A 72089-nucleotide genomic window follows, 5' to 3' on the forward strand; every position below is an offset into this window, starting at 1 on the left:
GTTATCCTGTCAACAAGGATACATTTAACTTATCAAACCTACAACAACTCCTCATCCTGCTGATACCACAACACTGGGCCACTGCTGCTGTCTAACTCCCTATTACTGCACCTACTGTGTGACATAAGTGCTCCTGTTAGTGCCCCACATAATAATGCCCACCACTGTGCCCCTTACAAAGGAAAAAACTTCCTTTGTGCCATCTAGAATGTAAAATTGCCCCCTAGAAATATTAATGCCCTGTTCAAGTGTCCTAGAAAACAGTGCCTATATTTTGCTCCCTAAAAAGTAATAATGCTCCATGTACCCCTTTAACAGTCACAATGCCCTGAATATCCCACACCCACAACAATAATGTTTCTTAAGTGCATAATTAAGGTTTAATAATGTCCTGAGTCCCCTCATCATTGTGCAATAATGATGGACTGTTCTGCTGCATTCCCGTCCCTGAAGACAACAATCGTACTGTGTGTACAGTGTCATGTGGTTTTACATGTAATGTGAATAGTGATGTGTGTCTTACGGTAATGTAAAGCATGTAAGTAATGTAAAGTGTTAATGTATAATGTGAGTAGTGTATTGCGCAGGGTAAGCATAGGTACGGTTCATATAGTTAAGTGGTTTAACAATAGCATAGGACATAAGATATGGACAATAGGTTTAATCTATAGGATAGGACATAGTTAATAACACTAGTTCCCACCCACTGGGCTAATTCTAACAAAGATGGGTGTTCCTGATAGTGAAGGCGATAGAGGAATGTAATAACAAGTCCAATGGGCTGCTAGGGTCAGCATGTGTCCACCAATCGAGGCAGTGGGATGCCATACTAAAATCCCGAGAGTACTTTCCTCCCGCGCCTAGAACCCATGGTCTGGCATAGGGGGCGCCGGTCACATCGTGTCCTTTTGCGTACAGGGGAAGATGGATGGGGACATGTCAAGAAGGAAGGTAAAGGATCCCTAGTGCACTGCCAAATGGGAAGGGAGATCCCAGGGGCTAACAGAGCCAGTGGATGAAGGAATGCTCAAGGAGGAACGAATGGTAGGGCAGAAGATGTGTTGCGCTAAGTAAGGAATATGAAGTGTTGTGCCCTATCCCACATGTTACACTCTGATGAACTTGAACTGACCAGTAAACGTTTGCTTGTTACAATGAACTTGGTGTCCCCTGGATTGTGTGCGGTGGCTTCTGAAGATGAAGGCCTGGAGACAGCGGAGGCCCAAGGCCTACAAGTGAGTGTCATGTACCCCACACCTGACAGCACACGGGGACTGGGACTCTGTCTATAAAGTGCCAGAGCATAACGGGACAGCAGCTCAGGCACGTCTACTAATCTGATTCACTTTACATTTGGATGACGGCGATTCTTCATCATCCTGGGGGCAACACTGAGCAGTCAGACATTAATTACTGTGAAACTAAAAATTCCAGGAATAAATCTCATGATGAAATCCCTCATTCTGCTTATACTGGTGACTACGCTGGTATGGGTGAGATCGATGACAGTGGCGCTAGCGATGTCATCATCCCTGAGCTCAGCAGCAGGCTGAAGTCACACCGTGGGGAGCCACATGGCTGCCGGTAGATACAGAAAGAGCACGCTGTAGGCCCAGAGTGCAGGAGCCTTACTCTTCTATGGAGCAGGACGCTTTAAATCCCCGGAGGACACGCCCCCCGAGCAGACATGTCCTGACGATGCAGTCCCCGCCTTCCGCTTACGCTCCGTACTTTCTCCGCTGCCTCTGCACGGACACCCCCCCCCCCGGTGTGCGTCGCACCCACAGGCGCCTCATGTACTAATATAGACCCGCTGCGCCCCTAACACGCGCACCCCGTTTTCTGACGTAACATTGCAGGCCAGAGGCGAGCCCTTTAAGTACGAGGACCAATCAGAGTCGTGCTGCTCAGCCGAGCCCCTCTGAAGCTGTCCAATGGGCGCTCACGGCTGCTGATCGAGCCTTCCCTAGTCATGTGAGTGCTGAATGCCAGCATGGAAGACAGGAGCTGCGGCAGCGCCATGCGGGCCCTTGGGTAGCACTGGGGGGACCGCGCTGCAGGACAGGTGAGGCTCTATCTCAGTGCTCGTTCACATAAGCCGCATCGGCAGACGCGTACACGGGACTTGGCTTTAGTGTTTGGCGTTCTGCAAAGTTTCCCTGTGCGAGGAAAGTTGACGTGTTGACATGTTGTGCGAGGCATGTGTGTACGCGCCCACGGCCTCCATGCGTGAGAATACACGAGCGGATCTGGACTCGCGTCCTGCCTAATACTGTGCGCTGGGGGAGAGCGCGCACTGCAACTATCGCACGTGGGGACGGTCGTAGCTGGAGAGCAGTGGTAGAAGTTACCGAAGTGATCGGCTGCAGGCCTGGAGTGTTGTGATGGCTGCTGTCACACAGGAGGTGGGTGTGTCCCCATAGCTGCTGGGGCAATCCCCCTTCTACTCTGGGGCTCAGTCCTGCACAGTGTGCTGGTGGCAACATGGAGGGTAATAACAGATCTGGGGAAAGATTGGAACCAATCTGATTGCTGCATTATCTGCACGATCCAGCGCAGGGATTTTGCAAACCACTCACTTTCTGGGAAGAGCTTTTTGGGAGGGTAAAGCACTATTAGAGTTCTCTACCACATAATGGGGAGACTTATAATTATTGTCTCTGGGGGCGGCAGTTTTTGCAAAAGTGCAAACTGAACCAAATTATGATCATAATACACATTGCGCTCACTGGAAATGTTGAGCACATCCTTCTGTCACCCCTTTGGCTGCCATACACATACTGTTTGTATCTGATAACCGTTTTCAGTACAAACTGCTATTAGACCTGGTAAGGCTAGTGTACCAACTTTGAAAATCTGTCAGAATGGATGAAAAAGGCTTTTTTTGAAAGCTTGACTCAATCTCTGCCATCCTAGCGTGACTGACAGCTCCTGCTGCTCAGATCTCACTGCACTTTACAAGCTGGAGCTGTCAGTCAGAGTGGGTGGATGGAGAGTGCATTATACTGTATGGAGGACTATGGGGAGTGCATTATACTGTATGGAGGCCTATGGGGAGTGCATTATATTGTATGGAGGCCCATGTACTGGTACTTTACAGGAAAATTCTTGGACTCGTGAGCTCTCTAGTTCTTTAACTGAACTTGTGAAATGTTCATCTAAAGCCTCATTCAGACGTCTGTGATTTGTCTGGACCGCAATTACAGTTATTCATCAGTGTTTTGGATCAGATTTTCATTAGTGTCAGTTTTCTCCATCTTTGTGTCATCAGTGACTTCTCACTGTCCCTTAATGACCAGGCCAAATTTTTCAATTCTGACCAGCGTCACTTTGTGGTAATAACTCTGGAATGATTCAACGTATCCCATTGATTGTAAGATTTATTCTTGTTGGTGACACGTTGTACTTTGTGTTAATGGTAAATTTGGGTTGATATGTCTTGTGTTTATTTATAAAAAATATCAGACATTTGACAAAAATGCAAAAAAAATAGCAATTTTCAAACTTTGGATCATACCTATAATTCAGACAGTCATACACATAAAAAAAAAATAAAAAATAAAAAAAAAGTTACCTCTGGCTTTACATCGCCACCATTTCTAAAATGTCTTTTCAATTTGTTAGGATGTTAGAAGCTTTAAAAATTTCACAGCAATTTTTATTTTTTCAAGGAAATTTACAAAACCTATTTTTTGGCGGAGCTATTTAGTTTTGAAGTGACATTTGAGGTTCTATATATTGGGGGGGAAACAAAGTGATATTTAAAAAACTGCATCCCTCAAGATATTCAAAACTGCTGTCCGGTATATTTTTAACCCTTAAGGTCAGTAAAGAGGTTTTGGTAGTCAGTAAGGGGTTAAATGGAACTTGTCACCAAATTTGTCACACATCAGCTTAAAATATCAACTTATTCAGCGTCTCCGCTGCTTTCCCCAAATCCTTATGTAACCCCCTGTATAGCCTTGAATAACCTTTTTAATTTCTCTCGTGTTGTATTCTAATGGGGTCTGTCCGGTCTGATGGGCGTGGCTTCGGACTCTTCACCCCTCCCCCCCGACAGCTACTCGCCGTCCTTGATGTTGATACGCCTCCTGCGTCATCCTCGTCGCCGTGAGAAATCTTGTGCCTGCGCAGTATTGTTTGCCCAACTACGTGCAAAGCCGAAAAACAGAAGTGTACATGCGCACAGCAATGGCCGCAAAAGCCTTCCAGTACATGAGCCGGAAAGACGTGTGCCAGCGCATGCTCCTGTTTTTCGGCTTTGCTTGCAGTTGGGCAAAGCATACTGCGCAGGCACGAGACTTCCCATGGCGATTGAAGCTGATGCAGGAGGCGTCTCCACAGACTCACAGAATGGAGAAGATGAAATTGTTTTGCTCTGCCCACTCTCCCCGATTCTCTCTGATATAAAAAACCATACGGTCGTCTGCACCTAGCCTAATTCCAATATTGTTGAGTCACATCCAGTCTGTTATGTGGTTGTCCCCAAAATAGATCGAGCTGTGTCATGTAAGTATATGCCATACAGTAAGCAGCTGGTATGAATGAGGGTAAGTCTGGACTCTAATCACGTGGCAGAGTTACAAGAAACCAGCTACCAAAATTAGCAGCTAGATCTCAGTCTCTGCACGTACCCACATGCAGATATTACTCTACACCATAGGCCGCACTGGAGAAATTCAAGCTCTTTGCTTGTCCGTTACTTGTTTGCTCTATTCTAATCTCTGAGTAAGGTGAAGCTTCTGATAAGTCAATTAATTTATTTACTTTTTGCAAATTTAATACGTGGATGTTTAAAACCACATAGCTGATTTTATTTGATCTCATGGTTGTCAAGATGACTCTACCTCAATGAATGAATGAATCTTACATTCCGTGCTGATAATTTGATGGCACCTTCACTTAGAGATACAAAGTTGGTTTCTATAGCTATGAACAGACTTTATATGGATTATAAAGGTATATATTAATACAACCATGTACTTCTAACTTTTACTGTATATATTGTCTTACGTAAGTTACCACTGTTCTTGTACCACTTTGCTGGATGCTCACAGGTGTTTTGGGGGGCACATTGAAGATGGCCAAACTCGCTGATTTCATCACGGCATCTGATATGTATGTGACGCACCCCTGGGCCTGTGTCGCACAGCGTTGCGCATGCAGGAGCTTACCCGGAGCCGGATCTGTTGAGGGTTGTAGTCTCGTGGCGGTGACCCGGTCCGTGCCCAGGGAGTCAGACTAAGTGGCGTTGTATTAGCGGTAGATGTTGGACGACTACGCCACCCGTTGAATGCAGCGAAGGAGCTGCCGCTGCAGGGCAGACCGCTGAGGCCGGTGGTAGGATTGTGCAGCGTGATAGTATCACCCCCAACGGGAGGGGTATGGCCTCAGGGCAGCCGACGTGGATGATGGGGGTAGCAGGAATCACTCAGACGATGCGGTGTAGTTCAGGGTCTTTACTGGTGATAAAGATAGACCCTCCCGGAGTACTGGCTAGCGATCGGGGCCTGGTCAGTCCTTGAGCAGATGGGATCTCCCCTGGCCAGGCGGAGTTGTAGGCCTCCCAAACTGACTGTACTCTTCTGGCTACCTTGCTAGAGGCGGGTATAAGTAGCCCACGTCCCTGAGTGTACCGTGTGGTGCTCACCCGTATGGCCGGTGACTCGGGGCCTTCTAGTGGCGTCCGCTCCACGACGGCGGTGCTGGTCCCACGCGTGTGACCGTGCCTTCGGGTTTCTTGGCCAGAGGACCTGAAATCCCCTGCCGGGCGGTTTCTGCTGCTGGGTAAAGATTAGTCCCCACAGCCTCGGACTCCGGGTCCGGTGATAGCTTCTCAGTCAGGGCGAGCTCTGCAGCTGCCAGCCCCTGACTCCTTATAGCACTGCTCCCACAGAGCTCCTGATGTTCTTTTCCTATATCTGCTTCTCTTCTCTGTCTCTTCTTCTTCTCTACTCACTAACCCTGCCTCAGCCCTAGGTTTATATAGGGGAAGTTCTTCCCCTCCCAGGACTGGGCAGGAGGTGTGGCATGCACAGGATCCCTGACCAAGAGACCTCCCACCTGCTCTCAGACATAACATTGCCGTTACTGTGGAAACCAGACCCCTGGGGTGCCACATTCCCCCCTAGTGAAATTTAGTACTCCGGGACTAAACATATTTTTAGAAAAACATAGCAAGGTATAAACAATAATAATACAATAAGAAAAACACATAAAGATGGTTACGGCGTGTCCGCAACCGGGTGCAGTCTTTGAAGAAAAGCAAGGTGTCCATTTCACCAAAACAGGGAGACGTAACCAGGTAGGGGTCTGTCCTGCCCCGAGTCCTTAACAGTCTTTAGTCCGTCCTGGGTTACGCTCCAACTATATACAAAGGATTCCCGGTAAATCCACCAAGGACTCCTATAAATAACTAGAAACACATAATTATACACAAGCAACAAGAAAAACAGGTAACCACAAATAAAACAATTTATACACTTCAAATCCTCCAACGTGCGGGTAACTGGCCTCTAGTGGCCCTAGTGGACCTACGGAGCTGACTGTCTAGCCCTGAACTACAGGGTGTAGGAGCTGTCAAGGGTAAACTGGGCAGCGGTCTACCGGCTCTTTGACTCACTAGGGGTACGGCAGGCTCACTATAAGCAGAGGGTTGATCCTCCTGTTCTGCTTGTGTGGAGTCTTCTGCCTCCTGGACCGGCTGCTCTTCCAGCTCTTCCTGTTGCTCCGTAGGCACTTGGGATGCTGGTTGGAGGAACGTGAGGATGGGTACCACAACTGCACCATTGACTTGAGTCCAGGACCGAGGGAAATCTCCGAGCACAGTACTAACCATATCTTCCCTTTCCTCTACGGGTCGATGGTCTTCTTGTTCCTCTTCAGGGTTCCGTAGCTGTTCAGGACACTTCTTCAGGTGATCCCGGGATACAATGGCTATGGTCTCCCCTCCGTCTTTACTGATGGTACAGACTTTCGGGTTCTCGTGGCTTGAGGGCAGTACGGTGTACGGGTCCTTCTCCCACTGGTCGTCCAACTTGTGGAGCCGTCTTTTCCTCTTCAAGACCTGCTCTCCGGGTACCAGGGGAACAGCGGGAGCATACTGGTTGTAAGTTTTCTCTTGTCTTTCCCTAGCCTGACAGAGACTTCGCTCCACGCTCTCCTGTACTTTCCGGTACTGCCGCTGCCTCTCTGTGTCCCAGTCTGCTTCTGGTGAAGTGTCCTCGGGTGTCAGGACTCCCATTTCCAGGTCAACAGGTAACTTACCAGGTCTCGCCCTCATTAGGTAAGCCGGGGTACAGTTGGTGGAACCTACCGGGATGTGGTTGTATAGGTCCACTAGATCGGGCAGCTTCTCAGGCCACAGACTGCGTTCTTCCAGGGGCAACGTTTTCAGGAGATCCATTACCACCTGGTTCATTTTCTCACAAAGTCCATTAGTTTGCGGATGATAGGGTGTCGTCCTTATCTTCCGGCAGCCATACAGATTGCAGAATTCCCGGAAGACCTCCGCTTCAAAGGCAGGTCCCTGGTCCGTCAGCACTTGGTCCGGGTACCCGTGTGGACGGCAGAAGTGCTGCTGGAAGGCTCTAGCTGCTGTTTGAGCTGTTAAGTCCTTAACGGGGACGACAACCAAGAACCGGGAGTAATGATCCACAATGGTTAACGCGTAGACGTAGCCACTTCTGCTTGGGGTCAGTTTTACATGATCCAAGGCTACCAGTTCCAACGGCTGCCGGGTGACGATGGACTGCAGGGGAGTCTTCTGGCTGGCACGGTCCTTCCTTCTTAGGTTGCACGGGCCACAGTCTCTGCACCACCTCTCGATGGTTCCCCTCATGCCTACCCAGTGGAACCGCCCACGCAGCAGGAACTCCAGCTTCTTCCATCCGAAGTGTCCAGCCCCGTCGTGGTATGCTTCCATCACCATGGCTGCGTCTCTCCGTGGCACCACTACTTGCCAGATTAGTTCATGCGTCCGGGAGTTAACCATTCTGCGGCACAACTTCCCCTTGTAAAGGAACAGTCGACTCTTCTCAGCCCACAGTTGCTTGGCTTCCTCCGGAGCGTCTGGGTCAAGGCGAGCCTCTGGCCGAGTCAGCATCTCCTTCACCAGCCGGACGGCAGGGTCACTGTCTTGCGTTTCCTCCCAGTTGTAGTGAGGCAAGGGGTTAAACGTAGCGGCTTGCTTACTCCTTACCCGATGGGAATACTGGATAGTCCCATGACGGTGGAACGCGGGGAGTTCGACTTCTTCCAGTCCCTCTGGATCTTCTCCTACGTCCGGTAGGTTTGGCATCCTGGACAGGGCGTCCGCGTTGGTATTGGAGCGTCCTGCCCGGTATTTGATTGTGAACTCGTAGTTGGACAGACGGGCCATCCATCTCTGCTCTAGGGCACCGAGTCTTGCAGTGTCCAGGTGTGTCAACGGGTTGTTATCCATGTACACGGTGAACTGGGAAGAAGCGAGGTAGTGCTTAAAGCGTTCGGTGACTGCCCACACCACTGCCAGGAACTCTAGCTTAAATGAGCTATAATTCTCAGGGTTTCTTTCGGTGGGTCGCAGTTTTCGGCTGGCGTAAGCGATTACTCGTTCTTTCCCCTGCTGGATCTGGGACAGCACGGCTCCTAGCCCGATGTTACTTGCGTCGGTGTAGAGGATAAAGGGCTGGCTGTAATCAGGGTACGCCAGGATTTCATCCCCCGTGAGGGCCATCTTCAGCTGGCGGAAGGACTCTTCTTCTAACTTCTCCCATCTGAAGGGTGGCTTCTGGTTCTTGGCCTTCCGGGACTGGCCTATCAGGAGGTCCTGCATAGGAGCTGCCTTTTTGGTGAAACCGGGGATGAATCTGCGGTAATAGCCTACCAACCCGAGGAACTGCCGCACTTCCTTTACACTGGAGGGACTTGGCCATTCCTTAATTGCGGTGATCTTATCAGGGTCGGGAGCCACTCCATCAGCGCTCACCACGTGTCCCAGGTACTGCACCTTTGGTTTCAGGAGGTGACACTTGGAGGGTTTCACCTTTAGGCCGTAGTTTGCCAGAGCTTCGAACACTTCCGCCAGGTGTTTCAGGTGGTCCTCATAAGTCTTGGAATATACGATGACATCGTCCAGGTACAACAGGACCGTCTCGAAGTTTTTGTGGCCCAGACAGCACTCCATTAATCGTTGAAAGGTTCCTGATGCGTTACAGAGTCCGCACGGCATGCAGGTAAACTCGCTAAGTCCCATCGGGGTGGTGAATGCGGTCTTCTCCCGGTCCGCCTCTGCTACAGGAACCTGCCAGTACCCACTAGTGAGATCCAAGGTAGAGAAGAAGTTAGCAGATCTTAAAGCAGCCAAAGACTCCTCTATCCTTGGTAAGGGGTACGCATCCTTGTGTGTGATACGGTTGATTTTCCGGTAATCTACACACATCCTCATGGTGTTGTCTTTCTTTTTGACTAAGACTAGTGGAGCTGCCCAGGGGCTACAGCTATCCCTGATCACCCCAGCCTCCTTCATGTCTCTAAGCATCCCCTTGGCGTGTTGGTAGTGTGCAGGGGGTACGGGTCGATACCTCTCTTTTATGGGAGGATGGTCTCCCGTGGGGATGTGGTGTTCTACCCCCTTGACTCGCCCGAAGTCTAACGGGTGTTTACTAAACACTCTCTCGTACTCTTGCACCACCCGATAGACTCCCTGTTTCTGGTGTGAGGGAGTGGAGTCAGTACCCAAATGTAGTTGCTGACACCAGTCCTCCATTGTTTTCTGGGAGCCGTTACCTTCCTCCGGGGAAGATGGAGGCAAGGGTTCTACGGACTGTATGGAATCTTGATTGATGGTATACAATTTGGCTAGCGTGGCATAACGGGGCAGGTACACTTCCCTCTTCCCGATATTTATTATGCGAACGGGCACCCTCCCATGGCGTACATTGACCACCCCCCGTGCTGTCAAAATGGTGGGCCTACTGTCTGAGTAAACTGGTTCTACCATTGCCTGATAATCTCTACCTCTCAGACCAATAGCTGCCCGGCACCAAATCATCATTTCACTTTTCGGGGGCATGGCAATAGGGAAAGGGTCACACATTCTCACGCTACCAATCTCACCACCGGAGAGTTCTAGCTGTTGCCGTCGCATCAGTGCCCGGATCTCTTTTTGGAGCACTCGCTGCTGGCCGGAGCTGGCGTTCTTGGCAACCTGCTGTAAAAGGAAAATCACCTCTGCAAGACAATTTTCAATTACATTAGTTCCTAGAGTTATCTTTGGGTGACTCTCGTGTTTGTCAATGTCTACAATGATCAGTCCCTGTGCTGCCAGTTCGACTCTACCGATTTTAATGGTCATCTCTTTAAATCCAATCTGTGGCACGGGCTGACCATTGCTGGCGATGATACTCAAGTCGTCGTCAGGGTAGCGGGTGATATCCGAGTCATTCCAGTACTGCTTGAAGAGCACGTACGGGATGGTGGTGACCTGTGACCCGGTGTCCAGTAGGGCACTCATAGGAATGCCATCCAGTACCACGGGTAAGACTGGACGTCCTCCCACATATTTGTCGCGCCAGTTCGATGGGCCTGGTGATCTTTTTCCTGGGGGTTGGCCCTCTACCCCAGGTTGTGCCAGTTTAAAGGACAGTACCTTGCCATATGTCCGGGTTGATTGCAGCGGCGGCAGATAGGTTGTCCGTCCTCGTTGTACCGGTCGCTGGGTCTTCCTCTGGCCGGTGGGGTCCTCCTTGGTCGACGCCACGGGATGTCCTTCGGTCCGGATGCCAGCTGGATCTTCCCTGGAGTGGAAACCTGTAAAGACTGCACAGTTCGGGTTAGCGCAGCAACGCTTTTAGCTAGCTCTTGGACCTGATGGTGCAGGTCTGGAGCCGGGTCATTGTTCAAAGCCTGCGCATCAGCTCCCACAGGCCCTGCCGACAAGGGCGCCGCCTCCTGGTGGTAAGTGGTAGTGGGGCGTCTGGGGGTCACAACGCCACCTGGTGCCGGTTCTCGAAGCACCCGGATGGCTCTGTCCTTGAACTGTGCAAATCCCAGATGAGGGTCCTGTAAGGCCATTGCCCGCAACTGGGTTCGGTGGGCATTGCAATATAAACCCTCTATAAACTGTTCAGTCAACAGCCTGTCCTCGTCTCCCACGCCGTCAGGGTCGGTCTGCTTAATGGCTCTCAGGGCCTCTTGTAGGTTCAGGGCATAGTCCCTTATACTCTCATGTGCCCGCTGTTTGCACCCGTAGAATCTAAGCTTGATCTCGGCTGAGGTGCGGGTATCAAAGGTGTCCCTCAGCCGGGTTAGTATCCCTGCGACAGTCCTCCCCCCAGGTGGCCAGGACTTTACCTCCCTTTGGGCTGCTCCGGTTAATTGGGCCACCAGGATGCTCACTTTTTGCTCCTCTGTGAGGGGGTACACCTGGAAGAGGCTATCCAGCTTTTCTCTAAAGTCATTCAGGGTATGTGACTCCCCTGAGTACTGGGGTAGCCAGGCTGCCCCCGGGATATAGGGCATGGTGAAAGGCATGACTGCAACAGCGGTGGCGCTGGCGGGGGTTGAAGCGGTGAAGCTCTCCTCCGTATCCGACATCCTTCTCCCCCCTAGTGGACCGTGGCCTACCTTGCGATGATCCTGTTCCGTAGGCCGCGGCTCCGCAGTGGATCGTCAGGGTTGAGGACCTTCCGTCGCGCTCCTGTGACGTCGGCGTCTGCTGGGCTCCTTCCAGGACCTTACGCAACGTCCGGACGTGAGGCGGGGCTTCAGTTCTCGCGCGCTTTCCGAGTCCACGCCCCTCTTCTTCCCGCGCGGCGTCCTCAAGATGGCGTCCAATGGCGGGAAAACTCCACGTATGGCGGGAAGAAGGCCGAAGATGGCGCCGGATGGCGGGAAAACTCCACCGATGGCGGGAAGGAAGCGGAAGATGGCGCCGGATGGCGGGAATCTTCACCACAGGTAAGTTTGAACAGTCTTTTTCAGGCACGCAGTACCCGGTGGTTGCGGGCACGAAATCCTGCCGACTACGCCAAAAATTGACGCGCCCCTGGGCCTGTGTCGCGCTGCGTTGCGCATGCGGGAGCTTACCCGGAGCCGGATCTCTTGAGGGTTGTAGTCTCGTGGCGGTGACCCGGTCCGTGCCCAGGGAGTCAGACTAAGTGGCGTTGTATTAGCGGTAGATGTTGCACGACTACGCCACCCGTTGAATGCAGCGAAGGAGCTGCCGCTGCAGGGCAGACCGCTGAGGCCGGTGGTAGGATTGTACAGCGTGATAGTATCACCCCCAACGGGAGGGGTATGGCCTCAGGGCAGCCGACGTGGATGATGGGGGTAGCAGGAATCACTCAGACGATGCGGTGTAGTTCAGGGTCTTTACTGGTGATAAAGATAGACCCTCCCGGAGTACTGGCTAGCGATCGGGGCCTGGTCAGTCCTTGAGCAGATGGGATCTCCCCTGGCCAGGCGGAGTTGTAGGCCTCCCAAACTGTACTCTTCTGGCTACCTTGCTAGAGGCGGGTATAAGTAGCCCACGTCCCTGAGTGTACCGTGTGGTGCTCACCCGTATGGCCGGTGACTCGGGGCCTTCTAGTGGCGTCCGCTCCACGACGGCGGTGCTGGTCCCACGCGTGTGACTGTGCCTTCGGGTTTCTTGGCCAGAGGACCTGAAATCCCCTGCCGGGCGGTTTCTGCTGCTGGGTAAAGATTAGTCCCCACAGCCTCGGACTCCGGGTCTGGTGATAGCTTCTCAGTCAGGGCGAGCTCTGCAGCTGCCAGCCCCTGACTCCTTATAGCACTGCTCCCACAGAGCTCCTGATGTTCTTTTCCTATATCTGCTTCTCTTCTCTGTCTCTTCTTCTTCTCTACTCACTAACCCTGCCTCAGCCCTAGGTTTATATAGGGGAAGTTCTTCCCCTCCCAGGACTGGGCAGGAGGTGTGGCATGCACAGGATCCCTGACCAAGAGACCTCCCACCTGCTCTCAGACATAACATTGCCGTTACTGTGGAAATCAGACCCCTGGGGTGCCACATATGGAGCTTTCTGACACTTCCCGGAGAGGCCGAGAATGAACAGGACTGATCCCTTTGTTTTCAAGGGATATAAGCCACTGACAGTTGTTTGGAAGTGGCTTTTTCCGCTCTTCCATTGAAATCACAATTGCTTGGCCATGAGTTTGTACAGGGGATGGTCAAGAGAAGGGGGTATGGACACCTTTTTAGAATAAGTGAGTTTTTACCATCCTTTAATTGTCAGGATTTTTAGGCTCCGACCAAGTGGTGTGTTGGCCAAGACTCCGGATTTTTTGCTATGCAGCCATCTGGACTGAGCGGTGTCGCCTTTTTTAACGGCTGACAAGTGCTTAAAAGTAATTAGGACAAACTTAAACACACAAGCTGCGTTCACGTTTTTTTTTCCCCACAATATCGGCGCACACACACTTTTTTGTGCTATTCAAAAATTGCAGCAAAAACGTTACGGTTTTAACGTGATTGCAGCAAAATAACGCAACAAGACTTCAACACATGAAGGCAGCCGAGCAAGATGCTTTGTTAAGGTAGGTGGGAATTAGATATAAGGAAATCAAATGGCACAAGGTTTTCTACCCAGCATCATTATGATGCCTGCATTCTATAAATCAAGAGAAGTTCAATGCCGCGGAGTGTCAAGGACTATCCTAAAAGCCTGAAACTCCTATAGATTGCGAAGAATTTATTTTGCTATGGCTCACAAATTAAGTGTATATAGTGTTAAACTCAAACTCCAGCAATCAATATCTTTATTTGTTGCATATTTGCTTTCAGAAAATGTGCAGGGTCATATAGTCCCATCTAAGTAAATGTGTTTCAGCACCAGAAATCTAACCCGATTTTACTCTGCAGCATATGAACAGGGTTGTGGAAACCCCATTCAGTCTTTTGATTGTCTTTGGATTCGATGTGTATTTCCGCTAATTCTACTCATGTAAGACTGCTGAAAATAATTGAATTAACATCTACATCATTCCCTGACACATTAATTGACAGCCTGTTCCGCAGCATATGTGTGTAGAGCAAATTGTCAGTGTTGGGGAGTGATTACAGCCGCTCTCCCAGTATAGTGAGCGGTGACCGTAACAGCCCCCTGCACTGCCTCAATGACTGAAAGCGAGTGACTGCAGGAAGAATAAAACAATATTTTATCTTTGTAGCCTCTGCTCCTTTAAGACGACTCCAAAAGATTTAAAGGGGTTTTCCGGCCTTGGAATATAAGTCTGCAGTCATTCTATGCGACTGCAGACTTGTGAACCCTCACAGTGCACACCCTGCACACTGTGAGGATTCTCCGGTGCCGGGAGCGGGCGGTCGTGTGGCCGCAAGAATGCGATTTGCATATTTCTGGCCACATTCCAACTAGACGTGTTCGGTCTCTCTCAATACACTCTCGTCTGGCTCATGACCACATGTATGCAAATCGCATACTTGCGGTCATGCACTGGAGAATCCTCACAGGGCACAGTGCATGCTGTGAGGATTCATACGTCTGCAGTTACAGACTCCTTTAAATGCTATTTACCTTTTTAAGGGTACACTTCAGGTCTAATTCATCACTACTTGAAATGTTTAAAAAAAATTTGTGCAGTAACAAATTGCACAAAACTTTGTGACTTTTGGAATTTTTACACCAGCACAACCAACGTTTTGAAAAGGGGGCATGGCAAAACATGACCTGAGTCATCAAAATGTCCATGACTAGGGTGCATTTCTTAGGCTGGTGTTTGACAGCTGAAAGATGCGCTAAATTCACTAAAGAGGTCGTATTCTTTTAGAAAAGGTGGCCCCCCAAATGTTTCCTGTGATGTAATATAACAGATTATGACAATGCTAGATAGCGCTCACTCATTCCATTGTTGGCTCCCCACCGCTGCTCTGGTCTCTGTTTTGGCAGCTGCGGTCATGACTATAGTGCTCATCACCGCTGTAGCCAGTCACTGAACTCAGCAGCTCCACCAATGTTGACAACACAGGCTGCTGAGCTCAGTGACTGGCGACAGCGGTGATGAGCGCTATAGTCATGACATGACCACAGCAGTGGGGGGGAGCCAGTGTGGGGTAGGGTGAGTACTTTATTTTACATTACCGGAAACATTTGAGGTTTACTTTTGCAAATATAAAAAAAACATTTAGAGGCGAACTCCTCTTAATGAATGAGGGGTATAACTCCAGCGCACCCTTCATCAAGGCCGGCATATAAAACTCCAGTCTTGATAAATCGAGCCTTCTATGCTCTTACTTGGAGTCATTCATATTGCTTTATCACACTGTTTTTTTTGTTTCTTCAGTGAATATTATCGCACATTCTCCTTCATTTCAGCCCCATTTGTTAGAAACCTTAGTGACCCAAAAAAAAAACTGAAACAAAAATGATCAGTGTGAAAAGTGGTATTACCGCCATGCCTCTTGCACTTGACTACAGATCAAGGTCACTTAGTGCAAGGGGATCAGACTTTGATTAGTGTTGGCTATAAAGAAGCTGATGGTAGATGTGATTTTCAGGAACTGTTCTTCCTATATCACAAGGATTAAGCAGCTGTGGTTGTTTAAGCACATGTCCGCAGAGCCACTTCCTGAGGTTCCAGGATGTCAGATAATATAACTCTTGATGTGCTGGACCTATGCAGGCGGACGCACGCAAAGCAGCAGAACCGATGTTTCGTACATGTGATCTAATCTTAATTATGTTATTTCAGTAAGCTGAATCCTGAATCAAATGTACAGGACGCAACAAGTTTTATCCTGCAGTTATGTAACATGTTCCTAAAGCTTACTATATACTTTACAAGCAGACTGCGCCCTGCCTATATACACGAACATAATAAAGGGTTCCTAAAATCACAAGTTATTCCCTATCCATAAGATTGGGGATAACTTGCTGATTGCACAGGGTCCAACTTCTGGGATTCTCCAGCGATTTCAAGATCAGGGCTTTACATTCCCATCATGAATAGAGCGAAGTGAGGTGCACGTGCTTGACTTGCGCTTCATTCATTGTCAATGGGATTGCCAGAGAAAGCGGAGGGCAGCGCTCGCTTTTCTCTGGCAGTCCCACAGACAATATATGGGATGGCATGCTGATTACTGGGGATCTGATTGCTGGGAGTCCTCTCCCCAACCCCAGCCATCCTGAAATCAGGGCTCTGCAACCCCATCTTGAATGGAACGGAGGTATACTGCACCCGCCTTTCTCCAACTGTCCTATAGACAATAAATGAAATGAAGATCAATCATGTCCATCCATGGTACAGACTACAAGCAAACCCTGTGAAATCTTATCTATAGCATGGGGAATAACTTGCTGACCACTGGGACCCCCAGCGATCAGCAAGTTACCCGCTATCCTATGGATATGACTGCACAGGGTTTGCTTGTAGTCTGTACCATGGAAATGCAACAGTAAAGATGTTTGAACCAGCTGCTGGCCCACGGCTTGGGGATGTGGTCCTCCAGGAATTGTTGTAGAAGTGGAAAAAACACTCTTAAAAGGACTGCGCTGCTGGTATGAAGAATCTTCAAATGGGATAACTGGAAAGCTTTTATTGTCCATGCGTTTCAGTGCAGAACCGGCACCTTTTTCAAGACAGTCTGGTTTTTATTCTGTTTTTGTCCAGATTCTGGAACAGTGTTTTTTTTTTTTTATTTATTTTGTCCCTCCTGTCTAAAGTTGCCCCTGGTAATAATGATGCAAAGATTACCTTCATCCAACCGGCCGTACACCACAGACCTATGGACTTTTGATTTTTCTTCTCTTCTCTAAGGCACTGGCTTATCATAACATGGCTGCATCGTAAAGGGGAAAAGGCAAACACCCGCAGAGTAGGTCACAGCTGCATCCTTGCTCAGCATTTTCTCCAGAAACTTAAATTTGTCTGCCGTGAACATTCTAAGAACTCCGCACTCACCTTGTCCTGTCCTGCTATTGAAGTGCCGGAGCCCAGGAGAACCAGCACACTACAGGACAGCAGCGCATCGTCTGTAACACAGATGAGTTTGTCAATCCAGCACTGCAGTACAGGAAACGACGCAGCAACTGCGTAGAGAGAAAACGTTGAGCCAGGCTGGAGCTGTGACCCCTGTGAGCATTTTCTTTCTCCCCTCTGACGTGGCTGTGTTTTGATTGGCCATAGAGGAGAAAAAAGCAAACGCCCACAGAGAAGTTCTGTGGTATACACTCAGTTGATTGAAGGAAGAAATGTAATATTGTGTGCTCTTTATCACCAGGGGTCATGAGTATGGAATGGAGGCGCACTGAAAAAAAAGGAAAAACTGTTACAGAATCTGTGGAGGATGAACTCAGTTTAAATTAAAAAATCCAGTGAAAGGTCCTGTTTAAATGTGCTGTTTCCTATTATTGCAAGTTGTGGTGTGGTGTTGACACAGGGCACAGTGTAAAGGCTCTACTAGCATTTTCCAGTGGTAAACATAAGACCTTTTTATATAATACATACTCTTCCAATCTAATTAGTTATTTTCTTTTTTCTTACAGATCATTTAAAGTCAGCACATTAAGATTCTGTACAGATTACTTTCTGGAAGTCTCGCACCCCAACTTGGCAAGGGCTGAGGGTATAATCGGCCTGGAAAATGGTTTCTTTAATCTGTAGTGAACCACTTTCCGCTTCTGATCTTCTCTCTAATGCCACTTCTCCGTGTCAACAAAACATGGCTGTGCCACAGTCTGGAGATGGATCAATGCTCACCCTTCTGCAGGATGATGCCAGAACTTCCTCTCCATCTCTGGCTGAACAGCTTGATAACTGTACTGTCTCCATACAAAAGAAAGGTGTAGATGATGGTGGCCTTAAAGACGTTGAAGGAATTATTCTATCCCAATTGGTAAAAGCAGTGGAAGAGCCAAAAGAAGCTACTGCAATGGCACAGTTAAAACTCCCTGATTTTTGTGCCCAGATCTCTGGTGACTTCAGTCCTACGCTAGAGGAAATTGAAGAGTTTTTGATGGAAAATATGGATCTTATCCGAGAAGAACTGGTTGAGAAGCAGCCAATGCCTGGAACGTGGGTTGAGAACTGCATGACAAACGAGCAGGCTTCAGACACAGATACAACTCAACCAACTGAGGATTTATCACCTTCACTAACTTCAGATACTTCATCCAGTCCACCTTCCACAATAGGCAATATTCCTGTCATTCTTCAAATCCAACCTATGCCTGATGCTTCTTCTCTGGCACAAAGCTCTACGGGTGGTGTACGGCTCACACAGCTTGTAATCAGTGTACAGGGCCAAAGCCTGGCGCTGGCTCCCGTCCCAGGGCCTACTTCACCAGGGGACCAAAAGTATGTTAGAATTGCTCCTCTACCTGTGGCTGTCCGACCATTGACATTAGGAGGGGTATTTGTCAGTGAAGGGCAGCAAAAAATCCAGAAGGGTGCTCCAGCTGTGATCAGAGTACACAAGTGCAGTTACCCTGGCTGTAACAAGATGTACACCAAAAGCTCACATCTTAAAGCCCACTTTCGGCGACACACCGGGGAGAAGCCTTATGTTTGCACATGGCCAGAGTGTGGATGGAGGTAAAAAAAATAAAACACTTTACTTGGTCTTACTTGCAAACAAATGTCTACAATTCATATGCTAACTTGTTTTTGAAGTTATTGCCAGATTTTTTTGGAAAAATCCTGAATCAGAGATCACTGCCATTTTCAGGTGACTACTTGCTCTGTCATCGGTACCCATGTGTGCCACCAGCCATTCCCATGCAATACAAAACATTGCAGTGGTCAGTCTAGTACTAGAGATGAGGAAATTGATTTGTAATGATTAAAATTCATACAAATTTCCCCCAAATTTGGGGTTTGCCAGAAATTGAAATTTTCAGCATTTGATTCACAGGATCCAGTAAGTTGGTGGCTTAGGGCTGGGAAGGGGTTAAAAAATAATAAAATACGGTGAGTGACTGGCTTAGGACAGTTGAGTATTATCTTTTTTTTATGTTTTACTCTTTTGTCTGCTTGAGACAAATCAGAGAAATTTGTTGATCCCTGGAAGGTGCCATGGGCTTTCCCCTCCACTGTCCATGCTGTACATAGGACACCCATATATTCAACAGATAGTATGGTTCACACTGAGGCCTTCTCTCAAACCATTCAATAAACAGGTGTGGCCTATATTGCTTATTGAGAGGGGGACACATATGAAGCCTAGTGCCCCCTTGCAGAAGTGTTCAGTTTAGTGGGTGCGAAAGGGAAGAATTTAAAGGAAAAAACAAAGTACAATTAAAACCTATCCTATTTGTCATTAATTGGACGGTTAAATAAAGGAAAACATAGAATCCTTAATATTATTATGATGGGATGAGTATATCCTTTTTTACAAAAAATTCACTGTACAACATCAAAAAGTTTTTAAAGAATGTGTCATCAGTAAATAGCAGTTCTTTGTTCTGGTAAAATGATGACATCATAACAGAAATCAGGTGGACCCATTCTAGTCAGTAGGGTCCTGTTTGTATCCATTACGCAACACATCTGTCCTCTGTATGAGTCCTTTTTCTCTGTTCCCACACCAGAAATTGAATTAAAAAATGTATTTTGTAATAGAATACTGACGTGGACAAAATTGTTACACTTCTGTTAAAGTAAGAAAAAAACACAATGGTCACTGAAATAACTAAAAACTGACAAAAGTAATTCAGTTTACAGTGACTGAAAATCCAAAATGACAAATGGACAAAAATGCAGGTTACCATTCATATTATCCATTTCTTCAATTTGTCATCAATTTTCCTCTTGCGACCACATCCAAGGAGGTGGCTACCCATAGACCTTAAACTTCTGAATAATATGTGCAAATGTAACTATCAAGCTGTTTAGAGATAGTCTTATAGCCTTTACTTTTAAGATGGTTTTCTCTAAATTTTCTTTCTAATCTACTGAGACCACTCTCTCCTTAGCTTTCTGTGGTCCATATTGAGTGTGGCACACGCCATGATACCAAACAGCACAGTGACTACTTTTCACCCTTCAAATAAGCAGATTGACTGTTTACAATTTGTAGACACCTATAATGCTAATTACAGGACTCGCCTTAGTTTCACATGTATAATTATTTTCAATCTTTTCTAACGATACCATCATTTTTGTCCAGGCCATTTTCATTAGTTTTTTTTTTTTCATTATTTTTCTGTTGAACCACACTTCAACCATCCGATTTTCATTAGTTGATATTCAGTAAATTTAAATTGAAAATTTACTTTTGTCAGTTTCAAGTAATTTCAGTGACGATGGTGGGTTTTTCTTATCTTAACAGAAAGGTACCGACAATTTTGTCCATGTCTGTATATTTGTTACGTACTTTATTGGTACTATCTCTAAAAAATCTTAAATATTCCAGTTCCCACACTGCCAAAAGAAAAATCACAATAGACTGATGCATCCCTTTGTTTCTAGCTGACTAGTCAACGTTGCTGTTTAGAATAGGACAGAATAAGCAGAGCCCTCTCATTGTCATTACAGAATGGGCAAGTTAACTGCTCTAATGTTCCCCTAGAGGACTAGAATAGGAAAGATAGTAATGGCCTGTTAACATGGGCAGATCGTACTTTCATGCACACAAAAGATATCTTTAAAGGGGTTTAAATACACAGCAAGCATGTTAGTTTCATCGATCATATCGGGAGTTTAGCAGTCAAACACGGGAACAATTTTTCCATTTCTGTACCTGTTTGGTCACTTCGTGGAAATGAATGTGAACTATGCAAAACTGAATGACGTGTCATGTGTTTAGTTGGAAAACGTGCACTAGAAATGAATTGTTGTCATGGATCACTAAGCAAATTCCATTGCACAAGGACTTTGTCAATGGGGATCTAGCAGTATCATTCTCTGGTACTCGGCAGCAATTTTCAGTTGTAATGTTTCAGTGGTTTTTAGTGATCTGTAATAGCGGCACATCCAGTAGTTGCCTCCCTGTGTGTTATGTGCCTGCTGGAGGTCAATGCAATTTGTTAAAGATTAATTACTCTGATCATACTATTTGCAGTTAGGGGCACATTGGGGATAAAAAGCAAATGTCAGATTAATAAAAACGTCCACGTAAAATTAAATCCATCCAGTAGATAGTCAGCATCATGATATGAAACAAATGTCAAGGTATACCTGCAATAAGCAGGCCTAAAGGGGTTGTCCAGGCATTGGTATTAATGACCTATCTACAGGATATGTAATCAATAGCAGTTTGGTGGGGGTTCAACATCAGACACCTTCACCAACCAGCTATTATTTGTTCCTAGATTGGGTTTCAGTATTGCACAAAGCAATACCGGTGCACACATTCCCTCAGTTTGAATCCATATAGCCCTAAAAGCAGGAGAATATATCAATAAAGGCCCTTTCAAATTTGGGTTCTTTTCCGTGCTCAATGGTACCTTCAGGGCTTCAATACGAACCCCCCTTGCAAAACTGGATTCGGGCTTATCGGCCAATGGGGCCATTGACTATAATGGTGACGGAGTCAACGTGTTCTCAGCTGTACATCATTTTCAAGCGTATACGTCTACTGGAGGTGGATACTCAGACGTAGTAGTTTGCGTCTGTTTCCTCCTCCAGTAGGCGTACATGCCTGAAAATGATGCATGACAGAGCACACGTTGACTCCATCACCATTGCAGTCAATGGCCCCTTGGCGCATACGCCCGAATCCCGTTTTGCAGTGGGGTTCGGATGTTCATTTAATAATATATATAAAAAAAATGTTGCAAAGCTCTTTCAGGAAAAAGACTGCTGGGTTTTTCTAGAAGAAACTTTGCTATGAAAACTTCAGTCGCCTCGTCGACGTCTCAAAACAGTTGTGTGCACATACCCAAAAGATGGCATTCCTAATGATTATGTGAACACAGCTTTGGCAGTTTCAAGGTTTTTACTGAATGTTTCTGTAGGGAATAGTGCAGCAGACTATTTATTCAATACGGTTGTGGAAAAAGATATACTAATGTATATTAACCTCATATATGTGGCAAACGTACATGCTTTTTGCATCCGTTTGGGAATGAGATTTGCCCATGCCAAACCAACATTGAAAATACCATGGGCCCTATTCATTATAACTGATGCCTTTTAATCCAGTCTAATTGAACGGGACCACTGGAGTGAGGTGCACCTAATTCATTAAGAATTAGGAGCGTCTTAAAATTAGCGCGCCCTTCCAGCAGCATGAGACTAGAGTACATTTCTGGAGAAATTTATGCCTCTAAAGTGATGTAAATTTTGATGAATTAGACAGTTGGGCCTCACCTCGCCCTGTCCCATTTTGATAAAACTGGCTGGGACTGGCGTCAAAAGATGCAACATTTTTGCATATCTTCGAGTTGTGGAAAAATGTGAAGGTGTTTTGAGCCAGAATCTTGGTGAAAACGCCATCATGAATTGGGACCCAAGTTTTAGATAGTGCCAATTCGCCCTGTCTGAAGGAGAGAAGTGGTTCTGGAGACCTGGGCATGTAAAGAATATTGTGAACATAGAACTGTTTCAAAGAAAATAACTAAGGCTAAATAACATTTTAGCTTTTATAAAATGGGGGTAGATGTTTAAGAGTTTCCATATGTGTGGGATGTTAATGGTGGACTGTTGATCAACCTGTTGTTTTTTTTTGCGATCTGTAGGTTTTCCCGTTCTGATGAACTTTCAAGGCACAAGAGATCCCATTCTGGAGTAAAACCCTATCAGTGTACAGTATGTGACAAGAAGTTTGCCCGCAGTGACCATCTATCCAAACATATGAAGATTCATCGAGGCCAGAGAGTTGGTGGATGTCGGACACCACGTGCCAGCACTTAGCCTCCTTCTTTTTTTTGACTTTCACCAGCTGACCAGCGTGAATTAAGTTGCTGCTTTAAAAATTTACCGTTATTCTATGATGTGAACTTCGAAAAGGAACAATATAGCAAACCAATGGGTCATACTGGATTAACCCATACTGAATCAGTAGGGCTTACAAGGGATTTTTGACACTACTGTTAGTCCCGTAGATATTAACTTCCAGCCGAGTTACTTTACTATGATTTACTTGGCTGTTTTCGATAATGAGTCTCTTCTCTTGTCTATATGGGTAGATGTTCTCCAACGAATACCTGTGAATATAGCCCTACCTCTTTTGTTTGACTGTTACTTGTTTTGTTGGGTTCAATTACAGACCTTGCCAAGTAGTCTGTTCATATACAATGCCATAAGCATCTGTAATTTTCTACAGATTTTACACATTTTTAAGGCTGTTACTTTTATGACCCTGTTGTGTGAAGACAGCTATTGCATTGATTTTTCTTTTTTCTTAATTGCCGATATTAAGATCATCAGCAAGTAAATACACATAGGATAAAATCTGAGTACATACAATGTAGGTAGGTGCACTTACATTACAGGATACTGTATACCATAACATACAATTGCCTGTATACCCAATATGTCTGCAGCAGACACACTGGAAACTGTTACTTCAGTTCTAAAATGAAAATTTTTGTAACACTAAATTTTTTTTTCCTGTTTTACCTTTTGAGGGCATGGTCTTACTGTAATAAATAATGTTGCTTATGCGCAGCGTTTAAGAAGATTTCACATGGTGGGCTAGCTTCTTATATCTATTAAATAGCTCAAGTTCTGTAGCAGTCATAGTTAAGGGCTATAGATATACCCTTGGAGGGGGGGACACGTGTCAAAATAGATTTTCAGAAAACCAAGACAAAGTTGTTATAAAGTCGCAACACACTGACTAATTTTTAAAGGGGTTGTCCACTACTCGGAAATTCCCTTGTCAATCACCATATTTCTCCACCTAAAATAATGGCCTTTACTCACCTGGCGCCATTCCAGCGACATTGGTGCTGGTACTGCCACGTGAGCCCTGCAGCCAATCAGTGGCCGCTTCAATCTCACTTCTTCCTTTTGGATGTAATTGACATTGATATCAGTTTTGAGAGTGAAACTCCCAATTAGTGGCTGCGGATTGGCTGCAGGGCTCACATGTCATAACAATATCCGACAAGACCCAGCGCAGTAACGTCAACGGAGGGGGGGAGTATAAACTATTTTTATTTTACGTGATGGAATGTGGTGATTGAGAAGGGGTTGGCCAAATAGTGGACAATCCTATAAAGGGGTTGTTCGGTGTTGGGAGAAAAGTCTGCAGTTACTGTGACTGCAGAATTGTGACATTGTGCAACGTACACACTGTCTCGACTCCCCTGTATGCCCCATGCCGGTGGGCATCCACATGACTGTATGTAATGATTTTCATACTTGCCAACTAGACACCTGCTCTTCTCTCAGTTCTCTTCTATTGAGAGAAGCCAAGTGAGACTAGTTATCATGTCACTACAAGTATTCAATCAGACCACCCGCCAGGAGCATACAGAAGAATCGTGGTGGTGTGCTTATTGCAGACAGTCAAGAATCCTCACTCTCTGGCTGCAGACTTTTTTTTTCTTGAGACCGGGTCTAAACGGTTGTGTAGAACCTGTGAGGAATATCCTTTTGTGTTCAGATACAGTGAACAAATGACTATAAAGATCTGCAGGCCCAAGTATCTAGACCATGGAAAGTCTAGCATTGATGATTAAGGAAAGATGCCCTCCCACCATTACTAGTCTTCTTTGGGTACTTTATGTTCCAAGTTTATTCCTTATTCAAGTATTATTAAAAGGATAACTGTGACTAAAAGCTATATTCTATCCACCTGCAATCCAAACATAATCTAAAACCTTCTGTGGTTTCTCTACCGTGACAGGGTTGAATGTTAAACTCTATGTAAATGTATCCTATCTTTATGGATAATTCTAGAAGACATTTTCACTCGCCTACATCCAACAGCGGTTCAAACTATCTTCTCTAGATCTGTGAATGTTGCCTGGACTTTCAGATTTGGTCTTCCTGATACTATGATGTCTCTACTTAGAGGTTTCTGTACAGTTCTTATTAAAGACAGATAAATCCTGTACACACAGCTGCATAGAGCAAAGTGGACAACAGACTGAATTCTGCAGGGGTGCTGTGTACTCGTTGGGTCCTACTGCTGCTCTTCTACATTTTGATTGGGATTTAGATCTCAAATAATCAGTCTTCCAAAGGACACCTTATAATATTCCACCGGGAAGCCAAGTCCTGCCTCAACTGAGCATTCTGAAAGGAGTCGTTCTCTATATATTCAGTTTGTATGATGTTTTATTCCTGAATTCCATGAGAGAAAGTTCTATGAATATGTATGTAGATGTTTAATGCATGGAGCAATTTGGAAGGATCTACTTTCATTGGCACTTATGTTACGGGTATATGAACCTTGTCATCAAGCAATCTGGAACATAAGTCTCAATAAAGAAGTTGATTAATATAACTTTGCTTATTCAATTAACATATGTAAATGTTTTTTTTCCCCCAACATATCTTGGGGAGATGGGTGGAACAAATGGGTATTATCATTGATGAAAAAAAAAGTAGTACTACTTAGATTAGTTTGCTACGAAAATGCCAAATTGATGATATTGTTATATACTGTATTATGTCCTATGCACCAAACCGTTCTTGAAAATTGTTGGCCCTTCCTTGTCAGGGATACTGGGTAAACTGCACTTAAAGGGGTTGTTTCAGATTGTGGGTTTGCAATGCAGCTGTACAATTTATCTTCAGAAAATGGTCTGTTACGTACATGGAGGGTCCTCTGCAGCCCCATCCGAAACAGCCCCTGGATTTACTGTAGTTCATAGAGTGTCTCCAATTTGGGAAGGGAGCTAATGTTTAATATGGAATTTGAAGACCTGGTGATATATATATTTTGGAAAATGCCACACAGTACCTTTTTTATTTTAGTAGATTTAATGGAGCTTCATATTAGCTGCTTCACAATATTCTGTGCTATATCATCTCATATCTGCCATGGGCTTTTTCTTCAGAACATCTTCAGCCTCTACCACAGGAGATAGTTTATGGTACTGGTCCAGTCCTATTTTAAGATATTGAGGAAGATTAATGAACCAGTTTTTAATAGAAAAACAATTTGTTGCCAATGTCAACCAATCAAAGCACAGCTTTTATTTCTTCTAGTGCTTGGAAAATGAAAGCTGCACTGTGATTGGTTGCAAATGGCAAAAAGGTCAGTGTTTCCTTTAGAAAATGTCATAAATCCGCCCAATAATATCTGTTTTTAGCAATGCAGTGACTTGTCTCTTGGTGGTAGCTGGGGCTTCAGGCTTAGATTTCTGGATAGAACAAATCCCCATATGGCATCCTGAAAATTAGTACAATCCGTGGTAAGATGTGATACCCTTAGGGCTCATGCAGACGACCAAATTTTCTGTTCGGATCGCACTCGGACCAATGTTATTCTATGGGGCCAGGTACGTGTCTGTTTTTTTTTTTTCCTCTGATTTCGTTTGTCCAGGGGAAAAAATTGCACCATGCATGATTTGCATCCGTAAATCGGATCGCATTCAGCCATGGAAGTCATTGAGTCCGTGGGAAAAGTTGGACTGCACTTGGATGACATCTGAAAGCAATTCAATTTTCATGGACTGACAGAATGGAGAAGATGGAGAATTTTATTTTTCCCATCTTCTCAGCCGAGAAAATCGGATCACACTTTGATCAGGGTATGATTAGCATAATGGGACCGATTTTCTCGGGCGAGATAATGTACGGCTGTGACCCTTGCCTTAACCTGTTGTATACAGAGTCACTCTGGACAATTGAACATCTATAGTTCTCATTAGCTTCCTGAGTTGCCATCATTACAGCGGATTTCATTTCAAATGCTAGAAAACCATACTGACTAATGTTAGAGGGGCTACATGAGAGTGGAGAATGGGATTTGCTTTTTCTCAGCAACAGACTAAGCTGCAACACAAAATACAGCTCATGGACAAGAGTGGCGCTGTGTCTAGAAAGAAAAGTGACCCTTTTTGTAATGTCAATTAGTTCTGACCTCCAATACTTTCTGAGATATTTTTTTAGAATACATTGGGTATACTAAATTGTACAGTAATTCATGAAGTGTCTATCTTCTGTGACATCGGCCATGTCGGGCTCTGACGTTTGAGTAGTAGGAGGGACGATATAATCAGTAATTCTTTACAATGGTTTTCTTGGCTTCCATTGGTTTGTAATTGGAGCTTAAATGTAAATGTATGCTGCTGTTGAAATGTTGACTGCAAATTCAAGTACAATTGCTTTGTTACAAGTCCATTTCTATGCTCAGTTTCTTTGGTTTTCTACCATGGGTTGTAAATCCAAGCTGAGAACTGCTGTAACCTGTGGATGGGACTCTCCATTGTCTATTTTTCCAAAAGTATGGTTAATACAGCACCGAGCTGGAGAATGCAATGGTTGCACATCTACCAAGCCTTTTTTTTTTTTGGTTCTTTTTGGTGTAAATTTTGCCTAAGCAGAAGACATGCTACAGGACAACCTGCTTAAAGGAAAGCGGTCACTAGATTCATACTGTTTGAACTACAGGCTGCATAAATCAGAGCATGACTGCGCGATTGCCTTCAGGTATGGCTTTCCTGTCCGAGGACCAGACTGGTCCTGTGCCGCCCCATGCCAGCTTCTCCCTACCCTGCTCCAGTTGATTGACATTATATTCTTGGGCGGGGAGAAGCCGGTTGGCATCTACACCTGACAAGTTGTCGCTTTCCCTGTAGACCCCGTCCGGCTTTTCTAACTGTTTTCTTTGCGGCCGGGTATATTTTACTCTGAAACCTGTGGTGTTTCAGTCACTAAGTCAGATACTGATTCCTCCTGCCCCTGCTTTGGTTCCCTTTAGAAAGATTAGGGTATTTAGGCAGTTTACTCCTACGACCAGAATGCATGCCACTCCAATGGTTGGATTCCAAATCGTGGAGCATTTAAAGGAATGAATGAATGAGGGTGTTTGCTCCACAAATGATCACATCCAACTTTCACTGGGAACAGCTGGTCGGCGGGCTGCCAGGTGTCTCACCCCCACCGATCTGATATTGATGACCTATCCGAAGGATAGGCCATCAATATAAAAGTACTGGACAGCCCCTTTTAAGCACTTCGCTTTTTCCCCATGAAACACCCCCAACACTGCAACTGCATATAAAAATTACTGTCCCATGGAAAATAGGATTGTTGGGAGGTATTCATACTGAGACTTATCCGTAATGCTCAAAGCTGGATTAGGAACATGATGATGGCAGCAAAGCCAAAAGCAACTGGCAGCTTTCATTCCATGCCGTTACCTGGCTAATGCTGCAGCATTAATCAGATTTTCATAATAACTTTAATTGGTGACTCTTTAAAAAAGAAATAAAAGGTGTTATTCTTGTGTTTTTATCTGTAAACATTGTATAGTTATTATTTTTATATCCTGATCTTATAAGACTGTCTGTTCTACAAGTTTAATAAACCTCACGTTTCTTCCAGGTGTTGCCTTGGCATAATAAATGATGTCTCTACTTATACTGGTTTCTGCTGACTTTTTGTTTTGGTGCTCACTAAGCAATAAAATAGAAGGGTGGTCTTATGACAATTGCGACTTTTAGGGCGTGTGGAGGGAGATGCCAACCAAGAAGATCCTCACTCTGCGTATCCAGTTTACGAAGACTGGCATTTCATTTGCCAGTCTTAATTCAGGACTAGTTTGGAGTACAATGCGCTAAATTAATTAAGAGACACACGCCACTTAATGAATTCAACGCATTTTCTCAGTGATGTCCATATTTCCAGAAATGGTACTCCAGTTGGGGACTGGAGTAGCATTTCTGGTCTGTAATAAATGCAAATACTTTTGCAGAATTTAGCAGGCGGGTATAGTCATGCCCTGTCACCCTCCCAGACTCCTCCTCAGCTCTGCCAATTTTGGCATAGCTGCCTCAAAGTGGCGTGAAAACACAGAGTTGAAAAAATTTTGAGCAACTCTACATGGCACAACAATGTTGCGACTTATTAAAGCATTTTACGCCAGTTTTCTGGTTTAAAAAACTTTTATGAATTGCCCCTTATGTGCCAGATGAAGATCAGCTCTAAGACTGGGTTAAAACTGTTTTTTTTTTTTTTTTTTCCTAAATTTAGGATTTATGCCAAGAAAGCACCCACCATGCACATTAAATGTTGTAATAGGGTTACATTAGCTTTGCCAAGGCCAAGTGCATCGTCCTTATACTGAAAAAAATGAAGTATGAAATGGAGTAGTAGACTGCCCCCATTTCATATGCAGGAGCCTATAGAAAAAAAAAAAAAAAAAAAAAAATTCTGGTATCAAAAGTCTATGGATGAAGGTTTCCACTGTATAACATCCATGATTGGCATCCTTTTAATGTCATGAGCTTTAAAGAACATATCAATTATCTAACTCCTAAACCAATGCCATATAACCTAAAAGTGTCCAATGTGGTTAATGAATGCATAAGTGTATCTGCTACATGATGGCTGGAATGGCATCGGATTAATAGACTAGTCATGAATTGCTATTAAAAAGTTTGACATCCATTAAAGAGATACAATAGATACTGTTAGCCCATGGCCCCACTATCAGTATTCGGTCAGTTTTTATTTCTCAGGAGTGGGAGCCAAAACCAGGAGTGGGTGATAAATGCAGAATTGGTGACTTGTTTCTATTATACCTTTTCTCTGATTGTTCCTCACCTTGTTTTGGCTCCTACTCCTGAGAAAAACTACTGACCGAATACTGACCAAATACTGATAGTGGGGCCGTGGGCTTATAGTTTTTAGGTGATGGATGCTACTGTCACATATGTTAGAAGCTCTTACTGGTGTGTGTAATATATATATATATATATATATATATATATATATATATATATATATATATATATATATATATATATATATATATATATATATATATATATATATATATATATATATATATATATATATATATATATATGTTAAACATGGCAAAACACACAGTCTAATCCATTTGGGCAGATTTAGCTCAACTATGCAATATACCATTTCCTGCTATATTTTCTCTGCATTGTTCGCTTCTCCAACCAATAATCTCCAATGTAAAAGGCTAGCGATGGTCATGTAGGGGAGTGTAGGTTTTTTTTTTGTTTTGTTTTGTTTTTTTTAAATTTCTTATACCATCCTGTGTCCATTAAAGTTAACATTTAAAGTATGGCACAGCTAATGCAAATATGCAAGCTGGTATAATAAAATAGAAAAATTCAATCACTTAATATAAAGCCTTCACAATATTAGATAGAATGGTAAGAAACAACATGGTAAAATAATCTGAGACAGACTTCGGTGGGGGGTTGGGTGGTGGGGGGATTTGGAAATACATTTAAACATCATTTGCACAATCACAACTTACCTTGAAGGTATGCAAAATTAAAAGCATAAAATATCAGGTTTTTGGAGTGGAGGCTCCCTGGTTCCCCGCATCAGCACTATTTTATTTGCTGCTTTTTCATACTTGGTAATATACAGTTTTATTGTAGTAATGTTTATGGTGCAGACTGTGTACTTGTGCGAGTAGGGGGTGACGTATTTGATCGCTTCTCTTAGTATGGATCTCCCCCAGGCCATACCTCCCACTACTTTAGTGGTTTACCTTGGCTTTGCTTGTAGTCTACCTTCATTTATACCTGCGGTATTTATATATTATGCCTATAATTTGGCATGCCTGTGGTGTATGTGTTGTTTGTAAAGGGTATGTTAAAGTATTTTACCTAGTGGTCCTAATGTCTCTCTTCCCGTTTCCTCGCCATACTAGTCTTTCCATTTTAGCTAATATCATGAAGTCTTTTCATATTCTTTTATGACTTTAGTATAATAGAAAATATAATTCTGCGTGCAGGGAATAATAAATTATGACAAATATTATTTTGCATTCTAGATTTGGTAAGCTTCAATGAAACAAAGCCCATGTCTTACGTAGCTTTAAAATTTTAAAATAAGTAGTCCCCCTTGTAAAATTAAAAAAAAAAACATAGTCACCTTTTAGCTCTGGGCTGGTTCAGCGAGGTCAAGGCCACATAGCATTACTGTGGCTCAGTGGTTAGCACTGCAGCCTTGCTGCGCTGGGGTCCTGGGTTCAAATCCCACCAAGGACAACATCTGCAAGGAGTTTGTATGTTCTCCCCGTGTTTGGTGGGTTTCCTCCGGGTTCTCCGGTTTCCTCCCACACTCCAAAGACATACTGATAGGCAATGTAGATTGTGAGCCCCAACGGGGACAGTGCCGATAATGTTTGTAAATTGTCTTAATTGTAAAGTGCTGAGGAATATGTTGGCGCTATATAAATTAAAAGATTATTATTATTCGCTATTGGGCTGCTGTGCTCTCCCTTCTTTCAATTGTCTGACATTTATCCTAAGAAAATGAGAGCTCAGCAGCCCTATATTGGCTTTCTTAGCTGAAGGGCTCACTTGGTATAACCCTGGCAGACCTGGCACCGACATCCCCGTAAGGGGGAGGTGAGTATATATATTTTTTCTTGTAACAAGGGAACTACTTAATTTAAAAAAAGGGCTGAGAAGGTAGTGGAAACCCATGTAAGGCCCCCATATATATATTAGACAAATGTTGATCTCGGTTGGTTTGGCCATCAGTCTGTGTATGGGGGCCTCCTTCGATAATCAGATTAGCCACCGCAAGAAAAGTCTGGCAGCGGCTCTGTCTTACAGAGTACAGGAGCGTGTGGCACAGCTGGTGCTTCTCTGCCTGGGGAGCCATGCCAGACAATCAAACTACTGTGTATAGGGCCCCTTAATGTGCAATATCTGCACTAAAATGTCTGCATCATGGTGCTGGCACAAAATGACGGGCAATTATTATTCAGTTTCTAGAAGTCACATTTTCTGACTAGGTGATAACTGCAGCTTACACAGCAAATCAGACTGATAAGAAACTCAAGAAAACTGCCAGTTACTTGGTAAAACTTGTCATTGCTTTCTCTGTGAGCTTAGATTTTGAGTAAAGATAAAGGTCTTCCTTTGAATTGTAGCCCGTTAGCCTGTTTTATTATGCAATCCTGCTCACATTTACCTGTACTCACCAGTTCTCTTAGGTTCAGAGAATGTGTCTCAGAGCTTATGCACTTAGGCTATGTGCACACGTTCAGTATTTGATTGCAGAAATTTCTGCAAGGTTTCTGCATCTCTTGGCAGCAAAAAGTCTAGTCTCCGCAGGAGAAATTTGACCACTAGAATGTATTGAATGCGGTAAATCCGCATGGTTCAGTGAACACATGCAGATTTACCTGCCTTCAATAGAATGCAGCATTTTGGACGCAGCAAAAATATGCTGCGTCTAAAGCGCTGCTACATCCGGATCATGGACACATACCCTTAAATTTAAAAAAATGGCGTGGTCTCCCGCATCATTTTCATAACCAACAGGGGGGAAAGCCAACCACTGGGAGCTGATATTACTAGCTGGGGAAGGGGCCATTAGCCAAAAATGTTCCCTGGCTATTAATAGCTGTTTGCTTAGCCTTTACTGGCCAGATTACAGGGGGACCCCAGAAAAAAATTGGTGTAGGGTTCCCCAATAAAATCTAACAAGCAAAGGCTAAACAAACAGCTGCGGGCTGATATTAATAGCCAGGGAAGGGGCCACGTATCCTGGCCCCCTCGAAGGCTAATATCAGCTCTCAGCCACCTCAGAGATGGTGGATGCATAAGATGTGCCAAATCTGGCACTTAGCCTCCGCTCTTCCCTCTTGCAGTAAGTGGGGTAATAGGGTCGGGGTTCATGTCAGCCTTGTATTGGCAGTGACATGAAGCCCAGGTTAGTAATGGAGAGTGTCTATAAGATGCCCCCATTACTAACCCCGTAGTAAAGTTTTTGAAATAAAGACATGGCCAGAATAAAGTCTTTTATTTTTAATATAATTCCACACTGTTTTAATAATTTAAAAATAAAAAACACTGTATACGCACTTAACGCCTAATCTGCTGAAGCCATTGCCACCTGTATAAAAACAAAAATAAAAAAACGCCATATCCCTCACCTGTCCGCCGTTATGACATAATTCAGTGTCCCATGACGATCTGGGTCTCTTCTAGTGCAGTCACATCAGCAATCACTGGTCTGAAGACAGCACTTTATACACTTACAGGAGTGGAATCACTCCTGTGAGTGTAAAGCGCTGAGCTGCCGGGAGTGAGGTCACTGGAGTTCCATCAGCTGATGATCATTTCATAAGTTCCGGTGACCTCACTTACTGCACCAGTGTTACGTGAGAAAATTCTCGCACAGCACTAGTGCCGCAAGTGAGGACTCCGGAGCTCTCCGCTGATAATCAGGTAATTGAACTCCAGTAACCTCACTCCCGGCAGCTCAGCGCTATACACTGTCGGGAATGATTGCATTCCTGTCAGTGTATAGAGTGCTGCCGGGTGATCGGATCGCTGTGGGACACTCATGATGACAGCGGTAGGCGAGTATAAAATGTTTATTTTAATAGCAATTTAAACCATCTAAGATATATAGGCTCATACCAATTCAAACATGGTATTATGTGAAGTGTTTTGACTGATTTATGTGACTAATTTTTGCACAATGCACTAGTCACTTTATCTCTCTACGATGTTCCATAATAAATAGGCAAATAATGGAGATTATTTGCATAATGATGTTCTGAAATTGATTGGACATTTGATTGAATTTTTGTGGAATGTCTTTCACTTTTTGTGCGGTACTTGGTTATCTTAAATTTTGTCACATGTGTTTAAGAAAATAATTTTGGTTGATGCAATACTCTGGTCTCTTGGGCATTTTCTTGTACAGGCCCATATGTAGGTTAATGTACATCTAGTATTTTGTCTGACCTCCATGATTTTTAAGGACAGCACCCAGTCTTCTAGGCATAGAATGAACAAGTTTGTGACATATTAAAACATCTATTGTTTTCAATTCTTAAAGAACAACTTCTTTTAGAGCCTGGAAGCTGGGTTGAGAGTGATGCTCAACTTGGCTCTTCTTGGCTCTTCAGAACCCCCCATTGATGTTCAGATCAGGAGACATAATTGGCCACTGAATCACTTTCACCCTGTTCTTCAGAAATACAACAGTGGCCTTAGATGTGTGCTTTGGATTATGTTGGAAAAGTGCACGTCTACCAAGGGCACAGAGTGATGGTAGCATCTTCTCTTTCAGTATTTAGCAGTACATCTATGAATTCATATCATCAATGAACTGTAGCTTCCCAACACCAGCAGCACTCATGCAGGCCCATATAAGGACATTGCCACCACGCCATTATGTTTCACTGTAGTCACCATGCATTTTTTTGTACTTCTCACATTTGCGAAGCCATGTAATTTTAAAGCCATCAGTTTCAACAACATTTATATTGGTCTCTTCACTACAGAGTATACTGTCCAAGTAGTTTTCAAATTTTTAGCATGGGCACTGGCAAATTTTAGGCTGGCTTTTTTGTGCATGGGCATTAGTACAGGTTTCCTTCGTGGACGACACCCAAACATGCCATTCCTCTGTAGTGTATGCCGTATTGTGTCATGGGAAACACTCGTCCTAGTTTGGCTTTCTACTTTAGCTAACCGCAGTGAACTTGCATGTCAATTTTCTACAACCCATGTCATCAGAAGATGCTCCTGTTTAGGTGTTAACTTCCATGGTTGGCCTTGAAGTTTCTGTGAGATGGTTGCAGTTCCATCTTTGTTACATTTTTATTCGCTTTTGCTACAGTATTCTAACAGACAAGTAAAGCTTCGCTTATCTTCTTGTAGCCTTCACTTTTCTTCCATAAAAAATTGTTTCTTTCTCAGGTCTTGTGACATTTCTCTTCCATGTGGTGCCATTGTTGACAGCATACAATGGAAAGGGGGTTTCTTTGTTAATTAATGCCCTTTTATAGTCAACTATCTGTTGGACACCTGTATAATGAACAATTAGATTTACCTGTGGTTGAATTCTTGTTAATTAGAACTTTGTGGTTTAAACTTTAATTTTGCCCTTAAGACTTTTATTTGGGGTGTACTTATTTATGCAACATGGTCTTGAACGAATTTGCTACGACAATTACTTTTTGGCTTTACAAAATAACAAAACTTGTTTGCAATCAATGGCACACATTTATGGAAGTATTTTGTAGTATAGTATCCCATAGAATATCTTGATTCTGAAATTAAACTAAAGGTTTTCTGACAAATCTGTTTAGGTGTACTCATTTATGCTGAGCACTGTATATTCAGTGATGCTGACTCCAGTCTTATTGATGTTAAACATTTTGATTGCATAGGCAACTCTTTGGAGACCATGTTGTAGTGTATGAATGTATGGTGCTTGGATATTACGTTCTGTCTGACTAGCTTTCTTCTTTTTAATTCTCTTATCTATATAGTATCATCAGGGAATATTATTACTGTTTAAGGACACTCGGGACTATATAAGTGGGCACCTAAGAAACATTATTACATTTTAGGTGCTCTCAAGAGATTATAACTGTCAAAGGGGCACATATGGGGCATTATTATTTTCTAAGGGGAGACAAAATGTGAACACTATTGCTTTCTATGGCACTTACATAGGGAATTAATATTTTTAAGGGGCAATATTACCATCTAGAGGGCACAAAGGGGGCATTTTACTATGTAAGGGGCACAGTGGTAGGCATTATTAGGTGGCACACTAAACGGAGTTTCCATGCCACACATCAGGTATGGTAATAGGGACAAATACGCCATTGAGGTATTAGCAGGATTAGGAGCTTGTACAGGTCAGGAATTTATGAGGATTGTGCTGGAATTGTAAAAATTCAGATGTCTTTGTTATAAATTGTATAGAGGAGTTGTGGTTGAAGAAGTTGTCATGGCAGTCTGGGCCAAATGGAAAAGATGGGTAAGGCAAACTACCCCCATCAGAAAGAATGCAAGTCATCTAATATACAGAAACTGTACTGTAATTTTTTAACATGGTCTGCAGAACTGGTATCTACGACTATACGGTCATTGTATGGCGTTAATATCGGTCTTGGTTTTTGTATTGACTTTTTTTTTTAGTAACAGCATGGTCATCTGCTAAGGTTCCCTTTTACCCACTATGATTAGGGCGCAACACCATAGTTCTAAACTATGTAATCTTTAAGCAAAAAGTTAGTTTTTCAAATCAATAACATCCATTTAAGGATAATAAATAGTGATGAACGAATGTGCTCACCACTACTTGGTACTCGCCCGAGCATCACAGCGCTCGACAAGCTTGGCGCTCAGCGAGTATTTCCGGGGAGCTCGGGTCCCGCCCTGCATGTTTGGCGCTATTTAGAGAGCCAATGAACATGCAGGGATTGCTTGCCACGCACTGTAATGCCGTAGCCATGTTGGTTGTGGCATTACAGTGATTGACTGGCCGCACAGCATCATCAGGTCTATATAAGACCTGGCGCTGCCATGCTCGTCACAGTCTACCCCAGAAACAGGCAGAGTAGGGAGAGCTGCTGCTGTGTCAGCGAGAGATTTGCTTGTTTATAGTTAGTATAGGTATTCCACAACACACATATATATATATCCATCTGAACTAACAGTCCTTCTGAGGACTAATCCAGCTGCATATATTCAGTGGTGAATGATGATAGCAGGAGGCAGGCAGGCAGGGTATGTGGCAGACTGCAGTGCATATAGCACAAGAGGGTCCATAGCACGTTCTGTCTGCTGCTGTTGTTACATATATTTGTAGACATAGCCCTTGATATCAGGGGCCAGTGCTAAATCTCAATCCTGGTTATTTGCTTAAAAACCAAGACAGGCAGGGTATGTGACAGACTGCAGTGCATACAGCACAAGAGGGTCCATTGCACATTCTGACTGATCTTGCTATTACAGATATTTATAGACAGCCCTAGGTATTTTTTTTTTCTTTATATCTTAATCCTGATTATTTGCTTAAAAAGCGATCCAGAGTACACCATTTTTCAGCTCCATTTGCTTGTTAGCACTGCAGAATACAGCCAGATCTTTTCCATATTACAGCGATAAAAATCCAGAAATTTAAACTGAACATGGAAAATATTGGCCTCCATTTCCAATTTGTTGCAGTGTGTCGGTGAAGCTATTCACACGAGGTCACTGTGAACAATAGTATTAGTAAACTACAGGGCCGCTATTTAAAATCGTGGTTCTTCGTCAGACGTATCACATATAACTGCGTTCCAAAATCAGCCATTTCTGGCTTCCATTTCCATTTTGTTGCAGTGTGTCAGTGAAGCTATTCACACAAGGTCATTGTGAAGAATAGTAACCTACAGGCCCGCTATTTAACTCCTTTACAACCCATGACGTCTTAGTATGCACATTTGCGTACCCCCAGTTCAGTGAGGGCTGCTGCGCTGAGCCCTCACTGAACCGAGCACATGTCAGCTGATTCTTACAACTGACATGTGCCCGCAACAGCCGCGGGTGGGATCGCAATCCACCCGCGGCTGTTAACATGTTAAATGCCGCTGTCAATCTCCGACAGCGGCATTTAACGCGCGGTTCCGGGTTGCGCGTCATAAGCCCCGCCCATCGGCGACCTCGTCACGTGATCGCGGGTCACCGATGGGTGGGCATGACAACCCAGGGTCTGCAGCAGACGCCTGTGGTTTTCATGATCTGGTCGCTATGAGCGCCACCTAGTGGTCGGCGCTCATAGCACAGGACCATTTCTGCTGCATGCAGGGGATCTGCTGGTCCCCTGTATGTAGCAGAGCCGATCAGACAACTGCTGCTTCTAGTCTCCTATGGAGACTATTGAAGCATGCAGTAAGTGAAAAAAAAAAGTTTTTAAAAATATTAAAAAAATATAAAAGTTTAAATCACCCCCCTTTCACCCCATTCAAAATAAAATATAAAAAAAAACCCCTACATAGACATATTTGGTATCGCCGCGTTCAGAATCGCCCCATCTATCAATATAAAAAAAGAATTAATCCGATCGGTAAACGGTGTAACGAGAAAAAAATTCTAAACGCCAGAATTACGTTTTTTGGTCGCCGCAAAATTGCAATAAAATGCAATAACGGGCGATCAAAACATCGGATCTACCCCAAAATGTTATCAATAAAAATTTCAGCCCGGCGAGCAAAACATAAGCCCTCACCCAGCCCCAGATCACGAAAAATGGAGACGCTACAGGTCTCGGAAAATGGCGCTATTTTTTTTTTTGTTGTTGTTTTTTTTACCAAATTTTGGAATTTTTTTTCACCACTTAAAAATAAAAGAACCTATACCTGTTTGGTGTCTATGAACTCGTAATGACCTGGAGAATAAGAATGGCAGGTCAGTTTTAGCATTCAGTGAACGTGGTAAAAAAATAAAATAAAAAACAACTGTGGTATTTCACTTTTTTTTGCAATTTTACCGCACTTGGAATTTTTTTCCCGTTTTCCCGTACATGATATGGTAAAACTAGTAATGGCGTTGAAAAGTACAACTCGTCCCGCAAAAAATAAACCCTCACACGGCCATAATGACCAAAAAATAAAAAGGCTATGGCTCTGGGAACAAGGGGAGCAAGAAACGAAAAAGCAAAAACGACAAAACCCAAGGTTGCGAAAGGGTTAAAACTGTGGTTGTCCATCAGACGTATCACATATAACTGCGGTTCAAATCCAGCCATTTGGAGTGAACGTGGAAAATATTGTCCTCCATTTAAAATGGACAAGGTGTGGGGCAAGTGCCAGGGAAGTGGACGTGATGGTGATGGTGCATGCAAAGGCCGAGACCGTGGGCAAGCTGAAATTGTGCCACAACAAACACCCACATCTTGTTGCTCGACCTTCCTGTCCCAATTGCTAGGGGACCACAGAACACCATTATTGAACACAGAGCAGTGTAAAAAGCTTGTTGGTTGGAAAGCAGATAATGCTTCCAGTCACTTTGCCACCACCACTCCCACCCTGTCTTCCACACGGTCAAGTCTCAGTAGCCGTGAGTCTGGACCGCATATTCCTCACCCTGATCCTCCTTCCTCCCACCATGCCGAGTGCTCAGAGACAACTGATCCCACACTTGGACACAGCTGTTCACTTTTCCATTGATAGATTCGGGCCTCTCGCCCCGCCAGCTTCAAGTGGGTGAAGAGGAGAACGCGTGTAGCGATGCCCAAATATTTGAGCAGCCACAGTCACATGAAGGCAACGGTGGAAAAGTCCAATTACTGTCGCAAGAGGTGGATGAAAATTAGACACAATTGCCAGAAAGTCGGGAGGAGGACCAGGGTATGGAAGTGGAAGACGAGGTGGTGGATGATATAGTAACTGACCCAACCAGGGGGACATACAGAGCGAGGACAGCAGCACACAGGGGGTAGGAGGCGGAGCATCACAACAGGCAGGAAGAAGCAGTGTGGTGGCCACAGACGGAAGGCGGGAAAGCGCTCCCCGTAACACCAACACGACTGAAGTTGAAAGTACAACCGTTAGATCTTTCCGAGTCTGGTTGTTTTCTAAAGACTCTGCAGATAACCCCAAAAAGGCCATTTGCACCACCTGCCAGGCCAGCATCAGCAGGGGCAGCAAAACTAGCAGCCTGACCACCACTAGCATGATCAGGCACATGGCTGCAAAGCACCAGACTAAGTGGGCCAAGCCCCAGGGTCCATAAACAGTGTCTGCGGGTGACACCACTGCTTCTTCCACTGTTGTGCATGCACGCCAATCCCCTATCCATGGCGCATGCGAAGATGCCTCCTGCCCTGCACCTGTCTTTACACACTCTCAAATAGCACCATCAGCAAGCACGTCCTTGTCCCAGCACAGCGTTCAGTTGCTCCTACCCCGGTCCTTGGAATGCAAGTGCAAATACGCAGCCAACGTCCCACAGGCCACACTACTAAATTCACACATTTCGCGAACACTTGTGCTCGAAATGTTGCCTTTTAGGCTCGTGGAGACGGAATATTTCCACAACCTGATGGCTGTGGCTGTCCCTCGGTACTCGGTTCCCAGCCACCACTATTTCTCCCGGTGTGCCATCCCCGCATTACACGAGCACGTGTCCCACAACATTAGCCGTGCCCTCAACAACGCAGTTACTGGGAAAGTCCATCTGACCATGGATACATGGACAAGTGCTTGTGGGCAGGGACGGTACATCTCACTGATGGTACACTGGGTTAATATAGTGGAAGCTGGGGCCCAGTCGGACCTTGGGACGGAACACATCCTCCTGACACTGAGGATTGCGGGCCTTGGGTCAATCAGGGTTGCCCCCACATTCTACAGCTCCTGCACCTCCTCCTCTTCTTCAGCCTCTATCTCTGAAATGACCACATCAGTCACAAGCTGGAAGCACCCGCCTCGGCCAAGTGGCAACAGGCTGTACTGAAGCTAATGTGCTTAGGTGACAAACCGCACAATGCAGAAGAGTTGTGGACAGCTCTGTAAGAGCAGGCAGATCTGTGGCTGACACTGCTGTCCCTAGAGCCAGGCATGGCCGTGTGTGACAATGGCCGAAACCTCTTGGCGGCTCTGAAGCGAGGCAAGCTCACACACGTACCATGCCTGGCCCATGTGCTTAACCTCGTGGTTCAGCGGTTTCTCAAAACCTACCCAGATCTGCCGGATCTGCTTGTCAAAGTATGCCGCATGTGTGCCCATTTTAGAAAGTCAGCTACAGCTTCCGCCGCCCTTGCTGTGCTTCAGCAGCGTTTGCAGCTTCCAGCTCATCGACTGGTGTGCGATGTCTCCACACGTTGGAACTCTACATTGCAGATGTTGGGAAGGATTTGTGAGCAGAAGAGGGCAGTTGTTGACTACCAGCATCAACTAGGCCGTCGGTATTCAGGTCAGTTTACACACTTAAGACCTCAGGAGTCGACATGGATGTCAGACATCTGTACCATCCTCCAAAAACTTTGAGGACTCCACCAAGTTGGTGAGTGGCGATAACGCCACAATTAGCATCACCATCCCGCTTCTCTGTCTTCTGAAATGCTCTCTGCTCACAATCAAAGAGGACGCATTGCAGGCAGAGCATGATAAGATGGAGCAAGGAACCATACAGGGTGATTACACACAGCCCAGCCTCATCTCACCCCAACGTGAATTGGATGACAATGAGGAAGAGGAGGAGAAGGAGGAAGAACAGGAGCTAGTTTTCTGTGCTATAGACGGTACTACCTGCACAACTGTCATACTGTCTGTTCAGCGTGGATGGCCTGAGGAGGAGGAGGAGAGCATGGTCAGTCATCTTCTCGGTGAGGACACGGGAGTCTTGCCTGTTAGCAGTCTGGCACACATGGCTGAGTTTATGTTACACGGCCTCACCCGTGACCCTCGCGTTGTCCAAATTTCGGGTGACCCACTCTACAAGGAGAACTTTCTGTCTCTTATTCCCCTCGAAGGACAGGCCTAATAAAATGGGGCAGTACCAGAAGGCCCTTATTGCGGAACTATTAAAAAAATTCCCATCTGAAAACGCTGGCGGCAGAGGTCACAGTTCGTTGGACAACCAAGGAGTACAGGCGAGAGAGACACAAATCCAATCCAGCAGAGGCAGGGGAACACTGTCAAAGTTCTGGGACAGTTTTCTCAGACCCTCTCATCGCACAGGCCCTGAGGTGCGGGGTACTCTCACAAGGAGGGAAAAGTTTCGGAAGATGCTGAAGGAGTACCTTGCCAACCGTACCAACGTCCTGTGTGATTCCTCTGTGCCTTATAATTATTGGGTATCCAAGCTGGACACGTGACATGAACTGGCTCTCTACGCCTTGGAGGTCCTGGCCTGCCCTGCCGCTAGCGTTTTTCAGAGAGGGTATTTAGTGCCGCTGGTGGAATTATAACCGATAGGCGCATCCGCCTGTCAACTGAAAATGCTGACAGGCTGACTCTGATAAAAATGAACAAGGGCTGGATTGGGCCAGACTTCTCAACACCGCCAAATGATAGCAGCATAACATAAACTCAAATACAGTGCCATTTTTTTGGGAGGTCTAACTCTATTCCCATGCACCTCTGTCTTCACACCAAGACATGGGTATACGCTTACTGATTTTGTATATTTGCTCTTGTCCTCCTCCTTCTCCTCACCCTCATCCTTCACCACCATATCTACCATATCACCATATCTACATGTCTTGCAAGGGGCATTGGAGTGCCTCCAAATTTTGGGCAGCCGTTGCATTCACTGCATAGGCAAACAGTATATGAGACCCACTTACTAATAATGGGAACATATTTTTCAGGAGGCCCTCCTCTACGTCTCTTGCAAGGGGCATTGGACTGCCTCCAAATTTTTGGCAGCCGTTGCATTCACTGCATAAGCAAACAGTATGAGAGACTCACTTCCTAATAATGGGAACATTTTTTTCAGGAGGCCCTCCTCTACGTCTCTGCATGCGCAAGAACAGTATGGGAGACCCACTCCTTTCTAATGGGAACATGTTGTACTTATTACTGAGGCTCACCTCTATGTGTCTTTAAATTATTATTGGTGTTTTTCCCAAATTTTGGCAGCAATTGTACTCACTGCATACCCTATAACTGGATAGCAGACGTGCTCCTTTCTAATGGGAACATGTGGTTACTGTGGCCCACCTCTATGTGTCTTTAAATTGTTATTGGGGTTTTTCCCAAATTTTGGCAGCCATTGTACTCACGGAATACCCTATAACTGGATAGCAAACCTGCTCCTTTCTAATGGGAACATGTCGTTACTGTGGCCCACCTCTATGTGTCTTTAAATTGGTATTGGGGTTTTTCCCAAATTTTGGCAGCCATTGTACTCACTGCATACCCTATAACTGTATAGCAGACCTGCTCCTTTCTAATGGTAACATGTCATAACTGTGGCCCACCTCTATGTGTCTTTAAATTGTTTTGGGGGTTTTTCCCAAATTTTGTCAGCCCTTGCAGTCACTGCATACGCAATAACAGTATAGGAGACCCACTCCTTTATAATGGGAACATTTTTTTTACTGAGGCCCTCCTCTATGTCTCTTCAAAGGGGTATTGGAGTGCGTCCAAATGTTTGGCAGCCTTTGCAGTCACTGCATAGCAATAACAATATAGGAGACCCACTCTTTAATCATGGGAACAACAAAGCATAGCCGGCTGATGGTCCTCTAACAATAGTGAGGGCCGACTGCTGGCCCTTTAAGAATAGTAGGGGCCGCCTGTTGGAAAAATGCTCCAGTTTCCCATAGACTTACATTGTGCTTGTTACTCAGACCGAGCACTCGAGCATTCCAATTTCTCGACACAAGCAACGAGTACCCAAGCATTTTAGTGCTAGCTCATCACTAATAATAAATCATTTATTAAAATCATTTTTTCTCCATGACTTTGCTTAACAAAGGCTCTTTTTAATTTTGTTGTAACATATATTTACTGTATAACTGGTACGAACTATGAAGTCTGTCTTGTCTGAGTGAAGAGAGCTGATCTCTGGGTTGAGAAGTCTATTTTTGTACTTTACGACAGGAGAAGTTATATCTCGTCCCAGCTGGATTAGACATTGACTGTAGCATCATATAGATCAGAAAAGACCGATTCTAAAAATAAGCTTTGCTTATACTATTTCAGTCCAAGAGGGTGGTTGCATCTCAAGGAATGGGATTAGATACTCTGATCATGTATATCAGTCAGTGTCTGTACAGTATACTACTTCTTCTACATATAATATAAATTAGGTTACTTGCGTTTTTTCAATAAGTATCAAAAACAAAGCAGTAAAAACAAAACAATGTAAAAAATACACTCAAAAATGCAGTGAAAAAACGCAAGTAACCTAATTTACTTAATAGGTGTAGAAATTGTGCAGAAAATCTGCAACATCAAAAATTCACCAAAAGCTCATAGTGGGAACGTAGCCTTAAACAGTAATCTGTGCAACAAAATAACAATATCTAAAAGGCAAAAAAAACCACAAATATTGTTAAAGTGTAAATAAATCAATTGAAAAATGAACAGAAATCTTATCATGTGGAAAAAGAAAAATAAAGAACAAAATAATTTGGTTGCATAAATATGCACAACGTTAAACTAATACATTGTTTAAGTACCCTTTGAATTTATGACAGCATTCACTATTTTTGGGTAAAAGTCTATCAGCATGGCACATCTAGAATTGCCAATCTTTGCCCACTCCTACTTTCAGTAGAGCTCCAAATCTGTCTGATTGAGAGGGCATCTTCTGTATACAGCGCCCTCTTAAGGTCAACCCACAGATCTTCAATTGGATTCATGTCTGGGCTTTGGCTATACCATTCCAAAACTCTGATTTTCTTCTGACAAAGCCATTAGTGTGTTGATTTAGAGATATGTTTACGGTCTTTGTCATGTTGAGATATGCTTACGTTTTTTGTCATCTTCAACTTTTTAGTAGAAGCCGAAAGGTTTTATTGTAAAATTGAATGATATTTGGAACTGTTCATAATTCCCTTCACCTTGACTAAAGCTCCAGTTTCAACTGCCACCATGTTACATTGTGGGTTTGATGTTCTTTTGGTAATGCACAGTATTGGCTTTGTTCCAAACTTACCTTTTGGAATTATGACCAAAAAGTAAATTCTTGGTTTCATCAGACTATAACACATTTTCCCATGTATTTTTGGCAGACTAGATGTAGATTTAATATAAGAGGGCGTTCACACTTATGCAACTACATTATTTTATTTTCATTTTTCCCATCAAAATAATTTCAGTTTGTTTAATGGATTTGTACAGATGAATGACAGTAAAATTGGAAAAAGTTCTGAAATAATTCTTTGTTTGATTTTTTTACATAACAAAAACCTGGTATTTTAAAAGGGTTGTGTAGACTTTTTTTAACCACTATATACCCCCCTAGTATATGTTTTTGGGGAGATTTCCCAATATATGCATTTAACAAAAAAAACAACATAAAAAAAACACTTCATGTCATTCCATGTCAAAATCCACATAAACAATGGTTCAGAAATGCTGACAACAAGCATCCCATTCATATGAATGAGAAAATGAACCTACAGGTGCTTCTCACAAAATTAGAATATCATAAAAAGTTAATTTATTTAAGTTCTTCAATACAAAAAGTGAAATTCATATATTATATCAAGTCATTACAAACAGAGTGATCTAATTCAAGTGTTTATTTCTGTTAATGTTGATGATTATGGCTTACAGCTACCGAAAATACAAAAGTCATTATCAGTAAATTAGAATAATTAACAAAAAACACCTGCAAAGGCTTCCTACGCGTTTAAAAAGGTCCCTTAGTCTGTTTAAGTAGGCTCCACAATCATGGGGAAGACTGCTGACTTGACAGATGTCCAGGAGGCAGTCATTGACACACTCCACAAGGAGGGTAAGCCACAAAAGGTCATTGCTAAAGAGGCTGGCTGTTTACAGAGTGCTGCATCCAAGCATATTAATGGAAAGTTGAGTGGAAGGAAAAAAGTGTGGTAGAAAAGGTGCATAAGCAAAAGGGATAACCGCAGCCTTGAAAGAATTGTTAAGAAAAGGCCATTCAAAAATTTGGGGGAGAATCACAAGTAGTGGACTGCTGCTGGAGTTATTGCTTCAAGATCCACTACACACATACATATCCAGGACATGGGCTACAAGTGTCGCATTACTTGTGTCAAGCCACTCATGACCAATAGACAACGCCAGATGCATCTTCCCTGGGCTAAGGAGAAAAAGACCGGGACTGTTGCTCAGTGATCAAGGTGTTGTTTTCAGATGAAAGTAAATTTTGCATTTCATTTGGAAATCAAGGTCCCAGAGTCTGGAGGAAGAGTGGAGAGGCACACAATCCAAGCTGCTTGAGGTCTAGTGTGAAGTTTCCACAATCAGCGATGGTTTGGGGAGCCATGTCATCTGCTGGTGTATGTCCACTGTGTTTTATCAAGACCAAAGTCAGCGCAGCCGTCTACCAGGAAACTTTAGAGCATTTCATACTTCCCTCTGCCGACAAGCTTTTTGGAGATGGAAATGTCATTCTCCAGCAGGACTTGGCATCTGTCCACACTGCCAAAAGTACCAATACCTGGTTTAAAAACAACAGTATCACTGTGCTTGATTGGCCAGCAAACTCGCCTGACCTTAACCTCATGGAGAATCTATGGGTATTGTCAAGAGGAACATGAGAGACACCAGACCCAACAAAGCAGATGAGCTGAAGGCTGCTATTGAGTGCATTTACTGAACATACATTTCAGTAGGATAACATTTCGGATTTTAAAATCATTTTTCAAGCTGTTGTTATAAAGTATTCTAATTTACTGAGATAATGACTTTTGTGTTTTCATTGGCTGTAAGCCATAATCATCAACATTAACAGAAATAAACACTAGAAATAGATCACTTTGTAATGACTCTCTATAATATATGAGTTTCACTTTTTGTATTGAAGAACTGAAATAAATTAACTTTTTGATGATATTCTAATTTTGTGAGAAGCACCTGTATAGTGCACATGCCAAGTTTTCTCCACCCGTCTTTAAAATGTGTTAGAAAAAGCATCATGAGCAAGAGAAACTGGAAAGACAACAGGTGCAATAGGAACTTAACTGAGTGGAAACAGGGAGACAAAAAGACAGTTTTGCTCACCTGAGGGGTTTGTGAAGTCACAACCTCTGTACAAACTTGGAAAAAGGCTGCTACAGGTCCACGATGTGGAGAAACTTGTAAGTCTGGAGACAGGTGGGTTAAAATCTCAATTCTTTGGTGCCTTTCCCACCTGCAAATCACTGCAAATAGTTCACTTTTATCTGGCTTTTGATGCATTTTTTTGAGGTATTTGCAGCAGAATCGTGGCAAAAACGCACCTTATCCTTGAGCACAATTATTAGGCATGTGATTATTTTGACCATATCATCATCATTTTTATGCAGATTTTACAACTCCAAGCTGTATAAACTTGAATGCTTATTGGATGAAGCAGATCAGGTGATGTGTATTTGTGTAATGAGGGAGGGTGAGGCCTAAGGATATCATCACCCTTTATCAAGGTGTGCAGAATCATTGTTTTCCTCAGTCAAAATGTGCTGTGCACATGCTGCTGAAATTTCCGCTGCGGATTATCATTGCGGAAAAATCCGCAGCACAACCATTAATTTTGCGGAATTGCGGCGAAATCGCTGCCAGTGACTAGCATTGGACCACATAACATCTGCATGACTTTATGTTTACGACACATGCGGATATTATGCGATTCAATGCGCGGATGGTACCCGGGTCTGGAGAAGAGGATACTCTCCTCCAGACCCGGGTACCATAGTAAGAATTAAAATAAAAAAAAAAACATATACTTACCTTCTGATGGCCCCCTGTCTGCTCCCGGCAGCAGTGCTGGCTCTTCGGCTGCTCACGGTGGTGTAAAAGGACCTTCCATGACGTCATTTAGTCATGTGACAGGTCACGCGACCGGTGACGTCGGCGGTCGCGTGACCTGTCACAACACTAAATATCGTCATGGAAGGTCTTTTTTAGAGCACTACGAGCAACCGAAGACACCGGAAACACCGAAGAGGAGACCGAGGGCCATCGGAAGGTGAGTGTATAATGTTTTTTTTTATTTTTCAATATTTTTATTCTTTTTTTTTACTATTGATTCTGTATTTGCAGCATCATAACTTGGTCACACAACATAAATCCATGCCCGTTGCATGGATTTATATAGTGTGACCAAGCTGTCATGCACTTTTCCAAATGATGCTAAAACTGCTTGGAAAAGCGCTTAACAACCCGCATGCGAAATTGCATGTTAAAAACTATTCACAAACGCTCTACCTGGCAGAAAAAAACGCATGTAAAATCCGCATGCGTTTTTCTGCCAGGGAGATGCAGAAACGCTCAGAAAAAATCTACATCATTTCTGCATCGTGAGCACTTAGCCTTATGCGATGTTCACACTAAGCGTTTTTTTAGCGTTTTTTTCTGCTGCAAAACCAGATCTCTTGGCAGAAAAGAAGCTGCATCAAAGACGCAGGTTTTGGTGTGTTTTTTGGTGCATTTTTGGTGCATTTTTCAGGATCCCAAAGTTCAGCTTTGCTTACACCACAGAAGCATGAACACGAGTCACCAATGCAAGACATATGTGAAACCATATTAACCAGAATTACAAATGTAACAGTGGGGGAGGTGAATTGTTCCAGAATCAGGAATAGTTTTTCTAAGATACTGGCAGTGCATTGAGTTTATATGACACTATTTTCACACCATGGGGTCTGCCATTGAGTTGCTCAGAGATTGTTCAATTTCACACCTCGTGGGCCACAGGCATTGTTTAATCTCACACCTAGCTCAGCCCATGTTTACATTGTACACATCACTAATTTAATTAAACTCTCCTAATACAAACTACCATCTCAGCGACCAAGACAAGATGGTAAAATCACAAAAATAAATAAGTTTCACAAATTGCTCTACTTGCTCTTTTTCACTAAAAATGCAGCAAAACCTGATAGCTATGTTCACACTAGGCGTTTTTTCACCACCCATTACTTTCAATGGGTGAAAACCGCTGAAAAAACGCATAGAAAATGCTGAAAGAAGTGACATGCTCTATTGTGCAAAAAACATGCAAAGCACAAAATACTGATGACACACAAACCAATGAGAGTGCATGAGATTTGTCTGAAATCTCATAGACTTTGCTGGTACTGTAAAACGCAGCTGAAAATTTGCATGAAAAACATATAAAAAAAACACTGAAAGAAGCCTAGTGTGAACATAGCCTTACAGTGAAGAAAAACACCCCACCTCTCTGATTAGTGTATGGGAGGCTGTGGTTGGTGCTGCCCAAAGAAAGTAGATCATAAACAGATTAAGAAACTGACAGACTCCATGGATGCAAGGTTTATGAATATTATTGAAAAGAAAGGTGGTAATATATTTGTTTTTTAAATGCCAGAAATGTATTTTGATATTTTCAGTTGTTTTATTATTCTTCTCACTTTAATAGATGAAAATAAACAATAATTATTACAGATTTATTATGCAACTAAATGAAAAACGTAAATTTTCTCATCTCAGTTGATGGGAAAACTTACGTTTTTCATTTAGTTGCATAATAATTCTGCACACTAATAGTTTCCCAATAATTTTGCACACATAGATATTCTCCTAAGAAAGACAAAACCTTACTTTTATTTTCTTATATATACAGGTTTCAGGTTTATTAACCTTTTGGATTGACCGACAGCACTGTAGTTGTTCAATAGCATAAATAATCAAAAATACAAATTGCCTAATAATTGTGCACACAGTGTATTGCTACACATCATATTATAATTAAAAACACTTCAAAACAATGTAAAAAAAACATGTGTGGTTTTTAGATGTGGATTTTTCAGCCAGAAAATCTGTGTGAAATAACCTCTGTTTGGACATACCTTAAGTGTTATAATTTTTTTTATGCTCAGTCTCCAAGTAGAGGGTTCAGAAGACTTGACAAGCAGATCTGACAAGCTAAGCAGGATCTGCCTCCTAGAAGGATTCTACAGGGAAAGGTTATGAAGGTAATCAGAGAGAGGTGGGGGCAGGATCCCGCTCTAAAACTTTTCACTCCTTAAAATGGAACTTCAAGAAAACTATTACTGTACATTAACTGAACTCATAAATGAAAGCACATTTGTTATCAGATTCCACAATGCAAACTGCATATTTGATTTTTGATTTTTTAATCCTGAAAATGCTGTCGAACTTACTTTGAAAAGCCACGTCAGATTGGCTATAAAATCCATTTTTAAATTTGAAACGTAACCTTGCCCATTTAGCATGATTGACAGTTCCTCAGTGTCCCTCCTCCTTGATGTGGCTGAAATCTCACACTGCTCAGTACAAATTGCAGGTGTCAATGTGAGCAGAGACTGAATACACTTGAACTCATGAGCTCTATCGTTCTATAGCTAGACTCACAAAATGCTTGTTTTAATATGAGGATAATAAAGCTATTTTGACATGGTTATTTAAAGTACCTACACCAACCTCATGAGGTCAAACAGATCTGTTTATAAATGTACACAGTTTATAATATGAAATCTGATGACCGATCCTCTTTAAAACATTCATAGAATTAATCAAACAAAATAGTGTGACGCAAGTATTGAGATTTATGAGATATAAAAAGTTTCTTCCTGTCTGGATTCCCCAACTGTACTAGACCCTCACTCTCCATAGTTCATAGTATTCAACCTCTGTCTATATTGGAAAACAAAGTGGGGAGGAAATGACCTGGGAGGGATATATTGACATTAATAAACAAAAGGGGAGAATCCTACAGATAAATCCCTTTCTAGCAAGGCATAAAACTTTGCCTTCAATGTTTAAAATGTATACGGGGTAAAAGTAAAAATGATGTCACTGATTTGCTTCTAATAAGATATATATGGGCCATTGCCTGAACTGACGGGTGATGGCATCCCTGGGTGTCATCCCTATTTGGCAGAATAGGAGATATAATATTAGAGCATACGTCCCCTGAACATGTTTCACCACAGGTGCGGTGTCATCAAGGGATGGGAAAATAGCATGAATGGCGGCTGGCCAAACATGCCTCCTTTATATAGCCGTTGTGCATGTTACCTCAGCCAGTGTGCGTGCTTGACCGCAGTCGTAAGGGAGACAATCACGTGCATGTTACCTCAGCCAGTGTGCGTGCTTGACCGCAGTCGTAAGGGAGACAATCACGCCAGATAGCACAACTCACCAATCAAAGAATCCATTGTCATGATTCCACCTTTTAGTGTATCTGGACTGTGACCTGACTATTCTTTTGTCTCATCCCTCTGTCTATGACATACCCTCCTGGCTTCTGACCTCGGACCTTTTGATTATCCAGCCTCACGGCTTGCCCATCAGTAGTTACTAGTGTCACATTACAATTCGCCAAATACAGTTTTTTTTCTCTCTCCTCCCGCCTGTATGGAACCAATTAGCACACTTTGTGATCAAGTGACAAATCTGACTGAGGTGGTTCAGGATCTGACCAGGGAAGGCCAGAGTAAGAAGCATCACAGTCTCAGCTGCAGGGTCAGTTTACTAGTGCGATGGATGCTACCCAGAACCCTACGCTGCCTACAGTAACTATGACGGCTGTACCTTCTGATGTACCTGAACCAGTAGTTGCTCTCCCTAATACATTTTCAGGGGAGAAAGATCAGTTCAGGGTGTTTAGGGAGAGCTGTAGGTTATTTTTTACACTGCGATCCTGGTCTTCAGGGGATGAGTCCCAGCAGGCTGGAATAATTATGTCCATACTGTGAGGAGGCCCTCAGACTTGGGCATTCTCTTTGTCCCCACTAGCCCCAGAATGGTCTTTGGATAACGCTTTTTTTGAAGCGTTAGGGTTAATTTATGATAAACCAGACAGGGTCCAGGTCCCAGAGCAAAGATTTTGATACTGATACAGGGGGGCTGCACTGCTGAGGATTTCTGTACCGAATTCCGGCAATAGTCCACGGAAGTGCCAAGGAATGAAGCAGCCCTCAGGTGCCAGGTCCGCAGAGGCCTCTCAGATACACTCAATGACGCTCTGCCTCCACATACTCCACCTTGTTCCTTGAAGTAGGCCATGACCCAGGCTATTCCTTTGGATCACCGAATTCATCAAAGGCGTGATGAGCCACAGGGGGATTCGGTCATTCCCACTCAACTTGTCCAATTCTCCACAGAGGAACCGATGGAGGTTGGAGCTGCCAGCTCTTGGGTCATTGAGAGGAACCGTCGGCGCAATTTTGAACTCTGCTTTTGCTGTGGTCGCGCTGGACATTTTCTTCAGGATTGCATGATACGCCCTCAAGCAAGCAAGCCGGCAGGAAACGCCTAAGTCTGGGTGAATGTCGAGGAGGTCACCCAAACTTTCAGGTACCTTTTTACTCCTCTAATCAAGTACTGCTTAATGTGGAACTGTGTTTTCAGAACCTGTGGTTATCTACGCTTGCTTTCATTAACAGTGGGTCTACTGTCAACTTCATTGATTCAGGACTGGTTCTTAATTTAGGATTAGGGACAGTAAGATTGGAAAGACCCATCCGAATTGTCGCCACTGACAGGACACCGTTGCTCCAGAACTTTATCCAGCTGGCAACGGTGGAATTCACACTTACAGTTGGAACAGTTGTGAGGGTGGATCAAGGTGTATATACTTTATTCAACAATTGGAACAAAGGTTTACAAAAGCATTATGCACTTTATTTAGTTTACATTGGAAATTTTCTATTTAATATCAAGATTCTATATTTGATTTGAAATATAGTTTTGCTGCATTGCACCTTATTTAGCATATATTGTACTGTGTATATTTCCTTTCCACCCCATCATCCCACACGCCACCTGACATTTATTTGTATGTACATCGGAATTATACAAATCTTTACCCATTCGGGAAAGCCTATTGCTAATTTTTTATATTGCCCATAGCCTTTATCTACAATATATTTGGACTGGTTCACATGTGGTTCGGTGATACGGACTCTCCCTGCTATTTTATGTTTAATAATTGTTTTTAATATATTATTTGAATACAATTAATAATTTTAAGACATTTTCAGCATATATCTCTTCGATAACCCTTGGATCACCCATATCTTGAGTTGTGTTGTTATATTTAGTCTGAAGTGGTATACATCGATTTTGATATTTTTGGACATGTTATAATTGCTTTGAAGAATGGAGGCATTTTTTGGAGGGAGCAGTTCATCAGGTTACTGTTGTGAAGGATCATAAAAATGTAGCCTATTTTGATTCTGCTAAACCTTTAACCCCAAGACAGGCCATATGGTCCTTATTTTTTTCTAGATTAAATTTTTCCATTACATTCAAGCCAGGGTCCAAGAATGTTAGGGCTGACGCTTTGTTATGAAGCCTTGATTCAGTGTCTCCTCCAGAGTGTCCATTCTCCATTCTTCCTCAGGGTATTTTAATTTCTATGCTTTCCTCAGAGTTGGAAGCAGAAATCCTTGAGGTCCAATCGTTGGCTCCATCTGCTACTTCAGGATCTAAATTATTTGTACCTGTATATCTAAGATTGCGTTTGTTGCTGGAGTTTCATGATTCCGTCTTGAGTGGTCACCCTGGGATCACTGCTACTCAGAAAGCTATTGCTAGACTCTTTTGGTGGCCATCCATGTTTAATGATATTAAAAATTTTGTATCCACTTGTGAGGTTTGTGCACGCGCTAATGTCTGTCATAACCGGCTGCCGTGGAATTGGCTCCATTGCCGATTCCAGATAGACTCATTTGTCCATGGATGTAATTAGAATTTGCCTTTGTCATAAGGGAAGACTGTTACTTGGGTGGTAGTTAACCGATTCAGTAAACAGGCAAATTTTGTTCCTTTAGTGCTGAAACACTTCCCAGGTTGTTTAACAATCATGTGGTGATATTGCATGGGATTCCTTTGAACATTGCATGTGATTGGGGGGTGCAATTTGTCTCCAAGTTCTGGAGAGTGTTTGGTAAGCAATTGGGGATAGATTTGTCATTTTCCTCTGCCTACCACCATGAAACCAACAGTCAGACAGAGAAAGGACAAATCAATCATTGGAACAAATTCTTAGGTGTTTCGTTGCAGCTCAGCAGGAGGACTGGTCCTCATTCTTACCTCTTGGTGATTTTAACTATAACAGTCGGGTTAACCAGTCACCTGGAACCTTGCATTTTTTTTTAATTATGGTTTTCATCCCCATTTTGGTGAATTCTCCAGGATAGGTTCTGGGTGGCCCGGAGTAGAGGTTGCCATACAGAAACTTGGGGATGTCTGGAGGGAGGTTCAGAAGAACATTGGGGTGGCTCAGCTTTGCCAAAAACGGAAGGCTGATACAATCGTTTGGCGGGTTCCATGACCTGAAGAAGGCAGTATTCCACTGCCGAAACACATGTTGTTTTAGTTTTATTGACTTAATAAAGGTGTTTTTTATTATTTCCTCTTCACCATCCATTCCTTGATGCTCCATAGACCGCGGCTTTGTCCTTCATCTGATCGTCTGGTCAGGGCCTTCCATCATAGGTTTCCTGAGAAACCTAGGGGTCTGGTGGTTCCCCAGAAGAGGTGATACTGTCACAATTCCACCTTTTAGTGTGTCTGGACACAGTGAATTACATGGTGGGGCATGCTGAGCTGTCAGTGTCTTGAATGACAGTTTATCCGTGCAATCGGAGTTAGGTTGTTGCCTGAGTTTCATTCAAGTGTCTCCTGTTCGGGTAATTACCTGGCTATTTTGCCAGCTCTATGCCTCTGACTAGTGCCAATTTTAGCTTTTTGCTCACTAGTGTATGTTTGCCTTGCTTCACTGTGCTCTGTGCTCTGATCTACTGCTGCCTGACCTAAGACCGCTCTCTGACCGTCCGTTTGCCTCGACCCTTTGCTATCTTCCTGGTATTCTGACACCTGGACCGTGACCTGACTATTCTATTGTCTCCCCTTCGGCTCTGATGTACCTTCCTGGCTTTTGACCCCTGGACCATAACCTGACTATTCTTTTGTATCACCCCTCTGTCTATGACCTACCCTCCTAGCTTCTGACCTTGGACCTTTTGATTACCCAGCGTCGCCTCTTGTCCGTGAGTAGTGACCAGTGTCACATCCATTCGATTTTTTCTAATAAATCTGTGTATATGTTGTTATGCACACGCCCGGGCTAAGCGGCGTGTGCGTGTGATTGGTAGTGATTCCACTGGACCGTGCCGGAGAGTGAATGCCTGGAGGGGCGTGACTAGGTATTCACCCGATCCGACCAGGGTCGCACGACGGCATACGACGCCAGTGCACCAAGGAGGAACCGAGCAGAGGGACCAGGTGCTACTCCAGGACAGACCCCGGACACGGCTGTTGACCCACACAGGGGAATACAGGAACAGGCTGGTAGGCTGGCACACAGACTGGTGGGTATAGGCAGGCACGACTGGTATGCAGGCAGGCGGGTATGCAGGCAGGGGGGTAAAGGCAAGCACAGCTAGAGTGCAGACAGGGAGGCACTAGCAGGTAGGAACACAGGCGGGATAGGACCCAGTACACACCGGGACTCAGGAACAATACAGGCAGAAGGGTACAGGCAGGGCAGGACAGGACTGCCGGAGCAGCGGGCAGAAGCAGGGCAGGACAGGACTCTGTTCACACGGAACAGACAGGAAGGGAAAGACAGAGCCAGACACCCACAGGGTACTTGCAGTGAAGTAGCGAGTGGACCACAAACTCACAAACGGGAGTACAGAGACAACAGGCAGGAGTTAGGTACGAGTTCAGACTCTGCAGAAAAAGGAAGGGAACGGACATAGAGGAAAAACAGGTAAAGGATAGGAGAGAGTTCAGACTGGAACTGAGTGTACGGAGGAGACCGACACTGCAGCGGGATACAGGAGCGGGTCTGGGAATACTGCCCCCAGAGAGGCGGGAAGAACAGGCAAGGAGCGTGTTCAGACAGGACAGACAAGATACACAGAAAGGACTCAGTTCAGACACGGGAACTAATACCGCAAAGCAGGAGACATACAGGACACAGTTCAGACAGGCCTGGAAATACAGCCTCCAGGAAAGGCAGACAAGGAAACAAAGACGGGACCTGGCACCTTCAGAGTGCAAAAACACACTGAAGGAAAACACTATGCTCAGGCGGGGATAGAAGGGAGCTGCTGAGCTATATACCAAGTGACAGACAGCAATAGGCTGAGGACGCACAAGGGGTGTGACCCACAGCAGGTACAAAAGGCAGGAAGTGATCGGGCGCCGCCCTTAAGCAGCAGAAACAGACACAAACAGACAGCATAGAGGGAAGCCAGAGAGACATTCTGGACAGGAGATCAAGTGCGCCCTCTTGCACAGTGGGAGATGGACCACCATGCAAGGACGCCGCCAGGTATGTTACAGTACCTCCCCCCTTACGCCCCCTCTTCTTCAGGCCTGCCAGAATCTTCCGCAGGGAATTCGAGGACCAGTCGTTCACTGGGTTGGAGGGGGACAGAGACTTGAGGGTAATCTCTGCTTCGAGGTACATCTTGTCAAGCTCACAGGAAAAAATAGACGGGTTATCAGGTACATAATGAGGAAAAGTCACTGTCTCTTTGTTATCTGGTGGTATCCCGGAGGATTCAGGAAACAACTGGAGGTCCTCCGCCGGGTCAGAAGAGTGCAGAGGCTCAGAGAAAACAACTGCTTCAGAGTACACTAGGTCAGACTCACTGGAGGAAGCAGGCGAGGTATCGGGTACCGAGTATAGGAAAGTCTCTGTCCATTCACCACCAGGTGGCACCCCGAAGGGTTCTGAACACAACTGGAGGTCCTCCGCCTGGTCGGAGGGGTGTAGAGACTCGGGAGTAACCTCTGCTTCGGAGTACACTAGGTCGGACTCACTGGACGAAGCGAGCGAGGTATCAGGTACAGGATATAGGAAAGTCTCTGTCCATTCACCACCAGGTGGCACCCCGAAGGATTCTGAACACAACTGGAGGTCCTCCGCCTGGTCGGAGGGGTGTAGAGACTCAGGAGTAACCTCTGCTTCGGAGTACACTAGGTTGGACTCACTGGACGAAGCGAGCGAGGTATCAGGTACAGAGTATAGGAAAGTCTCTGTCCATTCACCACCAGGTGGCACCCCGAAGGATTCTGAACACAACTGGAGGTCCTCCGCCTGGTCGGAGGGGTGTAGAGACTCAGGAGTAACCTCTGCTTCGGAGTACACTAGGTTGGACTCACTGGACGAAGCGAGCGAGGTATCAGGTACAGAGTATAGGAGAGTCTCTGTCCTTTCGCTACCAGGTAGCACCCCGAAGGGTTCAGGAGACAACTGGAGATCCTCCGCCTGGTCGGAGGGGTGTAGAGACTCGGAGGTAACTACCACTTTGGGGTACCCATTGTCAGGCTCACAGGACGAAGCGGACAAAGTATTGTGTACCGGGTGTAGAGAAGTCTCTCTCCATTTGTCATCGAGTGGTATCCCGGAGGGTTCAGGAGGCAACAGGGGATCCTCCGCCAGGTAGTAGAGGTGCACAGACTCTGAGGTAACCACAGCTTTGGAGCATCCTTGGACATGCACACCGGTTAAAGAGAGAGAAGCATCTGATGCCGGGTGCAGGAAGTTCTCCTGTGTGGAGTCTGGATGGGCAGAAGTCTCTTCAGCCAGGAGAACTGGTGCACTACCCACGCACATTACCCATTGGGGTTTCTCCGGGATACAGGGAGATGAAGCTTCAGTAGGGACTTCAAGGTTGGGGTCAGGAGGTCTCAGGGAGGACAGACCCTGGCGTGACGGCTTGCCTCTAAGTCTAGCACGTCTGGACTGCCTCTTGAGGTTGAGAGAAGTATTCCGGAAAGCGTAGTCACCCTGTGAGGATTCTGGGTGGGCAGTAGTCTCATTGGGCTGGAGGACTATTGCGCTACCCACACACATTACCCGTCGGGGCTGCTCCGGGATATTGGGAAGTGAAGCTTCAGCAGGGGCTTCAGAGTTAGGGTCCTCGAAGACCATACGAAAGGCCACCAGGAAGGCCTGCAGGTCAAGGATGACAGGATCCCATGCTTCCCATAGGGGGGTGACCCATTTCAAGGCATCACCCGCTAGGTAGTCAATCATAAAGGCCACTTTAGCCCAATCGGAAGGAAAATAGAGAGGGTAGGCCTTAAAGTGTAGCATGCATTGCTCCACAAATGCACGACACTGTCTTGGATCCCCATAGTAACGTGGCGGATCCGCAGGAACGAGAGCTGATAGATCCATCTGGACGGGTGCGTAATTCGCCTGGAACTCAGCTAAAGGGGGAAAAAAATTTATTTATTTATTTTAATGCATGTATTCGCTGGAAAAACTTCTCAAAGAGCGAAGGCCGTGGGGCTCAACGGGAACCATGGCCTGAGCATGCTGTTATGCACACGCCCGGGCTAAGCGGCGTGTGCGTGTGATTGGTAGTGATTCCACTGGACCGTGCCGGAGAGTGAATGCCTGGAGGGGCGTGACTAGGTATTCACCCGATCCGACCAGGGTCGCACGACGGCATACGACGCCAGTGCACCAAGGAGGAACCGAGCAGAGGGACCAGGTGCTACTCCAGGACAGACCCCGGACACGGCTGTTGACCCACACAGGGGAATACAGGAACAGGCTGGTAGGCTGGCACACAGACTGGTGGGTATAGGCAGGCACGACTGGTATGCAGGCAGGCGGGTATGCAGGCAGGGGGGTAAAGGCAAGCACAGCTAGAGTGCAGACAGGGAGGCACTAGCAGGTAGGAACACAGGCGGGATAGGACCCAGTACACACCGGGACTCAGGAACAATACAGGCAGAAGGGTACAGGCAGGGCAGGACAGGACTGCCGGAGCAGCGGGCAGAAGCAGGGCAGGACAGGACTCTGTTCACACGGAACAGACAGGAAGGGAAAGACAGAGCCAGACACCCACAGGGTACTTGCAGTGAAGTAGCGAGTGGACCACAAACTCACAAACGGGAGTACAGAGACAACAGGCAGGAGTTAGGTACGAGTTCAGACTCTGCAGAAAAAGGAAGGGAACGGACATAGAGGAAAAACAGGTAAAGGATAGGAGAGAGTTCAGACTGGAACTGAGTGTACGGAGGAGACCGACACTGCAGCGGGATACAGGAGCGGGTCTGGGAATACTGCCCCCAGAGAGGCGGGAAGAACAGGCAAGGAGCGTGTTCAGACAGGACAGACAAGATAATAATAATAATATAATAATAATAGTTTATTTTTATAGCGCCAACATATTCCGCAGCACTTTACAAATTTTAGGGGGGACTTATACAGACAATACAGAATAAGCATATCTCATATCGAACGGAGTGAGGGCCCTGCTCGCGAGCTTACAGTCTATGAGGAAGTGGGGGAGACACAAAAGGTAAAAAGTACATATATTGTATAATGCAGCCTTGATATACTGAATAGGATAAATAATAATACATGGACTGGTCGCCAGCCAGTATGTGTGCAGTCCTGACCGAGGCTATTATGTGCATGGTTGGTTTGAACCCGAAGTTGAAGAAGATTTTAATATGGGGGAAAGCTGGGATGGACAGAGTGTGTTTAGGTGATACGCCAGTCTAAAGATACACAGAAAGGACTCAGTTCAGACACGGGAACTAATACCGCAAAGCAGGAGACATACAGGACACAGTTCAGACAGGCCTGGAAATACAGCCTCCAGGAAAGGCAGACAAGGAAACAAAGACGGGACCTGGCACCTTCAGAGTGCAAAAACACACTGAAGGAAAACACTATGCTCAGGCGGGGATAGAAGGGAGCTGCTGAGCTATATACCAAGTGACAGACAGCAATAGGCTGAGGACGCACAAGGGGTGTGACCCACAGCAGGTACAAAAGGCAGGAAGTGATCGGGCGCCGCCCTTAAGCAGCAGAAACAGACACAAACAGACAGCATAGAGGGAAGCCAGAGAGACATTCTGGACAGGAGATCAAGTGCGCCCTCTTGCACAGTGGGAGATGGACCACCATGCAAGGACGCCGCCAGGTATGTTACATATGTGCATGCAGTTTAGTGTCAGTTAGTTAATACACTCACCTACGGCCACCTTCTCTGGGATACAGCGCTGCTCTGCTCCTCTTCTCAGTGATGTCACCGCTATTCAGACTCACCAGGTCACACTGCGCTCTGCCTGACGCGGAAGTGGCTTTTACAATGTAATTCTATAGAGCTTCAGAACGAGGCTCCATAGGCTTTTATTGTAAAAGAGACATCCGTCTTATTTATAAAGCATAGATTGAATGGAATAGTCTAAATAGTAGTCACTTCACTGAGAAGAAAAGCGGAATGGCTTTGTACACCGAAAAAAGTGTCAGTAGGTGAGTATGTTAACACATACACACTACATTATATGCCAAAATACACCTATTTAGTAGAACAAATCTTCACGAAAGTGCTTCTTTAACCCCTTAATAACATCTGACGTACTAATACGCGTCTGTGCCCTGGGACTTAAGAGCCAGACCCGTATTAGTACGTCATGGCGATCGCGCGCGCACACAGGCTGTGCGGGCGCGATCGCCGCCGGGTGTCAGCTGATTGTCACAGCTGACACCCGGTACTATGTGCAGGGAGCGGTCACGCACCGCTCCCAGCACATTAACCCCCGCGATGCTGCGATCGAAGTCGATCGAAGTCGATCGCGGCATTGCGGGGGCAAGGGGAGGTGATCGCCGATACTCACCTCCTCTTCCGGCTTCCAGCGCAGTCTGCAAAGGCTTCCCGGGTGTTGCCATGACGACCCGATGTCGTCATGACAACATCCGGGTCACCAGAGAGCAGGAAGATTGCTTGGACATGCGCAGTGCATCTCCAAGCAATCTTCACACTGTGCACTTCTGACAGCCTTCATGGCATAGGGATGGTGCTCCATTCCTGTGCCATGCAGGCGATCAGAAAAAAAAAAGTGAAAGTCCCAGAGTGGGACAAAGTAATAAAGTGTATAAACTGTGTGAAAGTGGAAAAAAAAAAAAAAAATGTGCAAAAATATTATAAAAAAATAAAAAAAATAATACACCAAAAATAAAAATATAATGTACCCATCAATAAATATTATTATAAAAAAAATAAAAAAAAAACAATAAAAGTACACATATTTGGTATCGCCGCGTCCGGAACAACCTGACCTATAAAACTGTCCCACTAGTTAACCCCTTCAGTGAACACGGTAAAAAAAAAAAAAAAAAAACCAAGCAAAAAACAATGCTTTATCACCATACCGCCAAACAAAAAGTGGAATAACACGCGATCAAAAAGACGCATATAAATAAAAATGATACCGCTGAAAACGTCATCTCGTCCCGCAAAAAACAAGCCGCCATATAGCTCCATCAGCCGAAAAATAAAAAAGTTATAGCTCTCAGAATAAAGCGATACTAAAAAATATTTTTTTCTATAAAATAGCTTTTATTGTGTATAAGCGCCAAAACATAGAAAAATTATACAAATGTGGTACCGCTGTAAACGTACTGACCCGAAGAGTAAAGCTGCCTCATCAATTTTACCACACGCGGAACAGAATAAAAAAAAAAAAAAAAAAACAATTCCTGAATTGTTGGTTTTTGTTTATTCTGCCTCCCAAAAATCGGAATAGAAAGCGATCAAAAAATGTCACGTGCCTGAAAATGGCACCAATAACAACGTCAAGTCATCCCGCAAAAAACGAGCCGTCACATGACTGTCTGCCAAAATTTGGAAAAATTATAGCTCTCAAAATATGGCGATGCAAAAACTAGATTTTACAAAAAATGCGTCTTTTAGTGTGTGACAGCTGTCAGTCATAAAAACCCCATATGATTCTGGCATTGCTGTAATCACACCGACCCGAAGAATAAAGTCGTCTAATCACTTATACCGCACAAGGAACGGCGTCAAAAATAAACTCTTGAGTTAGGATTGGGCTAGGGTTAGGGCTGGGTTTGGGGCTAGGGTTGTGCTGGGGCTAGGGTTGTGCTGGGGCTAGGGTTGTGCTGGGGCTAGGGTTGTGCTGGGGCTAGGGTTGTGCTAGGGTTAGGGCTGGGGTTGGGATTTTTTTCAAAAGTAAGAAAAAAAGATGACGATATGGCGACTAGTGTTGAGAGCAAGTGCTCGCTACTTGAGTTTGCATCGGGTGCTCTGGTATGCATTTAGTATCGTGGGTATTTGAGTGACATGCTCGAGTCTCTGCCCCATATGCTTCGCGGCCAAAAAACTTTACGGGGATTGCCTGCCATGCACGAGCGATCCCCGCATGTTTTTTTTTGGGTGTCTAATAACCGTGAAACATGCGGAGCAGGGACTCGAGCATGTCACTCGAGCACACGCTGTACATGGTGCATACCTGAGTACCCGATGCAAACTCAAGTAGCGAGCACTTGCGCTCAAGAATAATGAAAACTTATTCAATATGATGACCTAATGTAAACAAATAATGTGCCGTACCTCTGGGTTCAAAATGTTCACTATACACCTTAATAAAATCTTTGAGGGGTATAATTTCCAAAATGGGGACACTTGTGGGGGAGCTCCACTGTTTAGGCACATCACGGGCTCTCCAAACGCGACATGGTGTCCGCTAACAAATTGAATGGAAAATCGGCTCAAATTGTTAGCGGACGCCATGTTGCGTTTGGAGAGCCCCTGTGTGTCCAAACATTGGAGCTCCCCCACAAGTGACCCCATTTTGGAAACTAGACCCCCCAAGGCACCTATCTAGATGCATAGTGAGCACTTAGAACCCCCAGGTGCTTCACAAATTGATTCGTAAAAATGAAAAAGTGAAAATAAAACACTTTTTCATTTTTATGAATCAATTTGTGAAGCACCTGGGGTTCCAAGTGCTCACTATGAATCTAGATAGGTGCCTTGGGGGGTCTAGTTTCCAAAATGGGGTCACTTGTGGGGGAGCTCCAATGTTTGGGCACACAGGGACTCTCTAAATGCAACATGGTATCCGCTAACAAATTGAATGGAAAATCGGCTCAAATTGTTAGCGGACACCACATTGCGTTTGGAGAGCCCCTCTGTGCCCAAACTTTGGAGCTCCCCCACAAGTGACCCCATTTTGGAAACTAGACCCCCCAAGGCACCTTTCTAGATGCATAGTGAGCACTTGGAACCCCCAGGTGCTTCACAAATTGATTCGTAAAAATGAAAAAGTGAAAAAAAAAACACTTTTTCATTTTTATGAATCAATTTGTGAAGCACCTGGGGTTCCAAGTGCTCACTATGAATCTAGATAGGTGCCTTGGGGGGTCTAGTTTCCAAAATGGGGTCACTTGTGGGGGAGCTCCAATGTTTGAGCACACAGGGACTCTCCAAATGCAACATGATATCCGCTAACAAATTGTCGGCTCAAATTGTTAGCGGATATCATGTTGCATTTGGAGAGTCCCTGTGTGCCCAAACATTGGAGCTCCTCCACAAGTGACCCCATTTTGGAAACTAGACCCCCCAAGGCACCTATCTAGATGCATAGTGAGCACTTGGAACCCCTAGGTGCTTCACAAATTAATTCGTAAAAATGAAAAAGTGTTTTTTTTTTCACTTTTTCATTGTTACGAATCAATTTGTGAAGCACCTGGGGGTTCCAAGTGCTCACTATGCATCTAGAAAGGTGCCTTGGGGGGTCTAGTTTCCAAAATGGGGTCACTTGTGGGGGAGCTCCAAAGTTTGGGCACAGAGGGGCTCTCCAAACGCAATGTGGCGTCCGCTAACAATTTGAGCCGATTTTCCATTCAATTTGTTAGCGGATACCATGTTGCATTTAGAGAGTCCCTGTGTGCCCAAACATTGGAGCTCCCCCACAAGTGACCCCATTTTGGAAACTAGACCCCCCAAGGCACCTATCTAGATGCATAGTGAGCACTTAGAACCCCCAGGTGCTTCACAAATTGATTCGTAAAAATGAAAAAGTGAAAATAAAACACTTTTTCATTTTTATGAATCAATTTGTGAAGCACCTGGGGTTCCAAGTGCTCACTATGAATCTAGATAGGTGCCTTGGGGGGTCTAGTTTCCAAAATGGGGTCACTTGTGGGGGAGCTCCAATGTTTGGGCACACAGGGACTCTCTAAATGCAACATGGTATCCGCTAACAAATTGAATGGAAAATCGGCTCAAATTGTTAGCGGACACCACATTGCGTTTGGAGAGCCCCTCTGTGCCCAAACTTTGGAGCTCCCCCACAAGTGACCCCATTTTGGAAACTAGACCCCCCAAGGCACCTTTCTAGATGCATAGTGAGCACTTGGAACCCCCAGGTGCTTCACAAATTGATTCGTAAAAATGAAAAAGTGAAAAAAAAAACACTTTTTCATTTTTATGAATCAATTTGTGAAGCACCTGGGGTTCCAAGTGCTCACTATGAATCTAGATAGGTGCCTTGGGGGGTCTAGTTTCCAAAATGGGGTCACTTGTGGGGGAGCTCCAATGTTTGAGCACACAGGGACTCTCCAAATGCAACATGATATCCGCTAACAAATTGTCGGCTCAAATTGTTAGCGGATATCATGTTGCATTTGGAGAGTCCCTGTGTGCCCAAACATTGGAGCTCCTCCACAAGTGACCCCATTTTGGAAACTAGACCCCCCAAGGCACCTATCTAGATGCATAGTGAGCACTTGGAACCCCTAGGTGCTTCACAAATTAATTCGTAAAAATGAAAAAGTGTTTTTTTTTTCACTTTTTCATTGTTACGAATCAATTTGTGAAGCACCTGGGGGTTCCAAGTGCTCACTATGCATCTAGAAAGGTGCCTTGGGGGGTCTAGTTTCCAAAATGGGGTCACTTGTGGGGGAGCTCCAAAGTTTGGGCACAGAGGGGCTCTCCAAACGCAATGTGGCGTCCGCTAACAATTTGAGCCGATTTTCCATTCAATTTGTTAGCGGATACCATGTTGCATTTAGAGAGTCCCTGTGTGCCCAAACATTGGAGCTCCCCCACAAGTGACCCCATTTTGGAAACTAGACCCCCCAAGGCACCTATCTAGATGCATAGTGAGCACTTGGAACCCCTAGGTGCTTCACAAATTAATTCGTAAAAATGAAAAAGTGTTTTTTTTTTCACTTTTTCATTGTTACGAATCAATTTGTGAAGCACCTGGGGGTTCCAAGTGCTCACTATGCATCTAGATAGGTGCCTTGGGGGGTCTAGTTTCCAAAATGGGGTCACTTGTGGGGGAGCTCCAATGTTTGGGCACACAGCAGCTCTCCAAACGCAACATGGTGTCGCTAACAATTTGAGCCAATTTTGCGTTAAATTTGTTAGCGGACACCATGTTGCATTTAGAGAGCCGCTGTGTGCCCAAATATTGGAGCTCCCCCACAAGTGACCCCATTTTGGAAACTAGACCACCCAAGGCACCTATCTAGATGCATAGTGAGCACTTGGAACCCTCAGGTGCTTCACAAATTGATTCATACAAATGAAAAAGTGTTTTTTTTTTTCACTTTTTCATTGTTACGAATCAATTTGTGAAGCACCTGGGGGTTCCAAGTGCTCACTATGCATCTAGATAGGTGCCTTGGGGGGTCTAGTTTCCAAAATGGGGTCACTTGTGGGGGAGCTCCAATGTTTGGGCACACAGGGACTCTCTAAATGCAACATGGTGTCCTCTAACAAATTTAACGGAAAATCGGCTCAAATTGTTAGCGACACCATGTTGCGTTTGGAGAGCCGCTGTGTGCCCAAACATTGGAGCTCCCCCACAAGTGACCCCATTTTGGAAACTAGACCCCCCAAGGCACCTATCTAGATGCATTGTGAGCACTTGGAACACTCAGGTGCTTCACAAATTGATTCATAAAAATGAAAAAGTGTTTTTTTTTTTCACTTTTTCATTGTTACGAATCAATTTGTGAAGCACCTGGGGGTTCCAAGTGCTCACTATGCATCTAGAAAGGTGCCTTGGGGGGTCTAGTTTCCAAAATGGGGTCACTTGTGGGGGAGCTCCAAAGTTTGGGCACACATGGGCTCTCCAAACACAACATGGCGTCCGCTAATTATTCAAGCAAATTTTACAATCAAAAAGTCAAATAGCGCTCCTTCCCTTCCGAGCCCTGCCGTGCGCCCAAACAGTATTTTTTCCCCAAATATTGGGTATCTGCGTGCCCAGGGGAAATTGCACAACAAATTTTGGGGTCCATTTTTTCTTGTTACCCCTGTGAAAATAAAAAAAATTGGGTCTAAATTAACATTTTTGTGAAAAAAGTTAAATGTTCATTTTTTTCTTCCACATTCAAAAAATTCCTGTGAAACACCTGAAGGGTTAATAAAGTTCTTGAATGTGGTTTTGAGCACCTTGAGGGGTGCAGTTTTTAGAATGGTGTCACTTTTGGGTATTTTCTGTCATAAAGACCTCTCAAAGTGACTTCAAATGTGATGTGGTCCCTAAAAAAATGGTTTTGTAAATTTTGTTGGAAAAATGAGAAATCGCTGGTCAACTTTTAACCCTTATAGCTCCCTAACAAAAAAAATTTTGGTTCCAAAATTGTGCTGATGTAAAGTAGACATGTGGGAAATGTTATTTATTAACTCTTTTGTGTGACATATCGCTCTGATTTCAGGGCTTAAAAATTCAAATTTTGAAAATTGCAAAATTTTCAAAATTTTTGCCAAATTTCCGTTTTTTTCACAAATAAACGCAAGTGATATCGAAGAAATTTTTCCACAATCATGAAGTACAATATGTCACGAAAAAACAATCTCAGAATCAGGGGGATCCGTTGAAGCGTTCGAGAGTAATTACCTCATAAAGTGACAGTGGTCAGAATTGTAAAAATTGGCCCGGTCATTAACGTGCAAACCACCCGCGGGGCTTAAGGGGTTAATGGACACTGAAAAGTAAAAAAAATGTAAAAGTCTTTCAGTAGGATGCAGTACTCTTTGAAATTGCTAACATATTGGGGTGAGATCACAGAACCATCAAAAGTTTTGTTGCAAATATTCTGCAGGGTTGCAAAAAACATGTTGAGAAAAAAATACGCACATTAACTGCCTAACCCTAACCCTCCAAACAGTATAATGGCCCACACCCAGCCCTCCAAACTGCATACTGGCCCCTACACAGCCCTCTACACAGTATGATGGACCCCACAAAAACTTTCACACTGTATACACTAATTGCTTGCATACAGTATAATGTCCCCCACATAGCCCTCCAAACAGTATAATGGCCCCCACATAGCCCTGCAAACAGTGTAATGCCCCCCCCCATAGACCTTCAAACAATATAATGGTAGCCCCACATAGACCTGCAAATAGTATAATGCCCAACCTCATAGTCCTGCAAAGAATATAATGGCCCCCACACAGTCCTGCAAAAAGTATAATGGCCCCCATATATACATGGAAACACTATAATGGCCACGCACATATACCTGCAAACTGTTTAATGCCTACCCCTCCCACATAGGTAAACATAACTGTCCAAAAACCATAACCAAAGGAGAGAGTAACACTTCATTAAGCATGATTACATAAAGACGATTGATAAATGAATCTCGAATCAGGAAGTGTGTGAAACAAAGATAATAAAATATACATTTTATTGTTATTGATAATTCATATTAAAAACAGAAAAGAATAAAATAAAAAGGTAATGTGCCTCAAGCCAAAACAAGGGACGCAGAATAATACAATATATGAAGCAAGCACGATTACCGTAAGTACTATACAATATTAATACATCAGTATTGGTATATACCAAGGTGGTTTAGTGCAGTTCACTGAATAAATGCTCAAGTGAAAAAAAATTTGGATAATAGTGCTTGTATGAAAGGCACAGCAACCCTGGTTCACACCACACAAATGTACCAAAAATATACAGTATATTGAGGTAGTTAAATGCAGTTCATAATCATTGATGCTGAAGTGCACAGCAACTATAATGAATCATAAAAAAAATAGCGGTTATCATAGAACCAGCACAATTTAGACATCTGTAGTACCAGTGCACTGAATACCGGTATATACTAGGCTAGTTAAGTGAAGTTAATGATCATTAGTGCTCAAGTGGATGTCAAATATAATCAGTGAGTTCAACAAAAATATTGATTTGTGCCTGAAGAGACATCCACTGAACCTGCGTCCTTGCACACCTTCCCCCCTACAAAGACCTGCAAACAGTATAAAGCCTCTCATATAGTCCAGAATAGAGATGAGCGTTGTTCTACTCGAACTGTTCGCCACTCTCAAATTCGAGCTGTTTTGGGCGGTGTTCGAGCCGTTCGGCGAACACGAACGATTTGAGAAAAATTCGGCTGTTCGAGGTTATGTTCGATAACTGTTCGTGCACCAAAATCATAACTGGATTTTTTCTCAGTAATGATGAAAATGAATGTTAATACGCAGTTTGAGTGTACAGCGGGGTGGGGGGAGGGGCAGGGGATGGATCTCTGCAGGAATAATGAAGATCTCCATTTTTTTTTCTCTTTCCCGCATTTGCAGTGGGGAGGTGCAATCTGTCAGCCTATCAGCAGCGCACACACGGAGCGAAGTGCTTTTTTTCACACAAGCAAGGGCATGTGTCATTGGCAGTGTATGTCACATGTCCTTGCCCTATAAGACCAAGCCATTTTCCCCGTCGCCACCATTTTCTCACTGCTGCAGCTGCGTGTTAGACGGCACCGCTGTTGCTGTGTGCGCTATACCTTGTTAATTTCAAGCCAATTTTCGCACAAATCTACAGATAGCTTGGGAGTAGGGAATAGTTGTGATTGCAGTCCTTTTAAGGACTAGGTTACAGCATTTCCTACGACTTTTATCAGGCAGGTCTGTGCTCTTAAATAGATAGATTGTGGGAGTAAAGACTAATTGTAATTGCAGTCCTTTTCAGGACTAGGTTACATCAGTTCCTATCAGTTTTTGCCAGGCAGGTCTGTGCCAGTGCTGTGCAAGTTTTTTTCACAGCATTTGGCTGAATCTAGCAAAGCTAATCCTTTTTGGCCTATTGCAGAGTGTGTTAGTCAGTGGAGTAGCCTATCTGTGTTGCAAGATATACCACCTGTGTATAGAATACCAATTTTTTTACTGCACCTAGTGAAGTAAAATCTTTTGGGCATAGCATCATTCTCTTAGTCCATCTATACTGACCTCCATCAGGTTGCAAACTGAATATAATTTTTTTCTGCATCTAGCTCTGAAAAAATATTTGGCCTTCTAGCAGTGTGTGGGACTTGTTCTATTAGTCCATCTATACTGACCTCCATCAGGTTGCAAACTGAATATAATTTTTTTCTGCATCTAGCTCTGAAAAAATATTTGGCCTTCTAGCAGTGTGTGGGACTTTCTCTATTAGTCCATCTATACTGACCTCCATCAGGTTGCAAATTAAAAATAATTTTTATCTGCATCTACCTCTGAAAAAATATTTGGGCTTCTAGCTGTGTGTGGGACTTGTTCTATTAGTCCATCTATACTGACCTCCATCAGGTTGCAAACTGAATATAATTTTTTCTGCATCTAGCTCTGAAAAAATATTTGGCCTTCTAGCAGTGTGTGGGACTTTCTCTATTAGTCCATCTATACTGACCTCCATCAGGTTGCAAATTAAAAATAATTTTTATCTGCATCTACCTCTGAAAAAATATTTGGGCTTCTAGCTGTGTGTGGGACTTGTTCTATTAGTCCATCTATACTGACCTCCATCAGGTTGCAAACTGAATATAATTTTTTTCTGCATCTAGCTCTGAAAAAATATTTGGCCTTCTAGCAGTGTGTGGGACTTTCTCTATTAGTCCATCTATACTGACCTCCATCAGGTTGCAAATTAAAAATAATTTTTATCTGCATCTACCTCTGAAAAAATATTTGGGCTTCTAGCTGTGTGTGGGACTTGTTCTATTAATCCATCTATACAGACCTCCATCAGGTTGCAAACTGAATATATTTTTTTTCTGCATCTACCTCTGAAAAAATATTTGGCTTCTAGCTGTGTGTTGGACTTGTTCTATTAATCCATCTATACAGACCTCCATCAGGTTGCAAACTGAATATAATTTTTTTCTGCATCTAGCTCTGAAAAAATATTTGGCCTTCTAGCAGTGTGTGGGACTTTCTCTATTAGTCCATCTATACTGACCTCCATCAGGTTGCAAATTAAGAATAATTTTTATCTGCATCTAGCTCTGAAAAAATATTTGGCCTTCTAGCAGTGTGTGGGACTTTCTCTATTAGTCCATCTATACTGACCTCCATCAGGTTGCAAATTAAAAATAATTTTTATCTGCATCTACCTCTGAAAAAATATTTGGGCTTCTAGCTGTGTGTGGGACTTGTTCTATTAGTCCATCTATACTGACCTCCATCAGGTTGCAAACTGAATATAATTTTTTTCTGCATCTAGCTCTGAAAAAATATTTGGCTTTCTAGCAGTGTGTGGGACTTTCTCTATTAGTCCATCTATACTGACCTCCATCAGGTTGCAAATTAAAAATAATTTTTTTTCTGCATCTACCTCTGAAAAAATATTGGGCTTCTAGCTGTGTGTGGGACTTGTTCTATTAATCCATCTATACAGACCTCCATCAGGTTGCAAACTGAATATAATTTTTTTCTGCATCTACCTCTGAAAAAATATTTGGGCTTCTAGCTGTGTGTGGGACTTGTTCTATTAGTCCATCTATACTGACCTCCATCAGGTTGCAAACTGAATATAATTTTTTTCTGCATCTAGCTCTGAAAAAATATTTGGCCTTCTAGCAGTGTGTGGGACTTTCTCTATTAGTCCATCTATACTGACCTCCATCAGGTTGCAAATTAAAAATAATAATTTTTATCTGCATCTAGCTCTGAAAAAATATTTGGCCTTCTAGCAGTGTGTGGGACTTTCTCTATTAGTCCATCTATACTGACCTCCATCGGGTTGCAAATTAAAAATAATTTTAATCTGCATCTACCTCTGAAAAAATATTTGGGCTTCTAGCTGTGTGTGGGACTTGTTCTATTAGTCCATCTATACTGACCTCCATCAGGTTGCAAACTGAATATAATTTTTTTCTGCATCTAGCTCTGAAAAAATATTTGGCCTTCTAGCAGTGTGTGGGACTTTCTCTATTAGTCCATCTATACTGACCTCCATCAGGTTGCAAACTGAATATATTTTTTTTCTGCATCTACCTCTGAAAAAATATTGGGCTTCTAGCTGTGTGTGGGACTTGTTCTATTAATCCATCTATACAGACCTCCATCAGGTTGCAAACTGAATATAATTTTTTTCTGCATCTAGCTCTGAAAAAATATTTGGCCTTCTAGCAGTGTGTGGGACTTTCTCTATTAGTCCATCTATACTGACCTCCATCAGGTTGCAAATTAAAAATAATTTTTATCTGCATCTACCTCTGAAAAAATATTGGGCTTCTAGCTGTGTGTGGGACTTGTTCTATTAGTCCATCTATACTGACCTCCATCAGGTTGCAAACTGAATATAATTTTTTTCTGCATCTAGCTCTGAAAAAATATTTGGCTTTCTAGCAGTGTGTGGGACTTTCTCTATTAGTCCATCTATACTGACCTCCATCAGGTTGCAAATTAAAAATAATTTTTTTTCTGCATCTACCTCTGAAAAAATATTGGGCTTCTAGCTGTGTGTGGGACTTGTTCTATTAATCCATCTATACAGACCTCCATCAGGTTGCAAACTGAATATAATTTTTTTCTGCATCTACCTCTGAAAAAATATTTGGGCTTCTAGCTGTGTGTGGGACTTGTTCTATTAGTCCATCTATACTGACCTCCATCAGGTTGCAAACTGAATATAATTTTTTTCTGCATCTAGCTCTGAAAAAATATTTGACCTTCTAGCAGTGTGTGGGACTTTCTCTATTAGTCCATCTATACTGACCTCCATCAGGTTGCAAATTAAAAATAATAATTTTTAGCTGCATCTAGCTCTGAAAAAATATTTGGCCTTCTAGCAGTGTGTGGGACTTTCTCTATTAGTCCATCTATACTGACCTCCATCGGGTTGCAAATTAAAAATAATTTTTATCTGCATCTACCTCTGAAAAAATATTTGGGCTTCTAGCTGTGTGTGGGACTTGTTCTATTAGTCCATCTATACTGACCTCCATCAGGTTGCAAACTGAATATAATTTTTTTCTGCATCTAGCTCTGAAAAAATATTTGGCCTTCTAGCAGTGTGTGGGACTTTCTCTATTAGTCCATCTATACTGACCTCCATCAGGTTGCAAACTGAATATATTTTTTTTCTGCATCTACCTCTGAAAAAATATTGGGCTTCTAGCTGTGTGTGGACTTGTTCTATTAATCCATCTATACAGACCTCCATCAGGTTGCAAACTGAATATAATTTTTTTCTGCATCTAGCTCTGAAAAAATATTTGGCCTTCTAGCAGTGTGTGGGACTTTCTCTATTAGTCCATCTATACTGACCTCCATCAGGTTGCAAATTAAAAATAATTTTTATCTGCATCTACCTCTGAAAAAATATTGGGCTTCTAGCTGTGTGTGGGACTTGTTCTATTAATCCATCTATACAGACCTCCATCAGGTTGCAAACTGAATATAATTTTTTCTGCATCTACCTCTGAAGAAATATTTGGGCTTCTAGCTGTGTGTGGGACTTGTTCTATTAGTCCATCTATACTGACCTCCATCAGGTTGCAAGCTGAATATATTTTTTTTCTGCATCTAGCTCTGAAAAAATATTTGGCCTTCTAGCAGTGTGTGGGACTTTCTCTATTAGTCCATCTATACTGACCTCCATCAGGTTGCAAATT

At 44.0% G+C, this 72089-nt stretch overlaps 1 protein-coding gene across 1 annotated transcript; it reads left to right on the forward strand.

Moving 5' to 3' along the window:
* The first annotated feature begins 1917 nt into the window (after window positions 1-1917).
* LOC141224649 (Krueppel-like factor 15) lies at window positions 1918-28424 on the forward strand. Its single transcript, XM_073666959.1, has 3 exons — window positions 1918-2065; window positions 17502-18549; window positions 22635-28424. Exons 2-3 carry the CDS (start codon window positions 17600-17602, stop codon window positions 22807-22809), a joined length of 1125 nt encoding a protein of 374 aa, XP_073523060.1. The 5' UTR covers window positions 1918-2065; window positions 17502-17599; the 3' UTR covers window positions 22810-28424.
* Window positions 28425-72089: the final 43665 nt, after the last annotated feature.

This window comes from Phyllobates terribilis, unplaced genomic scaffold (assembly GCF_046119375.1).
Source record: "Phyllobates terribilis strain yellow unplaced genomic scaffold, ASM4611937v1 Scaffold_2__4_contigs__length_985480577, whole genome shotgun sequence".
NCBI lineage: Eukaryota > Metazoa > Chordata > Amphibia > Anura > Dendrobatidae > Phyllobates > Phyllobates terribilis.

Coding starts and splice junctions, on each gene's coding strand:
- LOC141224649 (XM_073666959.1), top strand. CDS start 17,600: ATGGTTTCTTTAATCTGTAGTGAACCACTTTCCGCTTCTGATCTTCTC. Junction 18,550..22,634: donor TGGCCAGAGTGTGGATGGAG/GTAAAAAAAATA, acceptor TGCGATCTGTAG/GTTTTCCCGTTCTGATGAAC.